A 71,838-nucleotide genomic window follows, 5' to 3' on the forward strand; every position below is an offset into this window, starting at 1 on the left:
TTTATGTGTTGCTTGTTACAGCAGCTAGTGTCATTTTTTTTGACTAATTAAAGTCATCGTAACAGGGACAGTGGTGGTAGTGAGGATAAGGAATGAAGTATGCACTGATGGATTGAAAAGAAAGACAGAAATGGGAGAGGCATTACAGAGGAAAAATGGTAGAAGAATGAAGGCTGACTTCAAAGTGAGCCTGAAGACCTGGAGAAATTGTCAATGGAAATAACAATGTCCAAAAAAAAAAAAAGAGCTGCTTTGGGGAAAAGGATGCAACAACTTGTATTTTAGACGTGTTGAGTCTGAGATATTATGGTATATCCAGATATGATGTAAATGCCTGCAAGGAAAAAAAGGAAGAGTTGCAAAAGTAAATTATGTGTATGTGCGAGAGAGGGAGAGAGAGAGAGAAAGAGAGAGAGATAGAGAGAGAGAGAAAGACAGCGAGAGAGAGAGAGAGAGAGAGAGAGAGAGAGAGAGAGAGAGAGAGAGAGAGAGAGAGAAGAGAAAGAGAGAAAGAGCAAGAGAAATAGAGGATTTAGGTCTCATAATAAAAAAGGTAAGAGGTAAAATGGGTTTAAACTTATGTAAAGAAACCCAACTGACCAAAGGAATTTGCTATTTAGTCTGGACTCTAGAAGAGCAAGAAAAAGTCTTTTCTTTGCCATTGATCTTGGCTTTGTGTTTTAACCTGCTTGTGTCTTAGTTTCCTCATGAGGGGTTTGAACAGTCTCTGAAACAGCTCTTCCAGTCAGAACCACCATGGAGCTTTAAAAGTCCACGTGGCTGTGCCTCTTCTCAGACCTACTGCATCAGTGTCCACAGTGTGGGTACAGCCACCGTGAGGCCCTTCCATGGCAGTGATTTTGCCCCCTCAGTGGGGAGCTGGGCAGCCTAGCCATACATTTCACTTATAACAACTTCTACAAACAGTGTCTCATTTCCCCTATTTAAAAGTTTTTACCATTGACTTGTGGGTAGGCACGATTTTTTCCAAGTCAATCTTTTGGTCAAGAAACATTCTGGAAGCAGAAGCCTCCTTACTGATGCCCCCATCTCAGTAACGCAAGAAGTGACACTAACCCAGTAACTAATCAGAGAGGTCATGTAGCACTAGTAGTTAAGAGTCTGGACTGTGGAGTCAGATTGGACTCAAATGCCCTCCTGCTCTTAGAATGTGTGTAATGCTGAATAGTTACTTAACTTCTCTGTTCCTTAGTTTTCCTATCTGTAAAATGGGACATGTATAGAATGGGAATCTATAGGGTTGCCATGAGAATCAAATGAATCAACATATGCAAAGAGCTTAGAAAGTGCTAGAACACATCAAGTTCTCTATAAATGCTAACTATTATTATTATTATCAAAACTATAGACTCAAAACTCCTGGCAACAGGTGGGAGACAAAGTAGAAGGGAGGGGGAACACCTTTGTCTGCCCTCATGTCTATAGGCTTGTGAACTGGCTTGTTTTGGGGAGACTTTGGAGCCAGATATGGGAGAAAATTTGCAGATGTACCACAAATTCTTCTTGCTGCTGTTATCTCAGGAAGATTTTTAAAAGCACCACATTTTACATCCACCCCAGCTGAACAACCAGAATAGTGGAATTCCAGGGAACTAAGTAACCCCCAAATTGCCCAAATGTCTGATTTTTAAAAGCCACATTTAAAAAAAAAAAAAGCTTCTAGTTAGGAAGTCATTGTAGCTGTAGATCAAAGACATCATTTATGCTATTTTTTTTTTGCTTACTGTAGTGATTCTCAATATTTAACAATTTTGTAATTTCTGGTTTATTTTTATATTTCTCCACCTGCTGAGTTCATGATTCCACTCTTACACTAGCTAGCCTTTTCTGATTATGGCATTATACAAATTATGCAAATTAAACTTTATTCTCTCTATATTTTTAATCTGAGAACTTCTCAATGCACCTCCAGATAACTAGAGTGTGTTTTGGACAAGGCCTACTATAAAAATTTTATTAAGCCCAGTAATTGGGCAGAGAAATCTCTGCAAAAAGTAGGGTGGGGATGAAAAGATAGTGAGCGAGGGAAGGACCAGCTCAGGTCTTAAGGGAGCACTTTACCATCAGGGCAGATATTAGGACTACGTCTTCATTTGTTTTATACAAGCATCTTGCAATGTTTTTAAAGGGTGGAAATTGAACTCTGAAGTGCAACATAGAGCAGATAAGCAGGGAATATTTACAGAGTGACCAAGGGGCAAATTTTCATTGCTGACTAATGAACTTCATTGATATCAGGTTACATGGCTGGGTCTCAATCCTGATAAAGCAGTTTGCTGGGGTGTGTCAGTGATATGACACCACCTTTTCCAAAGTGACTGGCCTGAAAAGAGATTTCCACACCTAAAGCCCATATAAAGCCCATATAAAGGGCAGAAGCTGCAGCAGGCAGCCTCACTTGCTCCAGCACCTTTCCCTTCAGGCAAAATGAGAATCCTTGTGAGTATTTCTTTATGCTTCTTTATATTCTTGTGCTTGCATAGAATGTTCACATCCAATGTTCTCTGTATTTCAGGGTTCTTAGACAAACACTGGGCATGCTTCTAAGCTACTGTGATGGAATTAATGATATTCTTGGTAGGAATAATGTTGAATATTAAGTTGCATATTAATTTGTCTATTGTCCTTTCTTTGAGGTGTTTCCTAGAAAATACAAAGAAAACATTTTGGAAATATCTAGAAAATTTTAATTTGGAAGATATTTAATAATAATTGCTATTATGAGCTTTGGAGGAAATGTAGGCATTTTAGCACAACTGCATGTAGTATCTAAAAGAGGAGTGGTAAGGGGGCCGGCCGAGTGGCTCAGTTGGTTAAGAGCTCGCTCGAGTGTGAACTCTGAGCAATAGGGTCGCCGGTTCAATTCACGGCCCGAGCTGATCTGCTGCTGAGTTGCCAACAGGTGTGTTGGTGGCAGGATGGCTCAGCTAAAATAAATAAATAAATAAAATAAAATAAATAAAAGAGAGGTGGTAATTGAAAAATAATATCACTAATAATAATAGCAGTCATTTCCTAAGTGCATCCAAAGCCGTGTGGTAAACACTTCACATGAATAATTTCAACTGCTCTATAATGTTTAGTATTACTCCATTCCACAGATGAGGAAACTGAGGCACAGAAGAATGTGATTTTCCCAAGCCAGTAAATGTGGGATCTAGGCTTGAAATTTACCATGTTAGGCCCCACTTGCAGGAGCAATCATGGTAAAACATCCTTGCCGTGACCGCCCTGCTCTTCCAGGGGGCCCCAGCCCCGATCCCAGTCTCCCATAGTTCCACACTGCAGTGCTCCATGGGCAGCGGACTAGATTTGGAGGCAGAGTGGAGTGCCTTCTCCAGTCTCTATCCCTTATTCTCATTTAGCTGCCGAGGGAGAAAGCAAATGGCAAGCACCTCCCCATAAGATGTTAAAGACTGTCAGCTGAAAGAGTTCCCTGTCCCAGGAGTCTCTTGATTTTCTAAGAGGAGACCTAACCCTGAAATACAAACCTGTAACCATGGTGTATTGATCACAGTGTTGGGTAGGTGGTTATTTAGGGGGCAGGGGACACTTCCTGAGCTCTCTCTAATCATACTACTAAGGTGGTCAGTACTCCACCCACCTGTAAAAAGTCTCTGTATTAGACCCATAAATTAGAATACATAGGTGTGTCAGAGGTTGCTAGAACTGGCCTAGAGTTAGAGATGATGTGTCCCTATGCAAGTAGGCAGGTTGGATATCTGCATACAGGTTTTGTTAGATACTCCACACCCAGTCACCAGGAGAGAAATGTTATTGGCGATCTGGAAAAGGAAGTATAAACGTCCCCCTGACAGTTCTTCAAAACGTCTGCCCCTGCTGCAAATCCCCTCCCTCAGTGGTTTTTGATGCCAGTGCACTACACTATGAGGTTCAGAAGAGACAGCACAAAACCAGGCTCAGCACGTTAGATCAGACTTTTACATTACTATAGCAAAATTTCAGGGCTGCCTTGGTGTCAGTCTCCCAGCTGCTGGACAAACGCTAGTCTGATGATATCAGTAAGGCATGGGCTGTAGGAGAATGTGGAGGTTTTCCTGGGTGTCAGCTTCAAAAGTTAATCATCAATAAAAGTCTATTGCGCACGAATCAATTTTCAATCTTTTTTACTCTCTCAGTCTCAAGGAAGAATAATAATAATGATAATTATTATTATTATTATTATTTTTTACCAGAGGAGACAAATTGACCTCTTGCAATCTAAAGCCAATGTGAATCACACCAGGGTATTCCCATAGTAAAATCCGTTTTTTCTCACTGTTCACCTGTCCCAAGTTCTTCCTGGCATAAGAACACATGCTATGTATAAGGTTTTGATGTTGGGAAGAGCTGAGAATTGGGTGACAAAGGTAAAACCTGTGTCTGACAAATAGCATGAATCCGTGAATGTGTTTCATGCTTTGGAAATGGAGTATTGACCACCCATGACCACTCACCAGTATCTCTAGGTGTGCATTTTCTGAGACATTTATGCTTGTCCTGCCCAGTGTCCCTTCATATCTCTACCTTTAATGATTACTCTATAGGGAATGGAAATAAATGGTCTGTTTTTCAGGTGGGATTTCTGGTGGTTGCGGCCATCTTTGGAACACAATCTCATGGATATGAGGTGAGTTGATCCATTATGGACCTTATAGCTTGGCAATGTGGAGAGAGGAAAAGAAAGATAGAAGATAATTTGAAGGACAGTAGAGAGTTCATATAACCTGTTTGAGATAGAATTCCAGAAATAACCAATAATGGAAACAATGAGATTGATTATTTATTTCCAACTGCAAAACCTTAAAAAAGTAACCCATTGCTTGAAAATGTGGCCAGTCTCATTTCTCCTGTGATATCCTTGCTTCTCCCATATAATATACAGCAAACTATGAGGAAGAATTTTGCATTCTTATCTTAACATGTGCTTTTGGTCTGGGATCCCAGTGGAGAGGCTTCAGTCTTCAATTTCTTGTTCATAGCAGGTGGAAGGCTTTATTTTGCTGAGAGGAGTCCTTTCAAATGCATGTGATTTATGAAAAAAAATTATGTCTTTGTCTTCAATCTAGGTTTATAACATCATCAGCCCAAAAAACAATGGTGGCAACGTTCAGGAGACAATTACAATTGACAATGAAAAAAATACCGCCACTGTTAACATCCATGCAGGAGCGTGCTCCTCTACCACGGTTTTTGACTATAAACATGTAAGCAGCAAGAGAATTTTTATATTCTTCAAGACTGGGTTTCTGAAGGGCAGAGGGGTGGTCATTTAGTACACAGTTGTATTCCAAAATCTACCCTGGCAATTCCATCAGAATTTCCCTACTTTTCCTTTTCCCTTTAAATAATCAAGCTATTGACTAACAAACAAACAGAATCATTTCTAAGGGAAAAAAAACAACCACAGAAACATAGACGTTTACTTGACCTCTTAAACATACACATTTATTTGACCTCTTCAAGTGGAAATTGGAGGCATGATAATGTTGTCTCACTATAGGCTCAAAGCAATGTCTGGCACACAGACTCTCCAAAATATTTGTCGAGTGAATAAATGAATGAATAGGGGCTTCTAATAAAAAAAAATCATGCAGAAAAAAACCAATCATGAAACAATTACAAAATAGCAGAAATCCAGCACAACTATACACATTTAACTATGTGTGTAGGATATGCAATAAATCATACTTCTTCTGTAAGAAGAAAAGTGTGTTAGTTGAAAACACTGAGCTCTTTCCAACTTTTAGTTACTGTTATTAACAAGTCTCACAAACCTGCTCAGAAAACGTATTCTGTCCTTTATTCATTTATTTTTTGGTCTGTTTTCCATTTGTTCCATGGACCCTAATTACGGGCCTGCTTTTACCTAGAGACAGAGCTGTGCACTGTGGGTGTAAGTGGGTTGTTGTGATCTCACTGGACGACTGAACATGCTTTTCTTTATCTTTTCTTGTAGAAACCTCCTCACACACTTCCCGCCCATGGTATTGGTAGTCCCAGGGCACATTTGAAATTCAGAATCTTTGAAAGACATGGTTTAAAAGGAAGTTGTTTTGAAGTTGTTTTTTAAGCAGATGCCAAAAGCATTTTGGGAAATCCCAAAAGTGTTCTTAAAAAAATAAAGTGCTGAGGATTTGGTTTAAGCCTCTTCCACTCTCATCAGGCTTGGCCTCAGTCTATTTTTGAATTTTAGGAACTGACAATTGATGAGAATTGAAAAATAGGAAGTACAAGGGTTATGTTATATACGGTCTTATAGGCTGGATAGTTATTTGGAATTCTGTAGAGACAATTCTAGTCTAGAAGAAAATTAGATGGCCTTAGGTTCCTTCTGGCTCCAAGGTCCTCACCCTCCATTGCTCTTCAAATCCCAACTTCCTTCAGCCCATCCCTATCGAGTCGGCTTGGGTTTGAGATGGAGAAATATGAAGAGAGGATGGTAGAGGAGGGAAGAATAGATGAAGCCTGTATGTGTTTGTAGGGTGGGGGGGTGAGGGGGGATGCTGGTATGTTAAGGAGAGTTTCTAAAGCGTTGCTGCCTAACAGAACTTTCTGCAGTTGTTGAAATGTTCTATTTCAACATTTTCCAATAGGGAAGCCGCTAGCCACTTGTGGCTATTGAGCACTTGAAATGTGTGACAGAGGAAGTACATTTTAAATTTTATTTAGTTCGAATTAAAATTTGAGTAGCTACAAGTGACTAATCACTAACATATCGAAAAGAACAGCTCTAAAGAATATTGTATTTACTTCAAACAGAAGAAGGGACTGGGCCAAATCAATAGAAAGAGAGAGAGAACTACTGCTTCTCAATCTTTCAAACCACAAACTGTAGACCTTGGTTCTGTAATGTGAAAAGTGGGGCACAAATTATGGGTTTTCACAATTTCAGAGATAGCGATGAGAAGTGAAAAGTAAACATACTATGTAAAAGAAGTCAAATGGATAGAACTGATTGCAGGCTAGGAAAGTCACGTGTACCCACTGTGTGTGTTGGAGGCTTCTCAAAGCTCACATGTCATCCTCACCAAGTTCAAAACTCAGGGAACTGGGAAGGGTAGTAACGATGGTCTTGCTGCCTCAGGGCTACATCGCAACTAGAATGCTCTCCCGAAGAGCTTGCTACATCCTGAAGATGGACCATAAAGCCATCCCTGCTCTGGACCAACTCGAACGGTACATCTACGAGAGGAAGGTAATTCTGGAGTACCCCTAAATATACCCTGTTCTTGAGGCAAAGAATACTGGTGCCTATGGAGAAATGAAGAGGGTAAGGGATCATAATATTACTCTTATTACTATCCAATTATTAAAGTGTTTTCACATTTATTGTTTTTGATATAAGAGTGCATCCCTTAGCTTGATTTCTACCATAAAGCCCCCAATACAAGAACTTATAATAAATTCCAGTGTCTCTGTAGGAAGGATTGAATAGCCTCTGTTCTCAGAGCAGGGCTCTAAGAAATAGCGATTGGCAGGAAAATGAGTGGAGTTATAATATTCTATAACACATGGTATAAAGAAACAATACAGTACAGTGAGCATAAACAAACACTGCATGACTCTAAAAGTCCGGGGTTTCATTCTCCTTCTGTAACTTTCCATCTGTGCCACCTTTGGCATGGGGTTCATCCTCTCTTGGGTTTCATTGTCACCAGAAACAAAATGACATTGGTAACAATGAGTCTTCTCTGAAGACCAAATGGTTAGAAAAAGATGATGTCTTGAGATCCCTGACTGCCTTCTATTTAATCATCTGAAAAGAGAAAAAGTCACAATTTAGAATAAAATATCCCAGATTATTTCAAACTATTTTACCTAATTCCACTCTTATTATACTGATCTAGGCTTTGAACACCATGTACTCCAACAAATATACCTGGGTCAAGTACAACCCGCTGCAGTCTTTGCTTACAGATGTGAAATGGTTCCTGTTTGGGTCACCCATTGAGCAGCTCTGCAAACACGTCCCCTTGTATAAGGGAGAAGTGGTTGAAAATACACGTGAGTACCAATAAATCATTCCTTTACTAAATATTTTCTGAAAGCTCCAACATGCCTGCCTGACAGTGCTATCTGTTGTGTGAACTACAAATAAATGTGAAGCATGACTCCATTTGGTTTACTTTGGGAATTAAATACTGACCATGGGTAGAAATTGTGCTAAATGTTTGGGGGGAGGGGTACAGAAATGAATAAAACTCTGCCCCTAAGGAACACACAGTCTGGTGGAGAAATTGACCAGTTAACACAGAAGATGGAATAAAAAAGGATTTCTGGGTGTCAAGAAAAAACGGTTGGATTCGTTAATATACAGACAACATGGTGACTAGTTAATGATACGGTGCTGTATACTTGCAAGTTGCTGAGGGTCCATCTTAGCATTCTCACCACACACACACACAGAGTTACCTACGCTAATTAACTATGTGAGGTGATGGTTGTGTTATCTTGAACTTGGTAATCATTCCACAATGTGTATATACTGGTGTTGCCAAAAAAATGTACCGTATGTACATGACTTGTATTCATCTTTTGTTTATCAGTATATATCATTACAATTATAATACAGTTTTTTTCTTTCCTAAAATGTGTATACATATTTTTCGTACCCTCTGTATATATATCAAATCATCATGTACCCTTTAAATACATTTGTCAATTATTCCTCCAAAATGTTAAAAAAAAGAAATAGTCTCAGAATCCAGGATAGAGTTGGTCCAAGAGAAGAGCAGGCAAAGTGCACTTGACAGAAAGGGCATCAAAACCCTGATTCGTCCAGGTGCTATATGCCGCTGCAGTCATTCCTGGTATTTTTACACAAAGTCTCTAAATATGGCAGAGAGGCCAGAGTGGCAGAGAGGCTGGGCCACTGAATACAACAACAACAACAGCAAAAATTCCCCAGAGCAGTGAGAGGGGGATAAAGAAGAAAAAAAATGGCATTTAATAGATTTCTACTGCCCACCCCCACCAAAAAAAAAAAGGTCTTAGCTAAGAAAGACCTTTTCTTTTATTAAGGTCATTAGTACTTGTAAGTAAAGACACATAGGCATGGCATCAACGCAGAATGTCATAGCATCAGTTGGATTGAGCCAGATGGCACTTCCAGGAATTCTCAGTCTATTTAAGCTAATGTATCATTATTCTTTGCAATAATACAAGTATAGCTAAAATCTTGGATAATGAAATTACATGTACAACCCCTTGCCATGTAGTCAAGACATTTACAAAAATGCATTGGTCTGTTGCGTTCTAATAATATATTTCTTAAGGCTCTTTCTTCAAAAATGTTCCCCTTTTTCAGGTCAACTTGGTGCTGAAGGCTGTGCAAAGGCTGGGCTCCTGGGCATCTTTGGGATTTCCGTCTGTGCAGACGTTCACATTTAGGCATCAGACCACTGGTTTCATCTCTTCAAAGATATATTCTTTGGTTTCTACTCAGCAGCCAAATTAAATTTTTTCCCAATGCCCCAACTGATTTTGAGAGTCAGTAGCAAAACATAAATAACATATTTACAGATATCTGGGTGTTTTTTGTTTTTTGTTTTGTAGATAACAAAAAGATGCCAAATGATATTTATGTCAATATATAGAAGGAAAGTAATTGCCAAGATTTCAAGTAAAGCACATAAGGTGTGAAAATTCCCAGATAATATAGCTGGGTCACATAAGGTGGTCAGTTGGGTACAAGTCTCCATCTTTGCATCTGCTCACTAGACCAGCTGCCCATCTGTCCATCCAACATATCTGGGCAGCCTGGGTGAAGCCTGCCCATCCATCCATCCAACATACCTGGGCAACCTGGGTGGAGCAGGGGCTCAGGTGGCACTGGCCTCCACCTAGTGGGGGGTGGGGGTGGATTTGTAATACCCTTATCAAACAATTTCTGCTCAGATAAAGGAAACTATCTCTTCTGACAAAGCACCCAGCATTGAGGGCCATTCACATTCCTTTTATCTCATCAAAGCAGTAGACTCAACCTTAATAGATACTATCATGATGTATTTTGTCCCAGAGCGAAGAAAGAGGGAAGGAAGAACACTGCCTATCACCTAGGAAAAGAGGTACCTTACTGAAAATCTCAACAGTCGTAAGACCCTATCCAGAAATGGCAAGTCCATATACAAAGGGAAAACAATTTCCAATATTTCAAATACATTGCATGAAGTGGGCAAATTCCCAGATCATATGGCTGGTTCTCATGTGGACTAGTCAGCTGGATGCAAGTTCAGGACAAAGAGGAACACTTTAACAAGAATTTCTCTGTCCTCGACTGCTCCTATTCCTAACAATTTCTGAATATATTTAAAGCACTTACCATGGCTCAGGACTGGGATAGGTATGCTGGAGGAGGGGGCCTAAGCAGAAGGACCACAATCAAGAATTTATTTTCTTGTTGGGGAAATGAGACATTTACATGAAAACATTTGAAATAACAGTAAAAAAAAAGTACATAATAAAGTGCCAAATGAATGGGAGAGTGTCCTAGCCGGGACCTCGGTGTTTGCAAGTGATGGAATCCAAATCTAATTAACTGAGACTGGAGGAGGTGGAATTGATTTCTCAGTTTATTATAGAAGGATAGGGATATTCTGGTCGTGGGTGGCTAGAATTCAGTACTTGAATTCTTTTTTTCCTGTCTCTACTCACCTTCTCTCCCCACGTCAGCCTCAGCATCTTACATTGGCTTTCCCCATGATGATAGAACCAACACCGTCTTCTCAGTGTCCTCGTTGGAGAAGAGGGGGGATTCCTCTTAGTTCTAATTGTAAATTAGTTTTAACTTAAAAATCTCTAGAAAGGACTCTAAGTGAATCACTTGGGGGCACATTCTTACTCCTGTGACCAGGACTGGTGGGGGTGAGGGGTCGGGACAGAGAAAAGGGGTGTTAGGATTGGCAACCTCCTTTGAAATCTACTGCTGGGAGACGTGTTATCCTCATGAATTTTTATAATGTCATGCCCATTTTAAAAGCAGAACTTTGAGCTCTGCTTATCCCTGACTCTGCTTTCTTTAAGTCTGTTAACGCTGCTCAGTGCTGGTGTCATACTGAATACCTGTTCAGAGCAGCTTGTGGAGGGGCCCAGGCATATGCAGTAGCCTTAGGAAACACTATGAGCTGGCGGCTGCTGCAGGTTGCCCTCAGCAGCACTGAAACACTCATGCTCCAGCTGCACATGGTGCCTGGGGCCAGGCCAGAGGGTTGAGTGATCCGGGGGATGTGGAGCCATGGACAGCAACAGCTCTGCTCAAGGAGGAGGTCTGGGGGCCGCCTAGGTGAAAAGCATTGCCAAAACTGACACAGGCCAATGAAAAGGTTCTACAGAAATAACTGCTAAGGTACAGGTTAAACTGTAGGAACAGTCTCTCCACCCCAGGCAGGCAGCAGGATGAAGGGAAGCAGCACATTTCAGGCAGGATAGAGGGCCCCACTCCTGATCCCCTGGGAAAGCGAGAGCATGGAGTGGGCAGGGAGCCAGACAAGGAACAATGGGCAGCTATTACTCTTAGCTGGCCGGCCAGCCTACCCATCCCCACAGAGAGGCTCAGGGCGTTCAGTTCTTCCCTGAGGCTGCAGGAGTGATGGGGAGACCTAAGAATGCCACCGTCTAGGGTAGAAAGGACTAGGGAGGGGAGCAAGTCTTTCCCCCTCAGGGGAAGTCCGTCAATGGAACGCCATGCTCTGAACAAGGAGACCAGGGAATTTGAACTCTGTCTGGGGTCTTCTCTCTCTGAAAAGGGCCTCTTGGGCAAGGGTGTAATTTTTGCAGGCATCTCCGAGATTTCTTGGAGGGCGATTTTTGTGCGCATCCCAGCTGGGATGTAGACATAACAATGGACTTCTGCTGATCCCTCTGAGTGTGTATTTGCAGAAGGATGAGGACAGAGCTTCAGGAGACCTGGGACATGGTCCTAACCCAGCACAACAAATCCTGGATGGGAGGAGCAATGCCCAGCACATGGCGACATCTCAGGCTCAGATCCGACCCCAGTTCAGTTCCCAATGGGCTCATGCTTGAGGCCTCAGGGTGGGGGTGGGGATTGTGAGTAGCAGCAACAGAAGGGACAGAAGAGAAAAGCCTTTTTTTTTTTTTTTTACTACAGTTTCTCTAAGAAACCAGGGCATATGTTGCAACAATGTGAACAACTGACTCCAAAATATGGGGGCAGACACACTCTTCCTGTTTCTGCGTTGAGTCCAGAGGGCCTTGCTCCTCTGACCGCTTGAGGCTCCCCGGTCAGTGGCGGCGATGGCGGTGTCTGACCAGGGCCCGCCCTCAGCAGTGGGGCAGCGGCTAGTGGAGGCGGCTCAGCTACGGGTGCCCAGTCCTCTTCTCTTATTTCTAAGAGGCAGCATTGGAGATGCCAGCAGAGGTTAATGACAGTAGCTGCCCCAAGAGAGGAAAAAAAGAAAATAGAAGACTTCCCTCCTTGGATGATCAATGGGCTAATTCTTAGCCACTGCTCAGGTACTCCCAGGGAGACTTAAAAATTAGTACAATGGACTCAGGAGGAAGCTTAAGTTGTTTCATCACAGTTGGAAGATACCGTCTGTTATTAATGTTAGTGTGATCATATTTTAAACAGAAACCTGGTAGCTCTGATAAACAGGGAGCATGTTTGGGGCAGGATTAGGGGCAGTGGTTTGAGATTCAAATAGAGTAAATTTTTGGTTTGTTTGTTTTTGCTTGCTGGGTTAGATAAACTCTGTGGATAAACATTAACCCTGGTCACTAGTAGGGTAGTGCTTTAGACTGAATGTTTGTGTCCTCCCAAAATTCACCTCCAAAATGATGGCATTAGTGTCCTTGTGAAAAGGCCCCAGAGAGTTCCCTTGTCCTTTCCACCATATGAGGACACAGTGAGAAGATGGCCATCTGTAGACCAGGAAGGGAGCTCTCATCAGACACAGAATCTGCTGGGGGCTTGATCTTGGACTTCCCAGCCTCCAGAACTGTGAGAAATAAATATTTGTTGTTTAGAAGCCACCAGTCAGCCTATGAAGTTTTTGAATTTTGTCCTCCCAATCCTAACTCCTAGAAGACCTGACTCCTGGTGCTTGCATGGAAGATTCTTTATAAGATAAAGATTGAACTTGTAGCCGGAAGGACCAAAATCTCCCTTGACAAGCCCTGGGAGGTCGAGAGGACAGTGCTCGCTGTTTCTCAGGATGCTATTACAGCCCAGCCAATGACAGCCAGGGGTGATGAAGCACCGGAGGGCAGCAGGCCCTGAACCCAGAGCCTCTGGGATGAACCCCGTCTAGTTGGCAGAGTATCTGCAGGGCGGGTAACAGATGGAGACAAACATGGTGGGTATGTATGGAGTCTTAAAATCTTTGGGAAGTAACAGGGATGTTATAATAGTCAGGTGGAGGCTGGAGGTGATGGGAAATTCAGGATCAGCTGAAGCTCAGATGTCTGGGGTGGGGATGGGGGGAGACTGGCGTAAGAGCAGTCGGTAGGTAGCAGCCTTCACACCATCACGGAGGTCCAGGCAACTGTAACAGGCACTCAGGCACATGGGACAAGACATTGGTCCCTGGAGCTAGGGGAAAGTTGGAGGCTGTGTCAGGGACAAGGTGTATACAGGTTGGGGTGGACAGACAGCCATAGTAACTTAAGTCTGGGGACTCGCTGGACCAGGCCTTGGGGGCAGCTCCTGCTTCATGGTCCTCTCAGGGCCTCTCATTGGCCAAGCCTTGACCTGTCGCATCTGATGCGTCCACTCTAAATGTGTTCATGCACATGTCTCTATTCTCCTTATCTTTGACAAGCCCTATGTGACCAAATCCATAGGTTCTGAGCCTCTAGATCACCCACCGTACCCTATTTAAGCCCAGTTAGAGGTTTATCTTGGGCCTTTCCCACGCAATTTCCTTTCCATTCATCACTTAGGTAGCCACGCCAGATCATGGCTCTACAGAGCTGGTACTCAGCTGTCTCCTACAAATTGGCTCGGGAGATCATCTGAGTCCTCTCATTCCATACACATGCACTATTCAGCACTGACCCCCTCACCTCCCGCCTCAGTCCCACCCTCTATGTAAAGTGCTCCGAACTCCAACGTAACCTTCTGTGGACACCTGTGCCTGTATCTCCAATACGCCCTCCTCTGTTTATTCTTGTTTCTAAGGTAAGGGGACCCAGGGGTGTTCTGTGTGGCGTAGGCCCCTGTCTCTGTCCCTAGATGAATGGATAGTTAAAGAGCCTGTGCCAAGAGGCCAGGCCCCTTATTCATTTGTAACGGAGAGGAATGCCTGGGAGTTACCACTGAGGGGTTTAGGCCAGTTCCAGAGGGAGGTCTGAGAGGCCTAATTTCACTTGCATCTCTCTCAGGGGTTTTCACGATGCGGGCTGGGCCACCATGTTAAACAGGCTTCCGTAGAAACTCAGCACCAATTTGCAGGAGACAGGGACGTGTCCTCAGGCCTGAGGGCTTGTCTGTGGCTGGCGTCATTTTGTTATTTATTTATTTATTGCCAAACTTCTCAAGGGATACCCCGATGAGAGGCCCTTAGAAATGAGACGTTCCAGGAGAGATACCGCCTCCTTCACACCATGCAGGTGTGTGCTTCTGTGGACTACATGTGGAGGGGAATGCCAGTGACTCCAAATAGGACAGTGCAGACAGGGAGGGCTAGGCCATCATCTGCTAGACCAGCAAACGCAAGAAACTTTATTATTCTAACCCCAAAGGAGAAACTGTACCCAATTCTCAAGATCAGGAAGCTGGGTCTTGGATTGAAAGGTAGCAGGTAGAAATGAGGAGCCGTCTATGAATAGAAGAGCTGGGTGCTGGGCCCCTGAGTGCTGGTTTCAGGCCAGTAGCCTTGTCTAGATGGGTCCATCCTCCACGGGGCTGATCTGGGGGTTCAGAGCCCAGGAATCTCACCACAGATGGAGAGCCCCATAAAGGACAGAAGCTGGACTTCAAAACAGGAATCAGGGTCCACTGCCAGGGCAGTACCTTCAAGAGGAAAGAGCATTTCACACACACACACAAAGATTCCTGAATCGCTTTAAGACCCCAAAGTAGAGGGGATATGTTATAACTTGCACCTCAATCGGTGGTGCTCAAGAGAACTCTACTAGCAAGAGGCTGGGGACGAAAATGGGAACTCTCCCCTGTGCTGTGATCATTGGCCCCACGTCCCCTCTTTCTCTACTCTTTCCATTTCTTTTACGGACTGTTCATCATCCCCCTTAACCTTCAGCCCCTCAAGTTCTCCCTGTTTTCCTGCTGGAGCCTCTTGCGATGAAGAAGCCTTGTTCAGTAGGCTAATGATACTAAGATGTAAGTGACAGGCAGCAGCCTAATGGGAAGAGGTTCCTGACTATATCTGGAACAGCAGGCAGATTTTGAAGTCTTACCTGGGAGCTGTTCAAGCAGGCCACCACTGATTCCCCCCCTATATCCCCTGCAGGGGCGCCAGCCACTGACACGGTCCTTCCCCAGTGTGGTGTACATCTGTTAGGGTCCTGCTTTCTAACTTCTGGGCAGTGTGAGGAACAGGACGACGGAGAAACCCAAAGCAATGGGTCTAATGGTGGGACGCCAAGCACTTGGTGGTGATGCTTGGGCAGAAGGTGATGAAGGTTGTAGTCAGGTGAGGGGACCCACCAACTTTCAAATCCCACTCATGAGATGACTGTCCTCAGCGTTCTGGTAAAGCTAAGTTAACTCTGCTTTCTGTTCTCAATGAGCCCTAGTGTCAGGACACCATCTCTGCCCGCTGAGGAAATATATCCCAGGTCACAATGTTTCGATACCCAGTAACAAAGATATGGAATAGACCCAAAAACTGTCATTAGAATTTGCCACTGACCTAAAAATCACATTTTTGTCGCACCCATGGTCTTGGGTTTCTAGGTAAGCTTTTCACACACCTTCTTTTTGCTGCTGGGCAAAGTAGGTGGGGACCTCTCGGCACATGTCCTTGATGGGAATTCCGTACTGGGCTAAGTTCTTGACCCGGCTGGGTACCACAGTGTAGGTCAGGCCGCGAGTGGACGGGTAATGCTCTGCAGCCTGCAAGAGGTGGCATTTCAAAAATGGTGAGGCAGCAAAAAGGAAGAGGAGAAACGTATTCCAGAGCACGTGGGCTATTTACAAAAAGAGCTGTGAAGCCAAACTTGCCCTTGTGTTTCGTTTATAGATGCAATATCATATCTGGCCACAAGGTGGCGGCATTACTTCAGAAAAATGTGTGCGAACCGGTCTTTGAGACAGTCTATTCCTTTAACCTCTCTTAATTGCTCAACTCTTCCAGCCTCCAATGCTTTTCTCACCTCAAACGACACCATAGAATAGTTTTAGAATTATTTGTTGCATTTATATTTTTTCCTTGTTATAAATCAGATGACTGCAATACTTTTTTACCTCCCTTGAAAAATATTAAGGTTTTTTGTTTGTTTGTTTGTTTGTTTTATGACCCAGAGTGCATTTCTTCTGAAGAACCGGTGACCCTCCTTCCGCAGACATTAACGTTGCCCAAATGTCCTGGGCAGGTTACTTAAGCAAATAACAGCAAATTTCAATGACTTGCCGAGGACTTCTTGCTGATTTTTAATTTATTTGACTACCCTTGTCATTTAAGAGGCTGAAAGGGAATTGCATTTCAGCAGTCTTGAGCTTATTTTTAACTAAAGATAATATGTGTGTATGTGTTTGGTATGTGAGCAGGGGAGGAGAGATGGCATGGGGACGTGAATACTCTACTGGTTCACTCAATGTTTATATTCAATAATTTATATTCACTAACATGTAGCTCACACTCTTTTGGAATACACAACAATTATGTCATCACATAGAATTTTTAATTGATCCAATTATTATTTGACTTAAATGGGCCATGGACTGGACTTGGGGTCCTTTGCACAACAGTGGGACTTCACGGGCATTAGAAACAAGCATGAACTGAGTTCTCCCTGTGTGGACAGCATCCTCCTAGAAGGCTGGGAGGCAGAGTTGGAAAACACCAGAATAGGAGGGAACCACAGTGAGCTGCTCTCACTTACCTGGTGGTCCAGGGCCTTGCTAATGTCATCCAAAGTTGGGAAGGCAGCTTGGTCCATCTTGGCCAAGATACAAGCCATCTTGCTAAACAGCTTAGCCACCAAGAGGGCCTTAAAGCAACACAGTGGAACCATGTCATTCAGCCAGTCACAGTAGTAATGGGCTCCTATTTGCCATCAGTGCTAGCACATAGCTGTTCTTTAGACTGTGATGTAGAGCCCCGCGGGAGAGGGCAGCCCTGGACGCCAGAGTGAGGGGCTAGCAGCAGGACTGGCCATGCACACAGAGCCCCACTACTCCCAAGGGCCTGGTGGCACTGCCCACTGCTGCAGGCATGAGGAAAACTCCCCCAAGGCTCCCTGTGCACCACTAATGGCCTGGTGGGATTAGAAACAGGCTCGGTCACAAAGCTGACCTGAAGGTCCTGTTCTGGCACTTAGTAGCTTCACCACCTGTAAAGAAGGAATGACAGGCCCTCCCTCACAGGGTTGTCATGAGGATGAGCTGATGAGCTGAGATACTTACTGCTTGTAAAAGCATCTTGCAAGTTATAGAGAGCTCTCGGAATATACAGAGTGATTAGGAGCCTTGGGTCCAGCCCCCTAGACCCTGATTCTAGACCTGGGTCTGCCACCAACCACCCCTCTGCATGGCCCTGGGCCTATCATATGGCCTCTTTGGATCAGAGTAGTGGTTCTCCAGATGTGTCTATCTTAGCCCAAGGACGCCACCTGCATCTTCCTCCTCCAGCCAGAGCAGTTCTGACTTCTGTTCCATAGAGTGGAACAGAGATGGAAATCCTAGACTACATGAACCTCTAGGATGATTCAGGAGATGTCTCCTTGAGGAAGTCAAGAGCAGGTTAGGTGAAGAGCGAGGGAGAAGATGTTTGGGGAAGAGAGCAAGCTAGTACAAGCGGGGGCAGAGACAAAGCCTGTCCTGAGAGGGTTAGTGTGGCGGTGGACAGAGGGGCTTCCAACCCACAGGGCCTGGGTGGCAGAGGGTCTGGGCCAGAGTGAGCAGTGTGGGCTTTTTCTTCATTTAATCCTCGCAGAGTCATTTCATGTAGAAAAGGTAGCTATCGATACTATTTTGTAGATGAGGAAACTGAGGCACAAAAATGTTGAGTGATGTGTCTGTCTCTCTATAGCTTTTCTATCAGAGAGCCAGGCAAAGGACATAGGTGGTCGCTCCCCAGTCCTGCATCTTTCTGCTAGGTCTTACTATCTAAGGAGATGGAAAAGTGGAGGCAAGATTTCTAAAAGTAAAAATAAATCATTCTTTTTTTGAAAATATACTGGTTGAAATCTGAGATCGAGACCAAATAACTTCAATAGCATATAACAGTCATACAAAATAGGGGTTCTTTCAATAGCTCTCTTATTTCAGAGACCTTTAGGAGCCAGGTGAAGTACACCTCACAGAAATGCAAACTAATGTGGAATCCCTACAGACCACAGAAGTTCCTCCTACAGCCACTGGCTCAGAACTGAAGGAAAGCTGACCCCTTACCTAGAGAAAGGTATTCCCATCAAGAGCCTAAACCTAGAGAAGGCAAATAGAGACAGTGTCTTCTTCTCTCTGGAAAAACATGAGGCTAAGTTTTGGAGCAGACAAGGCTTTCTTTGGCATTGTAATGAGCATGTCCCACATCTTACATGCTTGTAGTCCAAGACTCCATCCCATTCACTCAAAACATTGTCATCTTGGATGCTGACGGTACCTCGGAAGGCATTGACATGGATGCTCTGGGACCCAACAGATCCATCCAGAGGATGGCTGTCACTGATGTTCTGAAGAAAACCAACCAACAGGGAGAAGAGTTAGAAGTCCAGAGTTCCTGCTTTACCCATATCTTGCAGGTTTCAAGGGGCACTCACAAGATATTTGAGGCAAGTCACCCTGGGTTGTCTCCTAGAAAATGCTTCTGCTAAAGGAGGACTAGACTGGTTGGATGCCCTCCACCCTCACTCACCATCAGGGCCAGAGATGGAGTTAGGAAGAAGACCACAAGGATAGAAGGCACAACCTGAAATAGACACAAATATCAGTGTAACCTGGCTCCCTTAGTCTCAGATCAGCCCAGAGCCTGGAACTCATGAGCTCCTGGAGTGGAGCCTTCTCAAGATGATCTATGAGGTCTGACAATTAAGTTTGTGAACTTGTTGCAACAATGTTGCTAACCTTATTTTTTGATATCAGAGGAATTATTCATTATGAATTTGTACCAACCAGACAAACAGTTAACCAAGTTTACTATTTGGAAGTGCTTGAAAAGGCTGCGTGAAAAAGACGACCTGAACTTTTTGCCAACAATTCATGGCTCTTGCATCACAACAATGCACCAGCTCGCAAGGCACTGTCTGTGAGGGAATTTTTAGCCAGTAAACAAATAACTGTATTGGAACACCCTCCCTTACTCACCTGATCTGGCCCCCAAGGACTTCTTTCTTTACCCGAAAATAAAGGAAATATTGAAAGAAAGACATTTTGATGACATTCAGGACATCAAGGGTAATATGATGACAGCTATGATGGCCATTCCAGAAAAGAGTTCCAAAATTGCTTTGAAAGGTGGACTAGGCGCTGGTGTCAGTGCATAACTTCCCAAGGGGAGTACTTCAAAGGTGACAGTAGTGATACTGAGCAGTGAGATATGTAACACTTTTTCTAGAATGAGTTCATGAACTTCATTGTTTGACCTCATGTAACTTTCACAGTCTCTTGTGCCCCTGTGACCCCAATGTGTATCAGGAGACTATTCAATGTGGTTGGTATGGGGTGTGCTGGCTACTCAGAAGGCAAAGCTTTATCATTTGCTTAAGAACTTCTTTTGTTGTGCTCTACTCCTACTGTTAATCACTAGGTTAAATACTAGGCGACCTGACCAACCTCTTGATCTGCACACAGGGCAGGACTATCTTAAGACTAATTGTAAAATAAGTAATAAATTCAAGTTCTCAGTCTCCCCTTTCTACACCTTCTTCTCTCCTCCCAGCTACTGGGGACCCCTCTCTTAATCCTCCAGAACCTGATATCCTAGAGGGTTTTCCCCTCTAGATTCTCCCACCTAGCCTGAGAATAAAGGACCATGTACCATTTATTTACACCTTATTTGGAAATAGATTTTATTCAAATGTTACTCGTTCTTGAGACATTTTTAGTGAGTCATTTTCTCTTGGTGTAGCCTGCCTTACCTGTTGAGGCAATTTCGGGCATCGGAGAGTAAGTGGAAGAGAATTAGTGGGGCAGGAACAGGTTAGGATAAGGCTGTGTGACAGTGAGCCTTTCCCTACATGCCATAGTTTATCATCTGGCTCGCTCAGCTCAAGTGCACTTACAACATGAGCAGAAATCATCAGGCAACCTCCCACTCCTCCGTCCCCACAATATCCAATGCAGCATTCCACATGTAATGATGCAATAAAAGAAAGGCTCACCTTTAAAGGAAAATAGTTGCTCTAGGAACAATAATCATAATACAATGAGATTAATCAAGGAGATACCTGAGATGCAGCTAGCTAACAATAATATTTTATTAAACTATTTTGAGAGTTGGTGCCATAGATGAAATATACCTGAAACTTTACTTCACTGGCAACTTGTAAATGAGTCTAGGAAGAGAGATACCTACAATATGAATATCTCCTCAACCCTTAAAGGTTCTTGACCTTTTAAGAAACCCATCATTCAGATGTTACAAAACAGAAAGTTTTGCCAACAGAGAGACTATACTTCAAATTAATATTTGGAAATTCTATTTGGATTTAATTTGAAGTGTCCATAGGGGGAAGAAAAAGAGAACTGCCCTCTGATAATTTTGGCTCTGAAAGCGTAATCAGCTACATTTGAAATCAGAAAATATACTTACAAGGTGTTTCATATTCTCTCTCAGACCCCATGCAACTGCCTGCATCATAGAATTTTCCATGTGTCATTTATTTTCTAAGTCTGGTTTATATAGTCCTGGACCTTTCAACTGTTGCCATAATAAAGCACTGTGGGATAGTTAACCATAATCCAGATACCATTCAGGGGGAAAAAAGGCAAGTTCATGCAATCACAGTTATCACTTTTCTTTAACCACTTCTAAATATTTTCCCTTTACTGTGATACCTCTACTGGTTCCAAGGCAAACATAGAAAATGAACACGTCTTTGTGGGCCGGCGTGCCCATGACCTTAACGACCAGGGTAAGAATTGCAAAAAGTAGATCCCACAAAAATGGTTCTGACACAAAATCAATGAGTTCACTGTTTCTACTTGCCAATTTCAGAAAAGTTCTTTATTAACAGTGGAGGGGTGAGAGAAATCTTATGAAGCCAAACGAGACAGATTGGAATTACGAGATTAGATTGAGAAGCAATCTGGTTAGCTCTTCATCCAAACCCCAAATCACATGGTTTGTCCTTCAACGCCCTCTGCCCACTCACCGAGCTGGCCTTGTTTTACCTCTTCAAACACCCACCTCTGGTTGCCTTTCCTGATATTCTGCTATTTTGCTTTCACTATGTGGTTTGTCTCTCTCCTGCCAGCTTTCATTTCAGGGTGCTTTTTTTCCATAAAGGACCATTTAACCAGCCCTGGAACTCCTGAGACAATGAGAACACCTTCCTATGGTGAGTCAAGCACTAATTCAGGCCTTTTCATACATTATCTTATTTTGTTCTCAAGCTGTTGGCTGGTAGTAACCCACCTACCTGGGTCAAAGTCCAAAACACCAGATCCAAACAGATATGTTTTTTTCTTTTTTCCTCAGAGAAGATGAAATATATGGATGAGCTAAGGCACTGAAATGATCAAAGAGGGAAGACGGACAGCTCAGTCCGTGCCGTGCTTGATGTAAGTTGGCAATGGGAGGCTGAAGTAGATGGGCCTTGACCCTGGGCTCAGACAATCTCGTACTTATCTCTCCATTGCTGTCAGTACTTTGAAAAAAACCATGCACAGAGCACATGTTCAATAGCTATTGACTGAATCAGTATTAAACGAATGACTTTCATTCTCCTACATGTGGGTATCCAGTTTTCTCAACACCATTTATTGAAGAGACAATTCTTTTCCCATTGTGAGGTCTTGGTGCCCCCATCAAAAATTAGTTGACCGTGTATACATCTATGTGGGTTATGTCGGGGATCTCTATTCTGTTCCACACTCCTTTGTGCCTGTTTTTATGTTGGTACCATACTGTTTTGTAATATAGTTTATACCATAGCTTTGTAATATGGTTTGAAACCAGGAAGTGTAATGCCTCCAGCTTTGTTCTTCTTTCTCAGAATTGCTTTGGCTATTTGGATCAAAAACTTAAATGTAAGACCTGAAACTGTAAAAGCCCTGGAAGAAAACATAGAGGGAAAGATCCTTGACATTGATCTTGGCAATGATTTCTTGGATAAGCCACCAAAAGCACAGGCAAAAAAGCTAAAATAAATAAGTGGGACTATATCACACTAAAGAGCTTCTGCATAACACAGGAAACAATAAATTGAAAAGGCAGCCTACAGAATAAGAGAAAAATTTGCAAACAATATATCTGATAAGGTGTTGTTATTCAAAGTATATAAAGAACTCATACAATTCAATAGCAAAAAAGCAAATAACCCAATCAAAAATGGGCAAAGGGCCAGAATAGACATTTTTCCAGATAAGGCATATAAATAGCCAATAGGTAAATGAAAATGTGCTCAACATAATTAACCATCAGGGAAATGCAAATTAAAACCACAATAAGATATCATTTCACACCTATTAGGATGACTATTATAAAAAAGAAAAGAGACAACAAATGTTAGGGAGGATGTGAAGAAAAGGGAGCCCTCATGCACTGGGAATGGAAATGGGTACAACCACTATGAAACACTGTATGGTGGTTCCACAAAAAATTGAACTACCATGGGATCCAGCAATCCTGTTCCTGGGGGTACATCCAAAGGTATTGCAAAATAGTATCTTGAAGAGATATCTGCACACCTATGTTTACTGCAGCATTATTCACAATAGTCAAGACATGGAAGCAACCTAAGTGTCATTTGACCGATGAATCAGTAAGAAGATGTAATTACACACACACACACACACACACACACACACACACACACGGAAAGAGAGAGAAAGAGAGAGAGAGAGAGAGAGAGAGAGAGAGAGAGAGAGAGAGAGAGAGAGAGAAAATATTTAGCCATAAAAAAGAAAGAAATCCTGACATTTGCAATGACATGGATGAATCTGGAGGGCATTATATTAAGTGAAATAACCCAGACAGAGAAAGACAAATACTTTTTGGTATTACTTACATGTGGAATTAAAAAAAAAAAACCAAAAAAACCCCAGTTTTATAGAAACAGAGAATAGACTAGTGAGTGGTTGGCAGAGCAAGGGGGGCAGTGAGGGTAAATGAGGTGATATAGGTGAAAGGGAATATATTTTCAGTGGTAAGAATAAGTTTGTAGGATCTAGTGTACAGCATGGTGACTATCGTTAATAATACGGTATTATATATGTTGAAGTTGCTGAGAAGAGATACGTATTCTCACCATGCACGGAAAAAGAGTTAACTATGTTACCTATGTGATATGATGGATGTGTTAATTATCTCGATCTTGGTAATCATTCTACAATGTATTTGTATATCAGATCATCACAATGTACACTTTGAATATACTCGTATACAGTTATATTGAATACATGTAGTTATATTTGTGAATTATCCCTCAATAAAGTTAAAATAAAAGAATAGCTTCTCGGGACTAATGGAATGTCAAGCTTTGTCTCTAAGTAGGTTGTAGAAATGGGGAAGAAGTAAATGTTAAGCCTTCTGTTTTGAAGCCCAGTGAGTTTGTGAGGAGCTTTGTAGAGCAATTGAATTTGCAGCCAGAAGTGATCTTAAAATCCAGAGTGAATTCTGTAATGAAAATGTAGAAATCACTAGGAGAGAAAACAGGAAAGATTGTGAGTTGTAGAATATCAAAAGAAAATATAAGTGTATATAGTAATAAGATACCTTATCGCCTTCATTGTCATGACTTCGCTTGCTTCTTTATTACCAACTGTGAGTTAGGAGAAGCAGCGACTGTTAACTCATTTTAGAGATAGGACGGGCAGCCCCATAGACAACTCTCACTAACCAAGGCCAAACCCCAGTTCTGCAGTAACCACGTTTATCAGGGCAGAGTTAAAATCTGAATCCTGGTCTACGGACTTCAAAGGTTCCAACTCCATGCATTTTCCCCAACAATGCACTGCCATTTGGGACTCATTCACTTCAAACTGTAGATTAACAGAGCAAGGCTTCCTGAGAAAAGAGTGTTCTACTTTCATGTCCCAGTCTATCGCTGTTTGCTTTTCAGATAACTATGCTGAGCTGCTAATTTTCTTGGAGTCTCTCCCCAGGCAAACGGGCCAGGAATCATTCAAGTCCCAGGCAGCCAATCACCACTCCTCCTATCCCTAAGTCCAGGTTTGAGGAGCTTGGGGACCAAAAATAAAGGCAGCTGTGTCAGAGAGTCAGAACCAGAGGTGATCCCAAATGTGTTTTTAATCATGGACCTATCAGAAAAAGAAGGGGCGCTTCGATAGGAATGCAAGCAAAATGGAGATTGGAGTCAGAAAGAGGCAAAGTAAATATCAGGCCCTAAGAAATCAGAAAACCATGAGGTGGACAAACTCTGTCCCTTCTGAGTTCCCCACTCACTAGCATCTGGCTAGAGAAGGGGTGTGGATGTCTGGAGGATAGTCATCCAATCCCCCCATCCCCAATTCTCCTGTAAGATTAGGCTCTGGGGTCACACTCTTCAATTGGTTGGGGTCTCTGTTGAGTAATGACAAAACGTTGAGATTGCCTTACTCATGTAAGTGAGCCTATTATTGAAAGAAATGATAATTATAATAGTGTTTGAATGCGTGTTAAAATACTGACATGCAAGTTAAATAAACTATTTAGCCACATATTTAAATCTGCACTTAATTCTGCAAATGCCAACAGCCACGTGTCCAAAGGAAAAATCAATGCAGTCAAACCGTGGAGTCTCATTAAGGAGTGAGCTTTGGCCAAAACCAAGTTTGGAAAGCCCTCTCTTTGCCCTCCATTCTCTCTTCTATTTTCCAATCCATTCCACAAACTCTTGCAAGTCTTGCTACCTCGCTTCTCACAAGTCATCTGAGGACGTCCATGCTTTGGCCCTGGCTAATCTTTGCAGCCTTGTCTTCCTGTTCTTTCCAACCCGTGCCCAGACGCTAACCAAATCTGGCTCTTCACTCTCCCCCACTTGTAGCCCATGGTTTCCTAACTCCCATCCTGCAGAGTTCTTACCCTACTCATTGCTCCTATCCATTTTTCAAGGCCAATTTGAAGAGTGCCCCACTCTCCAGCCTTCCTTCACCCCCCAGCCAATTGGGATCTCTTCTTTCAAAATATCATAGTTCCTTGCTCGTAACTTTCTTTCCTATTTACATTCTTCATTGTGTTATATTTCCTTGTGTAGTTGACTGATTCGGCCATTAAGTTGCACATTTATGTCCCTAGACTGTAAACTTTGTGAGGTTAGAGACTGTATCGTTCTCTGCTGCAGCTCTAACATCTCATACTTAGAACAGTACCTGACACAGAGCAGGTACTCAAAAAATATATATAGATGCTACGTAAATGAATGAATGGATTGCGCTGATGGTATTTTATCCATCTCTGTATCTCCTAGGAGTACTTAGCAGGGTCTAGAACATAGGGAGTGCACAGTAAGTAAGGTTGAATTTAATGGCAAACCATAGAATCAAGTATTTAATATTAATGTGAATGAGGGAAGACCATTGACATCTGAACCGAATAGCATGTACAGCAAGGACAAATTAGAGTTTATAAACTCCAATTATAGTGCAATTACAAGGTTAGCAGAAAGATGTTAATATTTTTGTACTTGGATTTGAGGGTAGGGGGTGAAGAAAAAGGAAAATGAAAGCCAGGCATCTGCAAAGGTGTTTGCCTTTTATCTTACATCCTGGAACCTCTGGCAAGAGCAAGCAAGACTCCCTCGTCCTGCTTGGTGTTTGCTAAACACCCTTTGATTTTCTCTATAATGTACCCACCACCGGCTTTAAACCAGAAACTTCCTCATCCTTACTTTATTTTCTAGTTTTGTCCTGGAATGCAGACTCCTGTATTTATCCCTGTAATGGTACCGATGACATTTAACTAATCTTTTCAACTTTGCAGGACTCAGTGGTCACCCCAACTGATGTATTCTTTTCTTTTTTAACTCATAAAGTTTTGCTCATGCCCTTCTTCCTTGTATTCCTTCCCAATCTCAAAGAAAATGAAAACTAGAAATCAATCATTAATCATGTCACTTTGGCCACACACCGACTCTCCTTCTGGTATTCTTGTTTGGTTTGGTTGTTTTTAATTAGTTGTTCTTTCCAGAGTCCAACACACAGCGTATCTGAACTTCGTCCAGGTGCCACTTGTCTTATATTCCTATATTCAATTAGGATTATATTCATTTGTTTCCTGTGGCTGCTTTAAAGGCCCGCAACCCTGTCCGCTCTTTCTCGGCCCTTCAGGTTTTCTCCTCTCAGCCCCCTTCCTTCCTCTATTTCTGCATACATCCTGAAACCCGGATCTGGCCTGTTAGGACACTGACCACCCAGCCTCACTCTGCTCTTATTATCTCTTCCGTTTCTAAATCAGTTTCCCTGGGTGTTGTCTCCATCCTTCCTTTTGTCCTCCCTGAATCCTGGACCCAAATGTTTTTTCCAAAGTAGACACCCCGAGCCTACATTTTCTGAGCAGTGACAACTTTCTAGCATCCCTTATCTTGCTGCATCTTGTATCTACCCTGAGCTGCTTATCTCTATGTCCACCCAACTTGCAACTGCTTGATTACGCCCACTTCTCCAGGAAGTTCATTCCAGGTAAATTGGCAGCCAGGATCCAGTGTACCCTATCTTGATAGGCGGCTGATATCATCTTTTACAAAGTTAACTTTTATAATAGAACTTTTATTAAAGCAAGAGTTTTTAATCTAAGCCCACGATTTGTGAATGGTTCTAAACTAAGCCTCCTGAAATTTCGTGTAAAACTTTGTGGGAACGTGATAAGGTTTGTTTCCCCCAGAGAGAAGAGTCACGCCCTTCATTTAATTTTCAAAGGAAACTTATCTTAAAGAGTTTAAGAACCACTGCCTCAAAGATCCTCTTTTCCCCATAGAAAATTTGTATTTAGTGCTTCTCTTTTAATTTGTGTTCTGATGTCCTACTTTAGTTCACTTGGGAAAACTTCAGAAGAGAAGAATAGTAAGGAAGGTTGATTTTAGGTGGTAAAACCATTTTAGAGCTGGAGATAGTAGCATTTTTACCCATCTTATAGATGTGGAAACTGAGACCCGGAGAAGTAGAGAGCATGTCTAGCCTGTGGTCATACAGCAAGTTAACGACAGAATTGGGGCCTGTGTGCATTGCCTGCATCTTTCCATTAGGCTCATATCCTCCTTCCAGGCTCTGCATTACCCCTTTGAGGAATTTACCTTCTGTTTAACCCAGGGCCTCTACCAGTCCAATAGCTTATCTTCTTGCAGATTCTTTGGCCAAAGTCACTCATTTCTAAAAGATGTAATTTTTTTTTTAAAAAAAGATTTTATTGGGGAATTGGGGAAGGGAACAGTGTTGGGGAATTGGGGGAGGGGAACATTGTGTTTTTCCAGGACCCATCAGCTCCAAGTCAAGCTGTTGTCCTTCAGTCTTAGTTGTGGAAAGTGCAAGTTCAGCTCCAAGTCCAGTCGCTGTTTTCAATCTAGTTGTGGGAGTGCGTAGCCCACTATCCCTTGTGGGAGTCGAACCAGCAACCTTGTTGTTAAGAGCATGCACTCTCACCAGCTGAGCCATCCGGCTGCCCGTTAGCAACTCTGCAGCAGCTCAGCTTGGGTGCAGCTCACTGGGCCATGTGGGAATCGAACTGGCGACCCTGTTACTCAGAGTTTTCACTCTTAACCAACTGCGCCACCCAGCTGGCCCCGAGATATAATTTTAAGACTCTCTAACCTGGGGCCTTGAGCTAGGCTTTGTAGAAAAACAAACCAAAGAATGCAGAAGGATTGCTCTCCCTGGAGCAGCAACTTGGAGCCTGTAACCTATGACTTCTCCTCTGGGCCTCACTGTGGTGGTCCCTCTTAGTTTTCCTGATTCAACTATCCCAGAGACAAGGCCTCACCAGCTCCAGACCGCCCAGCTTTTGTCCCAAGATGCAGCTCCAACGAGTGAGAGGGTAGAAAATGAGCTGCTAACATCTCTGCTCTTCTTGTCACCACCGACCTCTATCCTTCAACTGATAACCTCTTAGGGGAGGAAAGGGAGACAACTTCTCTGAAGATGTGGCATTTTTCCTCTTTGGCTTCTAAATGCCTTGATCTTCCTACCCAAGAGAATGGAGTGGGGGGGGGGAGAGAAAGAGAGAGAAAGAGAGAGAGAGAGAGAGAGAGAGAGAGAGAGAGAGAGAGAGAGAGAGAGAGTGTGTGTTATGGGGAAGGCATGCAGTAGGGACTTGTGTGCCCTCATGATACACATGCTATAACTGTAACCTTGCACTTGCAGTGTTGTCATCTCATTTACTTGAAAAAGAACTGTTAGAAGAATATAAGATCAACTTTATTCTCTAGAATATTCTCTTGTTATTGTATGCCCTTTGCATTTTTATCTTAAATGTTTTGAAGACAATATGGAATATTGGGAAAAGCGCCAAACCCAAAGTCTGGAATTTAGGCTTTTACTGTCAGCTCTGTCTTCTGTGTTCCATACTCACTGACTGCCCTTTTGTTCTCCAAAAAATGAGGGTTTGGAGGTTTGGCTGACATCTTGGATGCCTGCAGAAAACCCAGTCAATAAGCAGTGGGAACCAATTCTATTGATATCTACTTACTTTTCATCAATCAATAAGTGGTGGGAGAACCCTCTCAGAAACATATTTATTTTATTTTGGGGTGGAGCAGGTGTGAGGAGTTAATTTGCTGACACTGTCTGTAAAGGTGAATGTCCTTTTATATGTCATGAACTCATTTATTCACTCACTCCTTGAACAAACATGCCTTGAGTATCTTCTATGGAAAAGGTCCTGGTGCTGCAGAGGTCTCAAAGATGAATAAGAAAAGTCTTTACCTCCACAGAGCTTTCTGTCAACTGTGGGAAGTAAGATGTTTAACTTAACATGAATTTGTAATATATTCTGACTGTAAGCAGTCTTGATGGGGACATGAGGAAGTGTTATTAAGGAAGGCAGATATAAGAGTTGGGTGGGAGCCAGGATCCAAGATTCTCAGGGTTCATGAGACAACATTGCCAAATCTCTCCAGGGTTAGACCTTCCCAGGCGAAACAAATGAGCCCTTGATTGTGGCACCCCATCCTGGATCTCCCCCACCTCTCAGTATGTGAAGGCTCACTTGGAGTGGAACTGACTTTCTCTCTCCTGCAGGACAGCCTAATTGATAATCCACCCGCTTGGCTTGGGGCGGATTTAGGGTTGGGGGAGTCGGCGGGAGAGAGAGTTCGCTTTCTTGTTCATCAATTCCCAGTTCCAAACCCTGCGCTTACGCTTTGGGTCAGGCTTCGTTCATCTTGCCCCTGGCACCAATGCCGTCTTCACCTGTACCAAGAATGGCCCCGGCTTGCTCTGGCGCTGCCATAGTCCTGTTCATTCCTCTTTCTCAGACAGATATGAAACTGTAACGTCTAATTACACTGAGCTTGAACCTGGCATTTCACTAGATTATATGGATTACCACCAGGCCTTAATTTGTCCCCTCTCCCTTCTGGCTGGAATCTGTAGGTCCTACGCAGCCTGCCCTTTATCTTTTATGACATAATCTGCTTCTGTTTGCTGAGTTTCCTTTTCTGGCTTTTCAAAATGATTCAGTTCATTTCATTTTAACAAATGCATTTGCATACTTGTAATGTACCAGGCACTATGATAATATGGAAGAGACATAAGTGAGTGAGATATGGTCCCTAACCTCTTAGAGCCAACAGCCTAGTAGGAAGTATGGCATTGGACATATTCATCCATTCATCTACTGTATTTCCCCATGTATAAGGTGCTCCCATGTATAAGACGCACCTTAATTTTGGGGCCTGAAATTTGAAAAAAAATGTATTACATAAAGTTATTAAACTCAAGTTTTATTCATCATAAAATTCATACAACTCCTCATCACTGTCAAAATTCCCAACCATTAGCTTGTCCTCATCTGTGATGACGAATCACTGTCTTCATATATTGCCTCGTCCTCAGTGGGAAATGCAAGTAAAAAATCTACAACCACTGTATAAGACGCACCCAGTTTTCAGACCCCAAATTTTTCAAAAAAAGATGCGTCTTATACATGGGGAAATACAATAATTGCTCATTTATCCGACAATATATTGAGCTTCTACTAAATGTTTGACAGCATTCCAAGTATTGGAAACACAGTGGTGAGCTTGATGGAGCTGGTGTTTGATGATAAGAAACTCCCAGTTATGGAGGAGATAGAAACTTAGTACATAAACATGTTTGTTATTTATCCCTCCCCCATGTATTCACTTCTTTCCTTACCCAGCTTAAATTCTATAGCCAATTATTATAATCACTACCATAAATATATCCTCAACTCCCTTTCCCAACTCTTGTTTCAATAAACTCTTGATTGAACCACATTGTTGCCTACTCAGTGGCTGGAGAAAAACACACAGCCATGCTGAGTGGTCTAACTTTAAAACCATGTTCACTTACCTCTAGTGTGCTCTTACAGCTAACAAGCAATTGTACCATATTCCTCAAGTTCAATCATACTCTACCGTCCTGGACAATGATTGCATGCCTTTTTCTTTCTCCACAAATGCTTGATATCTCGCCTCTGTCCTCACTCTCGGATGATGATCTTGTGTAGTTTGTAGCTCCATTACTGGCCTTACAAGATCTTTCCAGTATTGCAGGGGTAGGAAGTCTCAAAACTACATTTCCCAGACCCTGTCGTCAGCTTTCTGGTTAAGTTCTGCCAATAGCAGGCACTGCCCAAGACGAGAAGGCGGGAGGAGGGGGAATCCATTCTGATTCTGGCTCCTACCAGGACAGCTGCTGAAAGGCAACTGCAGACTCCAGCCTGCATGCTTCAATCACATCAGCTTTTCTGGCCTCTGCTACTGAGAAGGAAGCTCCTGCTCTGCATTTGCAGTGACTTCATCAGTAAATCAGTGGTCCCCTTATAGGTAACATCCCCTCTCTCATTAACATCTTCAGCCCGTCTAACCCCTTTACAACCAATTCCTTGTATTAAACTTCTCTCTGTTGGAGGACGTTCCCTGTTTTCCAAATTGGACACTGACTGATAAACCTTGCTCCTTATTTTATTGAGAATATGGAAGTTCTCTGAAAAGGATTTCCATTCGCTCCCACCACCATGTCTACCTATCTACCGGCATCTGTGTGTATAGACCAGGGGTTGGCAAACTTTTGAGATGGAAGAGCTTCCAGGGGTTAGCAAACTGTGGCTCGCAAGCCGCAGGCTCTGAAGTAAAATGGAAAATGAAAATAAAACTATCATAGTTTCATTTATAAAATTTTTAAAGGATATTATTCACATAATGGTGATTATGTCAAAATATACTTATGGCTCTCGAATAATTTTTAAATTGTTGTGAGGGACAGGATTGGCTCTTCCAGGGGTCGGCAAACTTTTGAGACAGAATGTACCCAAAGAGCCGCATGTGGCTCGCAAGCCGCAGTTTGCCGAATCCTGGTCTAGACTAACGTCATTCCTATTTCTAAGGCTTGTTTCTCTCTGTTCCCAGGTAAGGTTCAGCTCTGCTTCAGTTCTAGGTCCCATTCCTTCCCTCCCACTCATGAACTTCTCTATCGCTTATCAATTTCTCTTCCCTCTGTCATTCATTTTTGCTTCTCTTATGAATTATTCCCATAAGCAAAAAACTACATGCTATTACATCAACTACATTCAAGCAAAATAAAACAACAATAACAACAGAAATTTTTTAAAAAAGAAACTCCTCTTCTGACAGTCCTTCCCACTCTAAGTACTAGTCCTTTTCTCTCCTTCCATTTAGAGCACAATGCCTTGAAAGAGAGGCCCATGCTTTCTCCTCCCTGCCTTCCTTTGAGCCCACTCCCATCATCAAGTTTAACCCAATACTCCTGCCCTTAACAAGCCTGATGACTCCCACAACACTGAATGCAAAGGGCTGTTCTCAGCCCTTCTCTTATTGGACAAACCAGCAGCATTCGGCACAGCTGAGCACCCACTCTCCGCTCAGCAGGGCTCCAGGACACCAGCTTTGCTGGCTTTGTTCCCACTATTCCAGCTATTCCTTCTTTCTTCCATTTTCTTAGACCTTAGTCCTTGGAACTTTCCTCTTTTCTGTCTATATTTAGCTCATTTAGTGATGTCATTGACTGTTTAAAGTCTTTCCATAAACTCTATATTCTGATAACTCTCAAGCTTATATGTCCAGCCCAAGGCTCTCTCTTAGCCTCCAGACTCATGTGTTAGTTCTCTACTTGATATTTAACTATCTAAATACCTGTGGCCCACAGTTTTTCCTGTCCTTCTCAGGGAATGGAAGCAACATCCTTCTACCCACTAAAGTCAATCAATGCCATCATCTTGACTCTTCTTTCTTTCTCATCCATACCCAATCTATCAGGAAATATTTTCAGTTCTACCTTCAAAATATATACAGGATTAAAATAATGTCTCATCAACTCTACTACTACTACCACCCTTGTTTAACCCACTTCCTCCCCCCATCTGTCAATGGAATATTTTGAAAGCCTCCTGTTAAATCCTAAGGTAGATCTTGTTATTTCCATGATCATTATGGTTTCCCACCTCACTCAGTGTAAAAGCCATTCAAGTGACAGGGAGCTACCAGGGCCTACAGGGACAGCCTTCCATTACCTCTGTGCCTCACCTCTTGCTGTTGCTGTTCTGACCCCTCAGCTCTGGCCACTCTGGCTTCTTTGCCTCGGGGCCTTTGCATGTTCTGTTCCATCTGCCTGGAACTCCCCCCCCCCCAACCTCCAGGAGTCCTTGTGCTGCTCCTCATCTTTTAGGTTCAAGATTAACTTCAATTAGGCCTTCTCTAGGCTCCCTATCTAAAACTGCACATTGCATTTCCAGCCCGGTCACTCTCTGTCCCCTTCTGCTTTATCTGTCTCTACACTCTGATCACAGCCTAACATACTACATAGTTTCCCTATGTAACCAGACCCGGTTCTGCCACTAGAATGTAAGCCCTGTGAAGTTAAGGACTGTTGTATTCTTTGTTTAGGGCTGTATCCCCAGTCCGTAACACGATGCATAACACCCATAACACCCATTTCAATAAATGATTGTGAACGAAGCAGTAAATCATTCATATAAGTGCCCCCAGCAAAAGAAAAGAGTTATGTGACAGAGAACAGTAATAAGGACTCGATTTAGATGCAGGAGCAGTAGGAGGGGCCTCTCTGAGATGTGGGCTAAGACCTTCCAGAAGCGTGACCCCATTAGGAGCATGGGTTGGGTGGGGAAGGGGCTGGGTTGACTGCTTTGGTTTGCCCGGGACTGAGGGGTTTCCTCAGTGTTAAAATGAAAGTGCCAGGCAAACTGGGACTGGTGGATCACTCTAGAGGAGGGGGAACACAGTGTCCCCAGCAGAGCCTGGGACAAGCGCAAATGCTCTGCTGGAAAGGCCACAGGGCCAGGCTGGGTCAGGGGTTGTTTCCTATTGTACTTGCGAGGGGAAGCCACCGGACGGTCTTTGAAAGGCCCTTTCTAGCTCTAGGCGGAGAATGAGCTGGAGGCCAGGCCAGTAAGAGTGAAACGTGGAGGCTTGTTATCTCCAGGTAGGAAGGGTTATGAAAGGGGGTCTGGGTGTTATGAGTATCAAGGCAGATTCATTCCAGACCTTTGGAGTGGGGGTGGGAGACAGGCTTGAGTTATTGCTACCTTGTCTCTTGTTGGACACAGTGGGCAGATTGGGGCCTAATTTCAGTTAATATAGGCACTTACTGAGAGTTGCTAAGTGGGTGAGATCGGAGTGCTTTCTTGATAAAGAGAGAGCTTGTCAAGGGGGATTTCTAAGCCATTTTCTACATCACATCAATAGAGGTGTTAATCCTCAATCTAGATAACAGAATCATTCAATTGCAGACTTTGGCTTTAAATCCCACTGCAGATTAACCAACTGTCAAAGACCTCAGCCGACAGCAGACAGGCCTTGGTGATGAAGAATACCAGATTTGTGCGGCAGGGACTGTGGACATTCCAGGCCTGATTCCCCACCAGGGGCACAGGGGCAGTGCCCATTAGCTCCCGGAGGGCCCAGGGTGCTTTATGCCCTGCTGTTGTCATCATACCCCGGGGTGCAGGGAGAACCCTATTCTGTGCCAGACTGTAAGGCCAGACTCTTTAAGATAGAAACTAGAATCTAGGAAAAGAGATTGGCAAACAGACGAGCATCATCAAAACAGTTTTGCCCCTTTAAAAATAAATTTTTAAACAGATGAGAACATTACTAAGCACCTTGAAAATGAAATTGACCCTAACATTCTCACAGAGCTGTGATTATTCTTGTGTAATCCCTCCTGATATTTTCCACGAGAATTTACCTATTAACATAACTTTCATAAATAAATGCGCACCCTGAACTTTTTATAATTATATATTTCAATTAATCATGCAAAGAGTTTTACAAAATGAGGGAGGAGAAGATGTACAAATCCAGGATAAACATGGAGTTTCTTTTCTAATTATATGCTTAATATTGCCATGAACGTCTTTGTGTGAAAACGTTTTTATTCTTTTGTGTTATTTCTAAAAGATAAACTCACAGAAGTTGATCAAAATCAAAACATCTGAAATGCATTGTGATTCATGATCCATACTGCAAACTGCTTTCCAAGTTGTTGCGTTAATTTGCACTTCCACTCACGATCCATGAGTATACAAATTTTACAGCAATAAATATCATCCTTTTTTTAGTTTTAATAAGTATGACATTCTGTCTTTAATTTAATTTTATTGATTCTTGATGAGACGATGAATATTTTTCCATAAGATGTTTTGCCTTTCACTTTTTTTCCCTAGTTAGTTGCTATTTGTAATTCCCGTATGATCCTCAGCTTTATCTTCTGTAAAATGGAAATATCAGCAGTATCACCTTCTAGGGTTATTGTAAGCATTAATTAATCAGAGCAGTGTTGGATAGTGGTTCCAGTCTTAGCTTGGATGTCATCAGACTGGCTTTGGGGGCTGGCTCTGACATTTGAAAGCCGATAGGAAGTGGCAAGGTCACGTTGCCAAGAGCAGGAGATAATTGGAGATATAGCCATCTTTGGAAAAACACATTGTCACATTAATCATTCTTTTTTCTTTAAATCAGTCTGTAATTACACAACTAATGCACCATAGCAAGACATGAAAGGTAAGGCTACAGTCCCATTTTGCTCAGCGCCTCAATCCCGATTTCCTCTCCAGTGATCACCACACTCTGTTTGGTGGACATCTAACGGAAGCCTTTGTATGTGCACACATGCCCACCCACATCCATAGAAAAATCCATTCTGTTTCTATTTTCACATATATACTATCAAACTATATTTTATTTCAATGTGTTTCTTTTCATTCAATATGTCCAGAGATTGTACTATGGCATGCATTGAGATCTTTTATCCTTTCACAGGTGTGCATACAATAGATATAACATAGTTTATTGGATAATTCCCCAATTCACTAGCAGAGAATGAGTGTCCTTTTCCCAGACTCTCTCTGACAGGTATAGAAAATATTTTCAATTTTTGCCAATTAGATTGGTTAAAAATGACATGATCATTGTTTTACTTTGAATTACTTTAATCAGTGAATGTTTACATCTTCTCATAGGGATTTATGGACCGTTTGATTTTCTTTTGTGAATTGATTATTTTTATCCTTTGCTCCTTCTCAATAGGATCACTTAAAATTAATTTATGGGAGTTTCTTTATATGCTATTCTTTCATTGCAAAATTCTTCTCTTAAGACTTTTAGTTTTCCTTTTTACTTTGTTTATGGTCTTTTATTGCACAGAATTTTCTTATTTTGATGTACTCAATTTTATCACATGTAGAAGGCTTAGTTTTGCGCTTCTTTTGAAAAAAATTTGTTTAAAAACCTTTCTTATTCCCAAAATATTTCCTTTTAACACTATGTAGTTTCATTTTCTAAGTTTATATCAAGAATTCATTTAAGATTTAGTTTTATGAATGTGTGACTTAGGTTTTAATGGACAGTCAGTTGTTCCAAACTCATTTATTGAATTATTTCCCCATTGCTTTGAAGTTCCCATATGTACAGATATGTTTCTAGATTACCCACTGTGTTGCATTGATCCATTTTCTTACTTTTGTGACAATACCATACTTTTTATAACTATAGCTTTCTGATATATTTCTTCTCCCTCTTTATTATTTTTTTCATTTATAATTTATTTATTGCATATTTAAATGTGACAGGCATTTTACTAGGTCATAATAACAGCTCTCATCCACCCCGCACCCCTGCCCCATTCTTATTTTTTAAATTTGTCTGTGCTATTCTTGTTCATTCAATCTTCCACATGAACTTAGAATCTTCCTATCAAGAGCTTTTGATGGGCAGTGCTTTGAATGTATTAACTAATGGGCGGAGAATTAATAAATAATTTCCTATTTGTAACTTTGTGATTTTTTCTTGTCCTCCTGCTTACCATCCCTTAACTGTAGCCTGCCATTCACAAAATAGCCACAAGGTGGGTGTAACAGCAAAGAAGGTGAAGCAGCTTCACAGAGGAGCATGAACGTGCCAGACAGGAAGAGGCTGTAATTATCTGCACGTAATACCTTACACTTATTTTGTACAGCTTACGAACATTTTATTTGCATTATTTCCCCAGGAATAGGCAACGGAAGTGATCTTTCCCCATTTTCTAGATGAAAAACTGAAGCCCGACGAGGCGAAACGACTTCTCTAGCACATGCAGCCGGTATAGACGGACGCAGAGCCCATTTTTCCTCCCTAGCATGTCAAGCCGAATGCTCTTTCCACTTCATCCCACTGCAGATTGCAGGTTTCTCTTCTCCACACCATCCGAAAAGAACACAAAAGAAGTAGAAACTGAAATCCAAAGCAACAGTAGGAAAATGTGTGCAGGAACATCTTCCCTAAATTCAAAATCTTGGCATCACCTTCTGTGGCTCTATCACCTCCATTCACTGATTTAGGTGGTGCCTGAGCCTGTGCGTTTTTCCTTTTGGGCAGATCTCACACCTGTCTTTTCTCTTCTCCCAACATCATCACCTTCGTCTCGCTTCTGCCTGGCATCCATGACCCTAGGTTTCTCCTTCAATTCAGCCCCTTAACCAAGCTAGGAATTTTTGTTAGTCAGAGATGAGGACACTGGTAACAAACAAGGTTATTGTTTCAAGGATGGGGTGACTGGGGTTGAATGGAAAGTTGGTGGGGCTTCCAAAGCAGATGGAACCTTCGAGGAACATTTCGGTGGGTTGATGCACAAGATGTCGAGGCATGGGGACCTGAGACATGATTTGGATAATCATCTTTATCTGATTACCTGTTGGAGCCTGGGGAGGAAAGAAGCAACAGGAGGCAGGTGAGGGGCTCTTCAAAGTTAGTCAGGCATGGACCTTATGGGTTTTTAGATCAGGTCATATCTTGTGGAGCAACAGGGCTCCAGTACTCAACCATGGCCCTGGCTTTGGAATAGATTATGCTCTGGGCCATGCTAATTCCAGCAACCTTGACCCAGGGACTTGGTAGCTCAGGGGCTATGCTGCTTTGACTCTTGTTTCCCGGTTCTAGTTACTGAGCTTTTGTCACATTCCTCATGACTGAGGCTTCATTTTAGATCCAGGCCCAATAACGGTCTTATACCTGAGCTCAGTCCCCCAGTTCTTCCAGTTCCAGGACCCCGCCTCATGGATCTTTCAGAGTATGCAGGCCTGGTCTTAACTCAACCTTACAGGTCTTCCTGACCCTAGACAGCCACTTCCCTGGCTCTCCATCTGTATCTCGCCTCCTTGCCATCTGATTCCACGGCGCCTATGACGCCTTCCTGGGCGCTCTTGCTGCTGCACACCTGAACTTGGTCTCTGCCTCCCTCACTCACATCCTCCCTGCACCTGCTGCGGACCTGCCCATAGCACCTCTCTTGGTCCCTCCTGTGTTGCCCACAAGGAGTCCCTTGAACTGTCCCCATAGACCAGAGCATAGTGTCTGCTGACCCCAGAGAACAGGCAGAGCAGGCAAACACGTTGTGACAAGCACCAGGCAGCACTGGGCAACCCCTCCATTGCCTATTACTGAGAGACTGGTGAAAATGAGCACCCTCCCCTCATGGGGGCCTGTTTTCCAAAAAGACTCGCTGAGTCACTGTGGAAATGTGACTCTGGGCCACGCCTCTCAGCATGTGCTGTTTCTACTTCCTATAGCCTTAAGAAGAGACATTAGAAGCCTTAGTTTTGCCTTATAAGGTAAATTGGGGCAATTCTTTGGGAAGGCGGGGCTATGACTCAGGGAGGCCTGCAGGGGGCCATGAGAGAAGGTTCCTGTGCAAGCACAGATCAGATGTTTACACACACACACACACACACACACACACACACACACACACACACACACACACACAGGGGCAGTACTCTGGCTTCATTGTGAGGTCTGAAAGAGGACATATTCCTTCACCCACCACACACACATACAAGCCTATAGCTCCTCTTTGTCCTCTGTGAATTCTTTTTGTCTAAATTCACAGAACCTGGATTCGTTACTGCAAGAATATGGGTTAGGGGGTGTTTAGTCTCACCATCTAGGAAACAGGTCAACATAAACTGTGCCTCTAAAAGGAAAAACATCAATGAGCCCATCAAGGGGCAGTGGCAGGACAAACATGGAAACCTCAGCCAATTTGGTGAACAGAATCAGGAACTGTGTGAGATCTTAAAAAGATTTAACCACATAGTAAACATTTCTTAAGCTAACATTGTGAGTCGACATCCTTAGAAAAAAAAAAGTGAAATCTTAAAAAGATTTAACCACGTAGTAAACATTTCTTAAGCTAACATTGTGAGACCACATCTTTAAAAAATATAACACCTTAGTTTAGAGACAGTCATAGAAGCAAAAACCTTCTCACCTGAGTCCTCTCTTATCTCTAATCCAGCCCTACATCTTAAGTGAATGCCAGTAGAAACTTAAGCAAGTAGGATAAAAGAATGAGAATTGAAAAAAGCCTTTTTCTCCCTCTTTTGGGCTCCAGTTTACCCTGTGGCCTGGCAACAGTGAGGGCTGAATAATTTGTTGAGTAAATTGGGACATGGTCTGGCCCCTAGTGAAGGACAAGAAGATTTGGAGCTATTAAGGCAGGTTGGGGAGGACCAAATGTTTCTCCTTGTTCAAGTCACCTTCCTGCTGCCCATTCATGCCACTGGGGGTGGTCTACAGATATTTTTGGTGGCTGTGGCCAGAACATCTCTACCTATGTTTTTGCACTAAGGTCAAGGATCACATCTGGCACCCTGGACAACAGCTGAATGCCTTGCCCATCTCCAAGTTCCTATATATCTTCACTTTATATTGTGTATCCAACATATCCAACCAACATCCAATAATCTCCTTATAAAGAAGGCCCACTTATCTCCTTGCCTAACCCCTCCCCTGCAACTCCTTCTTGTTAGTGAGGGGATGCAGAGTTTGCCACTCAAAAATGTGCCTTTTGGGATATCGATTATTAAGCTGATTATTTTTAAGAAACCAAAGACTCAGGGAAAAAAAAAACCTTTGACCTTCTGCCCAACTGCCTAAAACAATTTAGATAGAGGACCCGCTCCAAGAAGGGAGATATCATCACAGATAACTATAGTTTAATATGAACTATCTGGGATAGACAGGGAGGAGCCTAGCAAGGCCTGTTTGATCAAAGTCCTCTCTGTGTCCCATTGTTAAAGAAGGCCCAGCAGACATTTATTTACCAGACATTTGCTTTCCATCTCCATGTGAATTGTGTTCCTCCCTTTGAAGTCCAAACCACTATCCCCTTCTCTCCTTGGCTCAGGATGTTATGTAATCTTCAGCTGCCTGACTTGTCATCAGGCCCCATATTCTTATGGAATCCCCATAAGTACACACATAATAAATGTGGTCATTTCTCCTATTAATCTGTCTCATGTCAATTTGATTATTAGGCCAGCCTGAAGAACTTAGAAGCGTAGAAGGAAAATTATTTTTTCCTCTCCTCCATTAGTGTGATATTCCTCTGATCCTGTTCTCGACCGCTCCCCCCATGAGTCTCAAGTTACCTGATAGCCAACGTTTGTCCCCAGTTAGAGCCCTTTGTCCCTAGTTAGTGCCCTGGCTTTGGAAAGTGCTGTTCAAGGCCCTTCATAATTACCTATTGACTGTCCATTACCTACAGACTAATTACCAAGTGGAGCAGTACATAAGATAGCAGACACACCTTCACAGTAGACCACTAGCTATTTCCTTGTTACCATATAACTGTTCCATTTATCACAGTAGAATTTATTTATGTCATCTCCTTGTGCTCACCAGCCATATTTCCCCCTTTTCCCTAAGGAGGTATAGGAGACTATTTGTTCCAAATATTGTTTGTTCCAAATATTGACTGCCCTTCCCTAGAAGGCAAGGAGACACTTTATCTCCTGCCCCATTGATGTCAGAGTTGCCCATGTGACTTGTTTTGGCCAATAAATGTGAACAAAAGTGGGATGTGTCACTTCCGGGTAGAAGTTTAAGGAGCCAGCATTTGTTCCATTGGATTCCCTTTCCTTCTGCCAAAAGCAACAGCAATATTCCAAACAGAGATTACCCTGTTTCCTTGAGTTTCAGAGTGAAGATGACAAAGAGTAAATCTGCAGCCAACATGTAATGGGCATGTACTATGAGCAAGAAATACAGTTTTGTTTTTGTCAGCTTTTGGGGTCATTACTGCAGTGTGACATGCAGATGGAAACAATACACCCCCACTCCTTTTGTTTCCAGGAAGGGGAGGGCATGTCTTCCATTCTTTAGGAAGGAAACAATATAGTAGGAATATTTCCAGCTTTTACTTTTTCCTCTTCCATTCTTCCTAGAAGAGATGTGGCTCCTCTGATGGCTGGTGTAGGAGAGGGAGGTGGCACATGGCTCTCACTCCTTCCAGTCTCCCATTAGGATCTGTCTGTCTGCAGAAAGCTGTCACCTTCTGCAAGTGGCTGTGGGGAAAGCTCCCAGGGGCAGGCCTTGTGGGGGCATGGGGAGCCAGTGAATTGGTTGGTAAAATGTAAAGAAGTCCCTGTGGGCAAACACCTAAACCAATCCAGCTTTTATTAGTGATAAAGATGATATTTTGATCTCCATATTTCTGCTCCTGCATTTAACTAACTCTCATGTCTGAACTTGGAAACAAGGGTATTCTTTATTTGCCCCATAAGACTGCAAAGCACAGCATCTATGTGGTCCAACTCCATTCCCCTAGCTTATCATATAGCATTAGTGACATCCACCAAACAAAGCTCTCCTAGGGGATCTGTGACTCATCCAGAAGGACCAGCTGGCACAGCCTGGTAAACCAAAGACGATATAAGGAGAGTGTTACTACTCTGACCACAGAAAAGAAGAACCTGCCCATGTAGGGTGTGAGAGCGCTGCTCTTTGTGATGCATTAAAACTCAGATGTCATCATTTATCTAACTTCTCATGCCATTCTTCAGCAAACTGCTTCAGTGATCCAAAACAGAGACTCACTATAGGATTGAAGAGGCCTGAACTACAGTTCTGGTCTATACCTCTTTGCCCAGGTCCATTCACTTAGCAAAATCTATTTGAGTAACCTGCCTCACTAGGCTCTCACACTTCCCTCCATCTGAGGAACTAACCCAAGAAGACTGATGGTGGGAACAGACCAGACCATGGCACCTTCAACTCCAGAGACCAAAGCTTTTGGTTTAGCTTGCTCATCAGGAGAGGATGATGGCTTTCAACAGAACGTTATAAATGTATTTCGTGTTGAAAACTGAGAATTAGATTAGTTATGTGATGTGTTGGAGGTCACACAGCTATTGTTTTTGTACCTCCTTTTTAAACCAAATAATAACCCGAACAGTGACAATTCACATTGTTTCCTATGGGTGCAACCTTATGCTAACGTCTTGCATTTAATTCTCATTTAATTCTCACACAATCCATGTGAAGTGAGTCTTATTGTTTATTAATTTATGGATGAGGAAACTGAGACTCACATAATTTTTATAACTTGTTTTAAATGTGTTCCATAATTGATTCTATTACCCATTCTATGCAGCTGTAGAATAAAAGTTCGCATTACAGAACTATAATACTGTATACTCAGTTTCTGAGTTTTAGTATACAGTATTATAGTTCTGTAATGCGAACTTTTAGTATTTGGTTCAAAGTAACACCATAAGACAGATCAAATACTCTTAACATCCCGTTTTGATGGTCTCATTTGGTAGGAGCAATTGTTCACATGCCAATCTAAGAAAGAATAGGCAAAGCGGGATGCCTCCTACATTTTGTCAACAGATGAGCACAATTCCGTGATATTTATTTATCATTTGTTTTTATTTTGATACAGTTACAAAGTAATACAAAAGTTGCAATTAGAGGGGAAAGAACTTCATTTTTCTGACCCATTTGAGGGTAAATTGCCATCCTGATGCCCATTACCCATGAATTCTCAGTTGTATTTCCTACAAACCAGAAAATTCTTCTATATAAACACAATACAACCAACAACATCAGGAAATGAACATTGTTACCCTCTAATCCTTAAACCCCAATCATGTCTTACTAACTGTCCCACTAAGGTCCTTTATAGAAAAAGGACCCAGTTCAGAATCATGAGTCCCATTTACCTGTCATGCCTCTTCACTTCCCTGCAGTTTGGAACATTCATCCCTCAGTCTTTCCGTCCCTTTAATGACCTTGACACATTTGAAGGTTATGGGCCAGTTATTGTGTAGAACGTCTCTCAATTTACATTTATGTGATGTTTCCTTATGGTTAGATTCAGGTTATACATTGCTGGCAAGAGTATTACAGAGGCGATGCTGTGTCCTTCTCATTGCATTCCATCGGGGGTGCGTATTCTGTTACTGATAACACTTGCTTGGAGCACTTGATTGAGGTGGTTACAGCCAAGCTTTTCACTGTAGTTATTCTTTTTCCCTTTATACTTGATAAGAATTTTGTTGGGAGATAGTTGAGACCTGTGTAAAAATTCCATTTCTTGTCAAATAATTAATTAACTAATTAATTAATATCATATGGACTCTTGTTTTCGTATTTTATTCAGTGGGTTGCAATCCATTACTATCATTATTTATTTGATGCTCAAACTGTCCCCGATTTGGTCAGGGGAAGGGCTTCACAGGGCTCCTGTTTCCTTGTGAATGCCCTGTCATTCTTTGAGCACTTCTTTATTGTGCCACTGAGCAAAACAGATGTGCTAGGCTCTTCTTGTCATGTCCCTGCTCCAGTCCTGGAATCAGACATCTCGTCCAGGAGCTCTGGTTCCTTTTGCTGGAGAATAGTCTTCAGAAGCCAGGATCTGATCTCAAGATGCGCTGCTCATTCTATTGCAATATCTGTTCCCAGGCCTTCTCAGTGATCAGAGTTAGGGAGTGTACGGATGTGTAGACACACTTCTTCTCTGACAGCGTGGGGCATGGCCCCCATTATCCTTCATATATTTACTTATCTAATCAACAAACCTGCAAGTGACCAATCCCCCATAACCACCAGCACCCCTTCCCCCATGTGGACACCCTTCTAACCCCACTCAGATTCTGGTTGCCCATCCCAACCATTGCCCCTTCCCCACCACGTGGACACCCTCCTTGCCCCACTCAGACTTTGGGCTACTTGCCTTACTGGGCTACCATGCTTCCCACTCTCACCCCATCCTCCCTGGCATGGATGCTTCCTTTCTTGTGCCCACCGAATGGGTTTAGGAAGAAATTGTTATGAAATTGTTTAGGCAGGGAAGGAAAAAGACTAGAAAGAACACGATTTATTTTTTTGCGAGATAAGAGAGGAAAGTTGCCTCAACATAGCACAGTATTATTTGAATGTTTTAATAGTCAGTATTTGAACTGGCTTAGATTTCAAGGGAATAACTCTGGAAATAATATCCTGAAAGTTGCACACCAAAAGGTGTTCCCAAGTAAATAATCTTGGTTCAAAGACAGACTCAGCAAGCTGTGATGACCTACCCCAGAAATGACAAAAGCAGTTTGTGAATAAAGACCCTTTGAAAATGTCTTTGTGGTTTGTCCTTCAGATTGGGTGGGTGGGTGGGAGGCGGGGTGAAGAGTGTGCTGCTCAGGGAGCCAGCTCTGGGTTCAAATCTTGGCTGCACAACTTATTAGAGTAGGACCCAGAGACAGATTCTTAACCCATTGAGTGTGTCAGTCTTCTTGTTAGTAAAACCTAATGCACTCCCCGGATCTTCTTACATTCAGAGAGCCCTGGGGCCCCACAGCTCTGCACATTTGTAATATTGTCTCCCCACCTTCCTCCAGGGCAAGCACAAGGCTTTACTCATCATCTCCACTGTACTCAGCCTTTTTGAGAGAGTGAGTGCATGACCCGAATGACCCCAGGTTGGCCAGAGGCCCTCTTTCGAAGCACCCACTATTAGCACAGCTGACAGCTCACTCCTCAGATTGCAATGCCGAGAAGTCATGCATATTAGGACGGCTGGTGCTCTGCAGGGACTTACATCCACTCCACCCCGGCCCTTGAAAAACGCCGCGATTCCCGGATAAGGCGAGGAAGTGACTGCCGCAGGAATTTGATCTGTGATAACCCGTTCCGCCACTCTCGCTGGACTGTGGTGTGCGTCTGCAATGTGCGGCCGCTTGTCGCACGAGGCAGCAGCCGCCACAGCCTCTGGAGGAATGTGTGTCCAAAACTTGGTGCTGAAAGGCTGGAAGGAGAAGCAGAGCCCAGGACGTGTGAGGGTGGAGGAGCGCTCTGACGGCAAGGGCGTCATCCTCATGTGGACAGCAAGTGAGGACGGGCTCGCGGGGCAAGAATGTGGAGAGGATTAGGAGGTCTTGCTTCCCTGCGCCTAATGTTTAAAGGAAACATAAACTCTATCTCTTTAACATTTCATATCTGTTTCCCCTTTAATCTTTCCACCTGGCCTCCGCTAAAACTGAGTTTTAAATGAGTTTAAAATTATCAGCGGCTCTTGAGCTCATGAACTTGATGGAGAGCACTCTCCATTTGGAGATGAGGAAATAGTCTTATCATCTTAGTCTGTGAGACAGCAAAGGATCTCAGATTTTTCAGTTTAGAGTGGGGGTGGGGTGGGGTGGGGAGCAAATTTTCAGAAGTAAAGCGCCAGGTGGTTGACACATTCCTGGAGGTGGAAGGGAAAACCCACATTGTTCAAAAGCACCCTGACAGGCATCCCACCCATTCATTAAGGTCATTTGTTAGTGGATTAAGTGAGTGAACTGTCTGCCCCAGCTTTGCCACCTACTGTTTCTGTCCAGAGAAAAGCAGATGCACCCTTGAGCTTCACATTCTCCTTCTGTACAATAAATATCCTACTCTTAGGCAGCACCAATATGAAGTGGTAATTCAGGCCTGAACTAAGGCAGAAATTTAGCGTCATTTGTAGAATCCCTAGTATAAAGCACAGTGCCTGGGCACACAGTAGGTGTTTATGTATTATAGAGACGTGTTTATACAATGCAAGCTTTCATTTTAATCCAAGGAAAAAGTCAACTTTTCTGCTTGTACCACTGACCATGTTATGATTTCATCTATTCTGCTTATCAGAGATTTTCCATTACTTTTTTTTTTTTTGGTACAAAGAAGTATTTAAATAGTTAAAAAAAGAAAAGAAAAGAAAAGAAAACAGGTTAAGTATTTAATAATAAGCGTTTGGCTAAGCAAATGTAGATATATGCAAATAAATGAAATGTTATGAAGCCATTTAATAAAGATCATATAAATGTACATTGGTATAAAAGATATTCAAGTTATATTGTTAAATTTTAAAAAGTAGTTTACTAAACAGCTCTCAGGGCATGGAAAAAAGTCCAGAACACTCACACACGAAAAGTCTATAAAATAAATTTGTTCTTCCTTTCTTTTGTTCTTTTTAAAGGCTTAATTGAGATATAATTCACATGTCATATAACTCACCCATTTAAAGTGTGTAATTCACTGACTTTTATTATATTCATGGAGTTGTACAACCATCACCAAAGTCCATTTATTTTTTTAAGATTTTTTTATTGGGGAATTTGGGGAGGGGAACAGCGCTGGGGAATCGGGGAAGGGGAACAGACAAGTTGTTGTCATTTTATGCTTCACTCTAGTTGTGGAGGATGTTGCTTTGCTGGCCCATGTTGGCATTGTGATCATTGCGCTCTTCCCAGGTGAGGCAGATCGGTGGCTGGCTTCTGGATGGTCACTCACGGCGGCTCTTGGCAGCTCATAGCAGCTGCCTGCTGCTCACACTGGCTGCTGGCCACTCATGGTAGCCTATGGCAGCCCACTGCAACAGGGCTGCAGTCTACACCGTCGTTGGGGACTCACGGCAGTCCAGCTCCAGGTCGAGCTGTTGTTCACCATCTCAGCTGCAGAGGGCAGTGTCACTGGCCCTCATGTGGGATCCGAACTGGGGCCCTGCTGCTCAAAGCTGGTGTCCCAAGCCAGCTCTTAACCAACGCGCCACTTGGCCAGCCCACCAAAGTCAATTTTGAACATTTTTTTAACACCACAAAAAAACCTCGCATTTCTTAGCCATCACATGTCCTTGTGCATCCACTAATCTATTTTTTGTCTCTGTAAATTTGCAAACATCCTCCTGACTTATGCTTTAAATTCACATTTACATGCATTACATCTTTTTTCTTTTTTTAGTGAAATTCACATGACAGTATATCCAATGTTTATGCATTGAAACAACCATCACCTAACTGTTTCCTCTGGACCAAAACCAGGGACCAAAGTTGCATCTGTTGTTATGGGTGAGTGTAGATCAGGCAGTGATGCTGCTTAGGGTATGGGGTGGGGTGAGGTGTGAAGGTCCCGAGCTTGCTTTGACTTCTCATGTTACTCTCATCCCTGGCCAAAGCGAGAGCTTCCTAACTTCTAGCTCCTTAAATTCCTGATCTGGTGTCTCTTTTCATTTTTTGGAAAGGGGCAGAGATATGACTGAAACGCTTACCCTTAACACCCATTTCCATGCTATGTTTGCACAGCCTTGTTTTTCATCAAGAATCACTGGTTTGAAGTGAAATGGTGTCTATATGATAGATCTAGTTCCCAAACTCAACCGGGTCAATTCAAGTCATACATATTTACTAGTCATGTTTTTGAAATGATTGTGTCAACTTGATCTCAGGTATTGCAAATAAAATTTTGTAATGAAGGGAAATAGGGTGATTAAAAAAAATAGTTGCCTGTTTCCTAAAGTTCAGACTTTCATCTATATGAACTCACTACTCTAATATTTTTTAATCATCTATGTGGAGGCACCTTAATAAAGTGCTCAGTTATGCAGACAAGTATAATCCTGACTTAAATAAACTTACAAGTTGTAAGCCTGCACCTCCAGTCTTTGGACACCATGTTCCTTTCCTTAGTTATATTATTAAGGAGATCAGCCTCCTTAACTCTGATAGCAGCCAACATAAGCCCACCTAGAAAACACGGCATACCTGGTGTTGAACCATAGGAAGTTACCAATATGCTACCATTTTTGATGTACAAAAATGGCAATTTCAAATGGCTCAATCTAATAAAAAGAAAAACTTTCACTAAACAATCACATTGAATGTTTAAAATTTACCTGCATTAGGCTTAAGATGTTTTATAGACATTATCTTGTTTAGTCTTACAACAACACCATGATGTAGGTAATATTTTGATCATCATTTTATAAATGAGAAACCAGTATCAGAAAGATTCAGTAATCAGCTCAAGTTCATATGGTCAATAAGCAGTCTTATTGTGTGATACACAGAAAGGTCTGTTTGCCACAGAAAAGATGATGCTCTTAAATATTGTATTAAGGAAACATTATAAGAGTTGGAGATAAAGTAATGGCTATGATGAGGTTCTTATCCAAGCATATAGTGTGTGCTTAGTAAGGTTAGAGGGAAGAAGGGAATGATTAATGCTAATAAAAAAGCAAAATTGTGGAATAATTTTCATATCTTTCTCTTATATCCCAAACACAGAACAATCTCCCCTCAAACCGTCACAAGAGCCCCACTGAGTTTCGTATCCATCTGGTCTTGTTTCCAGAGGTTCTGAAAAAATGGAGGCTTCATTCAACTTCCCTTTAGTCAGTAACCTGATCACTTCCAAGAAGTTCGGACAAAAATCTCATTTTCACATTCAGCTCTTCTCTTTCTAGAGGAGCCTCAAACACTCCCAGTAGCCAACCATAAACTAGCTAAGAGATAAGATATAGATAGATAGATAGATAGATACTGATGAAAATTGAGTAGTTACACAAAACATCAGTAGAAGAGGTATATGAACTATGAATGAGTCCTTTCTTGACTAACACATTCCAGCAGAATTCTATTGCCTCTATGATTCAGGCAGTCTCTGGGAAGAAGCAAGCTGCCTGGTAGGATACCTCTGAGTTTACTAACAACAATCAACAACTGATAAAACACCAATGTGTGAACCACTTGACTCCATCTTGTGATGCATACGCTTTCCCAAAATTCCGTCATCGTAATCCACCGCTCTATAAGTTTTGTTTGCAAACTGTGTGCTGGCAACTGCTTCTGCAGCTATTTCAGAATCCTTGACATCGATTGATGTTTTGGGGCAATGGAATGATACAAGTCCTTCTCATGAGTCATTGGTACCAAAGGGCAATGCTAAATTCTTCCAAAGCATTCTGGGAAGAGCATCACCACGACGGTCATAAATGCTATCAGGCACAGCCTGCCACATGAGAGAACCATTCAGTGAAAGGAGAGATATAGAGGAGTGTGACAGGGGTGAGCATGTGCAGGATAACTAAAATTAGTTTCCAATCTGAGATCCTCATTTCTGCCTTCTCTGGAATGGCTGTCATTATCCACATTTTTCCCCATACATGGTCCATTCTGAAATAATCGCCATTCAGAGGTCTAAATGTCAATGCTCTGAAACAGCTACTGAAATCTGATGATGAATGAATGTATAACATTTCAAACAGATACTCTATGGGCTCTTATCACTCTGCCAGAAAAGCAGCCAGACAGAGGACCACGGACATATACTGACAAAAGGCCTTGTTTCTGGCCTTGTAAAGTGATGCCTCAAATACACAGACCATAGCTGCAGCTGGATACCTCTTCCTAAGAACAGATCTCCGTCCTGACCTGTAATTCTTCAACCTTCCTAGTGCTGCCTATAGGCAGCCCCATCCCCCAGGGAGGTCACAGGTTGGACTATCAATAAGCAAAAGGAAAAACCCTCTCCCAGAGTCACAGCACAGAGCCCTTGAGAGACCAGCCATTAAATAGGCCCAAGTAAAATGCAAGGATTTCCCCCAAAGTTCTCTTTCAGGAAAGAGGTCACCTTTTATTTGAGGCCTTACAAAGTCTCATCCTAGAACTACTGTCTCCTTTACTTTCTTTTGACCCATGAAGTACTGCTTAGGGAAAATATCAACCTAATAACCTTAGTTGACTATTTACTGAGATTGAAATAAAAAAAAGAAGCAAAGAAACTTAACCTGTATTTTGGAATTATTCCTGGAAGTACACTTTCCAATAGCAACCACTGAATTTTACAAGGAAAAAACAAGAAAGCCTGTTAAAGATCAGCTTAAAAGCAGTAGAATAAATGATTACCTTGGACAGGTCATGAATATCGACCTCAGGACAATTGAAAAACTAACAGCTAATGTTATCCAAATGCATGTTTGTTCTTGGGATCAGTTTTCTAGTGAAAGGCTGGTGTTGCAGGTATCTTAGAAGTGAAGATGATAAGATCTAGAAGCTGAACTAAATGACTCAAAAAATGGCTCAAGGGATGACACTGATGTTGAAGATTCATGTGAAGACTTTACCTGAAAGGGAGGATAAATAGCTTCAAAGCCTGGAGCTGAATAGACATTACCATTCATGATAACGATTATTAGAACAAATCCTCATTACGTCAAGCTCCATTATCCCTGCTTTGTAAGTGGTAAAAGGACGGCTTTGAGGGGTTAAGAAAACTGCCTAATCAGAGCAAGGATCAAAGTTCTCTGACCACAGCAGGAAACCCTAGGCTATGCGTGTCTGACTCTGGGCAACACATTTTGTGTTATATTTTCAAGCCATGCGAGTGAAAATAAAATATTCAAAGTTTTTTCTTTTAATTTCCTCAGAATAAAAAGAATAGAAATGTATCTATGGGCTCAGTTCACAGCTGAAGTGGGAACGAATGTTGACGTAGCACTTGGCTGCAGGGTGACGAACGTTGAAGATGCTATAAGGAGAACCCCAAAAGGCTGACTGCTTGTTGAAAGCCCTGTGGATGAAGTCCCTGCTGAAGTTTTCCTTCTGTGGATCATGGAAACGAGTGTGGCCTGTGTGCTCAGAGCAAGAGAGTTTGTGGGATTGGTTGAGGGTGATGGAAAAGACTTGATTGAGGGTCGTGGGAAGGAACAGATAGAAACAGTCTGAGAAACTCTGGTGATACTGGTAAAAAAAAAAAAGAAGTAGAGATTGTGGTAAAGAATTTTACCAAGTTACTTGGGACTTTCATTAATTTAGTAAAACACTTGAGTGAGTGACACTGGAGCCTGTTATCTTCAAAAGCAGCAATTCAGCAACGAAAGAGGAACTTTTTTGTATGGAGAAATGAACCTCTCATTGCCTCTGTACCAAGAAAAGAATAACAAAGTAGCAGAGGAAATAAAACGGAAGCCAAGCTTTATCTTCTCCTTGGAAAACCCCCTATTTCTCCAAGGTGCTCTCCCTCTGGTCCTTGGCAGCCTCCTTTACAGCTGTCTTCCTCGTCTCCTCACTGTTGAACTCACTATTTCCACGCAGGACCTTGTCATGCTGTAACATGAGTGCTTCTGGGGCTGCAGAGCATTTATTCATTTTCTTTACCTGGTTGTTCAGCTCATGTACTCTCTCAGAGCAGCTCACAATATTTGTCATCATCCCCATGGTTCTGTAGACCCAGTTGACTTTACTACTGAAGTTTATAATATTACTTCAATATTGCTGAAATTCAAAGTAGAATTGACTTTAATAACTATGGAAATGGCTCTAGTCCTACTTGTAGTGACTGGTTACGATTCTTTAGGGATTGCTTAAAATTATGTTATATTTTACTGAATTTTATAGAGGGAAAATAATATGTCTTAGTGACATTTATAGATGCTGGGGTTTATATATGTGTTGAGTTGCATTGTTCGCTAAGCCAACATTTGGGAACCTATAATGTGTCATAGCTATATGATGTATTGTTGCTGTTAAAACTCTACACTTAATTTCTCTCTTGAGCTTCAGTTTAAATATCCAACTACTTCCTTGACATGTTGACCTTGCTGGTCTGTTTTCAGTTAAACTGTGCTAAGCTAAAAATTTCCCCCACACACCACCTCCAAGACCACCAATTTTTCAAGCTTTATCTTTTAAATGAAAAGTAAGTTAGAAGACATTTTTTATATGTCCCTGGGCAGTCTTCTCACTTTCCCCTCAGCTGCTTGAGCTCTGGAGTCAGGCTTTCTGGATTAAAATTTTAGTTCTAATACTTAGTACATATTCTGCAATAGGCATATTATTTCACGTCTTTGAGCCTCAGTTTCCTGGAGTGCAAAACAGTGCCTACTTCATGGAATTGTGAGAATTAAAAGGGATCACTCACGTAAATAAAGTATTGCATTATCCAACACAGAGTGAACTCAATATTTGCTATTATTATTATTATTATTATTATTATTATTATTAATTAGCACCCCCGCTCCATCCTTGCACTTACTTTACTCATCAGATGATTTTGCCTCTAACTTCCCAGAGGAAATTGAGGCTATTAGGTATGAAGTTCCTCAACTTCTCCTACCACCTTAAATATGGCTGTATCTCCACCCATATTGTCCTCTCTGCCTCTATTATATACAAGGCATTCTACCCTTTACACCTTCTCCTTCTCCTCCCAGCTGTGGTTTCTCTGCCACCCCCTGACTCCATCAAATCGCCCCTCTTGGAAATGTGTCGTAATATTGAAGTGAATGACTGGACTTTGGAATTAAACAGAGCTGGTGTCAATCATGGATCTCCCTCTTCCTGCATCTCTGTCCAGCATCCTCATCTGTAGAATGGAGATGATGACAGCATTGGGTTTGGGGGAGAATTAGATGAGATAATAACCAGACATCATGGAGTTTAAGTGCCCGGCACAGAGTAAGACGTGAGTAAACGGTAGCTTTTTGTGTTATTATTATGTCTGTTAGTAGTGCCAGAGCAGTGTCTTTCCCTGCCAGCCCAGTGCCACTGTGCATTACACAGTGTAGGTGCTTAATAAACATTTGTTCGAGTGGTGGTGGTGAATGATGAATTATTATCCATGATAAGTTGCATCTGGCTGGGGCTCAAGATTCCTGACTCCTCAAAGAGCTGCCTGATATCACCACCATAAGTTCCAGAAAGCAACACTTACTAGCAGGGGAATGCTCCAGGCAGAATAATTGTATTTCTGTGAGGATTTTGCCCCAAACCTAATGCAGCCTCCTGATGAATTGGACTGGACTCACCAGAGGAACACTTTTCCTCTGGCCATAAGCAGTTCCAAAGCTTAGAACCCAAGGGCAGTAACAGTCTTATTGTCTCTTTCCCATCTGAGAAGAAAAACAACCCTAACCCTATAGAAACAAAGTAAAAAAGAGTGGATCCAGAGGCCTTCATCTTGAAGGCCTAGGGAAGCGGGTGGTGGGTTAAAAAGGATATGCCCTCCTAATTGAAGAATCCCAGTCTCTTCTTGTCTCATCAGCCACTTGGAGAACCAGGGTTCTCATGAGGTAAGACCTGGCCCAATATTCCTAAAACACTTAATCCATAGAGAAATAGTCAGAGAAAACCCTGAGGAAAGAGAGTAGGTGGCTGTGATGTGATACAGAAGATGGACGGCAAGAGGCAATAGATGAAAGTACTTTTAGGGATTAGAAGTCACCGGCAGTTTTGAGGAAGACTGGGACATTTAGGAAAGTTAGTATCTTTAATTTAAATGTAAATTCCTTTATGCCTAATTCTCTGTACAGTAATATATAAAACCCAAAGCAGATGGCTATATGATAACGTCTGTCACAAGTATGCTCCTTTGTTTATTGATTCATTGAGCATGTACTATGTGCCAAACTTCATCCTAGGCTCCAGGGATAAAGGAATGGTAGACAGCCTCTGCTCTCAAGTTGTCCACGGTCTTCAAGAAGAGAGGCATTCTAACCTTATCTCACAGAAGCTGATACAACTCACAAGTATGTCAACCACGCAACAGAGAATGGCCATTCCTGTGCCTGGAATAACAGCTTGGGGAAGCATATTTTGGAATTCTTTTCATCACAAAGTTGGTCACTTGGCTTTATTACAGAGTTCACTTGGGTGTATCATCTTAGCTAAGCCCATGATTGCTGAGTGGCAAAGTCAGGTGACTGCGGAAATCTCCTTAAAACAAGCCTTACATTTTTTTTTCTATTATTCAGTTTTCCAAACTCCATTTGGTTGTCTGGTTGGCTATTTAAAGAATTCTAATGTTATCCTTCACTGGAATTCCTTTTAGGTTCTCTTATCAATCCCAACGGCACAAAATCCCTGGAGGTAATTAACTAATGAGCCCTAAACACAAAGCCTTGATCGATAATTCACTGACAATAATTTTGGAGGGCATGTGAAGGACCATATAAATGGCTTTGGTCTCCTGGACTTCCACACAATGTAAATTGCATCAGAACAGCTTAACTGAAGGTGCTTATCTAAAATTCACTTTGTCATTTTCCGGTCATATATTCACATTGCTTTGTAACGATTGCTTAAGCAGAATTGCTGTCATATGACATCATATGATTCGGTTGAAACTTGACTCTGTAACCAGACTTTTTTCCATTGAAGGGAAGAAAAATATTTTTTTGGAGTAACTGGGCCTTTAAAGACAGAAGTGGCCATCCCTTTCTGTTTAGGGGCCAGAAGATTGATTCTGTAAATAGATCTGCCATTCCCATATTACCTAAAACCAAAGATTTTCCCATGGCTTCAGGTTTTCTTTTCTCTGTGTTCTATGCATGACATTTAATCGAGATGGGTTACATGTAGACTCTGATTTCACAAAGAAATCTATGATGTTCAGCAACAGCCCTGTCACAACACACTTTGGCTATCGCTCTGATATGGAAGACCTTCTCCAAGGAGCCCTTCTGGCATGCAACCTTCTGAACTTGTCAAGTGAAAGTAGTCAGAAAAGTGGCTGCCCACTGATAAGACAGGTTTCAGTTATTCCTCTCTTTCCTTCTCTCTTCCTGCAGACGGTCTGAGGCCAGCAGGGCTAATCTCTGGTGTTCCTTCCAACTTTGAGCATCAACGAGTCTAAGGGATGGGATTTGCCTCAGTGGATTATGAAACTGGGGAGCAAGGGGTTACTTTTGTAAAATTTTTTGTGGTTATACATTCTCAAACTGTGACACTGACATTTATAGACTGATTTTGCAGAAATGAATCTTTTTTTTTTAAATAAAACAATGTTTCTTTCTCTTCCAGGTAGTCATCATCTTATAGTAGTCACTTTCCAAGTTCAGTGTTATCATGGAGGTGGTTTGTCTTGACCTTGCAGCTCTAGAGAAGGTCCTGGTGGTGATCACTCAATGAGGGAACGTGTGTTCCTTCAAAGTATATGTACACTGAATATAGGGGGGTAACAGACAAGGTGACCATATTTTCCTTTAAAAAGGAAGGGAAGCTCATGTTTTGCCTGTCCTTCTGGGGAAACAGGACAGAACACTTGAAATTGGAACCGTCCTAGGAAATTTAAAAATATTAGATGATTCATTCAGCTTTCACAGAAACCACATTAACAGCGAGTACAGAGACGCTCACAGCTCTACTCCTGATTTATGCATATAATCATGCAGTCAAGGTTTTATGTCGTGCCCTAGCCACCTCCTGAGAGTCGAACTACAATATATGGACTATCAGCCTAAAGAAGGCTGTTTAGGCAAATCAGAGGGAGCAGGGGCAAGACGGTGAGTTTGAATCCACTTTCCCCAGCATGTGACCTCAAGGTGATTCATTTAACCTTTTGAACCACAGTTTCATTTGCAAAATTAGGAAACTGAATGCCACCTTTACAGGGCAGGGCGGGGCTATGGGCAAAATGGCTGACACCGCGGGGGACTCAGTGTAGGACCCAGGAGTTCCTCCCTTTTCCACATGAACATGATTGGAAAGCCCAGGAGACAGGCTCTTCATGGCTCCTCATGAAACTAGAGTCAAAACAACTTAAAATCTACTAATTCCCTTCACTGACATAATTGTACTGATTCACGTCTCTTAGTTTTTCCTCGGAGCTGCTTTTCCTCACAAGATCTGAGTGTCTTGTGAGGCGTGAATGGCAGCTTATCTTGCTGAGAGTGTGGAATAAACCCTTAGCAGCCTCTGGTGTTAAAGGGCTTGACTTATCTCAGTGTGTGGTGGCAGAGCGCCCTGGCTGGGTTTACGTCTTTGTCTATGCACTCTGTATGGTTGCTTAGCACAGCTGTCAAACACCTCTAGCGATTCTAAGAGCAGGTTGATGGACTGTCCATTCCACTCCTAGGATATCCTAGGTCAGTGGACATTTTCATTTTTAGCATTTACTACTTCAGAAGGACATGCCAAAAAAAAAAGAGAGAGATTTTGTTAGATTTAAAGAACTATTAAAATGTTACTTAAGATACTGATAATATAATCATCCGTGAAGCTTGCCTCACTCTATGAACAAATGTGTTTCTAAAAGGAGGGTAAATGTAACAAACTTTATTTAAAATGTAATTTAGGAACTCCCTAATCCAAGGAACTCTTGGTGAACTTTTTCTAAAGCTAATAATAAATTAATAATAATAATAATAATAATAATAATGATAAATTGCTGCTAAAGGATTTTATGGATAATATCAATTTATATACTTTTTCTAAATGTGGGCTGTCTTTTCCCCTTTTTATGAGTAAAGGGGGATAGGATAATCATTTATCTCATTGTGCTCTTCTCAGGTTGGAGATAGCATATGACATACTAGTTTTTAGGATGAAAGGGGCCCTTCTAGTAGCTACCGCTGTTGGGGAGAAGGAGGTATATTGGGAAGGGTTACATTAGGCTTTTAAAGGTACATGTCTTTTCTATTTTTTAAAACTGAGTAGTGAGTACATGGTTGTGTCTGTTTTATTATTGCCTTCAAACATTTTTATATAGTTTATATAAACATTTTGTATATAGAGTACATTGCATAATAAACTTTTAGAAGAATGACAAATTAATTGCCAATTTTTAGATGAACAGTGTAGGATGATGTTTAAATCAATCTAGATATATAGTTGGTCTCAAGGATTGGATACTTTAATAATGGATATTTATTTTAAGTGACATTTATTCTTTTATGATATTACTGTAAGTAATCTAAGGATAAATATATTTGATTGCCTGCTGTCAACTATTCCTTCAATAAATATGATTCTTTATTAACTACTCTGTGCCAAGTAAAGCTCTAGGCACTTAGATATATCAGTGAACAAATCTAGAATCTTTGCCTCATGGAATACATATCCTAGGTAGGGAGTAAGGAGGATGATGAAGAAAGACAGAGAGAAAACAAGGATCACACTGTATTAATACATTGTATCTCATGTTTTGGGGAGGTGATAAGTAAAGACCAGAGCAGGGTAGGTAGGTTCAGGGTTGCTTGATGGACTGTCATTTTGAATTGGGTGGTCAGGGCAGGTTTCATTGGGGAGGTTAATTCTGAGCAAAGACTTGAAGAGGGTTGAGAGAGTGACCATGTGGATTAGAGGGAGCAGATTGTTTCAGGCAGAGGGAACAGTTGAAGCAAAGGCCTAAGCTGGGTGTGTAAGGAACAGTAAGGAGGCCATGGGTCTGGAGTGTAGTTAACAAGTGGCAGTAATATCAGAGAGGTAAGGGAGTGCCATGAACGCTTTTGCAAGGCTTTGTCTTTTTTCTCTGAATGAGGAAAGGAGCGATGATCTGATGTTGTATCAGGATCTGGCTGCCATATTGAAAATAGACTGTTAGGAGGTGGGGGCAGAGGCAGGAGGCCCAGTTACCTCAATCCAGGCAAGAGGTGATGTGACACATGCTATTAGTTTCTATTTATTTATGACACTGGTGGTATTCTATGAAGAATAAACATTATTTGACCATTGTGTGTTTTCTCTTTCTCTGACACACATTTCAAATAAGAAAATATATTAAGTGCTTTCAATCTTAGACTATGTTATCAATGGTATTTCAAATCTAAAAATCTAATGCCTTTACATTTCAATAGAATTGTAAGTTTTTCTCTGCTACTTTAAAATTTTTCTTACAAGGTTATGGGACATCTACCCAATGGAATTAGACAATGACTAGAATTAATAAGACTATGTGGCAACATAAAAAATCCTTAACATGGACTGTTCAGTGAAAAAAAAAAAGGCAAAGTTGTGTATTTGTATAGTATGACTAAAACTAAAACAGATCCACGACCTCCTAACTGGTCCAGCTCCCGCTTACTCTTGAACCTCATTTCCTGTAACTCTCCCCCTTGCTCAATTTTCTGTGACCATCCTGACCTGGCTGATGCTTAAAACCTCCCAATCCTGCTGTCATTTTCAGAGGCTTCACACAGGCTGTTCCCTCTGTCTGCAATGCTTTTCCTGCATAGGCCTCCAGGGCCTCCCTCACCTCCTCCAGGGAGGCCTTCCCTGGACTTCACAGTGAAATAGCAATGTCTCCACTTGGCACTTCCTATCTTCTTTTTTTGTTGTGTTCTCTCCACTGTACTTATCATCGCCCAACAGAGACTTCATTTTATTAGTGTATTTGTTTATTGTCTTTCTTCCTCCAACTGGGAAGTAAACTCCAAAATGTCAGGGGTTTGGTCTATTTTCTTCAGGCTTTCTTTTTTCCTCTTTTTTTTTTTTTTTTAACAGTACCTGACACATCATGCACACAAGAAATCTTGTTGAATGAAAGACCCTCACAAAGACCTGAATTTTTTTTTATTGCTAACCTACTTATTGATGGTAAGTCACATTACAGACCTTATTGGACAGTGAAGGGATCATGTGGAAGGCCGCTCAAGAAAGGGAGCTCAGGGACTATTTATACCACAGCATTGGAGGAGCTGAGATGAGGAGAGGGCCTCTGTGTGTTGGTGTGTGAGAACCACTTGGCAGGCTGATAAGTAAGCAGCAACCTAAAGGCTGAAGGGTCACTAGAGACAAGGGAACACTTACCCGACTGAAAACATAGACTCTGGAATATGGAGTTGATGAGAAATGCTACTGTCAAAGCAACGTCTAATCCTGGAGGAAGGTGCTAGGGCAGATGGTATCTGAGAAGAGCAGAGAAGAAGGAGGTCACATCCTGATCCATCCGACAGACAAAGGCACCCCCAAATGTTTTCCTAGGTCTGGGTACAGTGGGCGAGATCTGGCCTGGAGAATAAGAGGGTGGCCAGAGTGCAGATAATTGTACCAGGTCAGGAAATAACCAGGCCAGGCTATCTGTCCTCGTGTTGAATTTGCAAGTTCCAGCGGCATGTAGTTTGTAGAGCTCCAGCTGGGGCATTTTAGGCAGAATTTATAGTTACCTGTTATACATAATACATCAATACTCCATAGTGCTAAAATATCAAAATATTGCTGTATTGGTTGGTAACTAACTGCTGCCTGAGCGCCTCCCCAAGCATCTCATTTCTCTTCAGGATCCAGAGCTCAAGAGGTGAAGTTTCGGCCTCTGAGATGCTGCTCTGGCACTACAGCCTAGGATCTGTTTTGATTGGCTGGGACCTGTTATATAGATTGCTAAATATTTTTATTATCACACTTGGTTTGAGACGGTATACCGCAAAGCCCTGAACATTTCTGAGGGGGTAGCAAGAGTAGTGTAATGCTTCTGCAGTGGGGTTCAAAATGGAAGAGGTTCTAAGGGCCTGGAGTCATGTTCAAAGACTTCATTGACCTCTTGTCAGTCAGGAGAACTTTATTGATTACTTTTATTCAGGATTTGCGCACTACTCATGGGGAACACCTGTGGGGGTTCTCTTAACATCCAGACATACCTTTCATACCTCTAGCTCAGCCAAATAGTGATTGTCAGGCAACTCTAAACAGACTGTAACACATTCCAAATGAGTGGGATCCAAAATAGTGATATCAGTGCAAAGTAATAGAATAGATAGTGTCCAGGAAAATCAAGATAGCGGAAGGAATGTGGAGATGTTTGGACCTTTTAGAGTCATCAGAGAAAGCTTCTAGAGAAAAATCACAGGGATAATGAGATGCTACAGCTAAAACATAAGGTATCCCAGGCCTAAAAGAGGGAAGAAGCCGATGTCCCCTTCTTCCACGCATCAAGTCCGATCTCCTTGGTCGTCCACCCCAGCAGAGGTGTGGGGCGTAAATATCTTGCATTTCAAGAAGTCATAAGCATTGAGATGTGGTTACAGACATTTTCCTATTCTATCTTTAAATCAGTCAAAAATATAAACCTTTTAAGATGGAGAAACTAGCCCAAACATTTAACCCCATGGTTACCCTGACACTGAGTAGAGGGCAGCCATTGACATCTTAGTTGCACGCCTTACTCCTGAGAATGCAAAGAACTGGAGCTCTGCAAGGTGAGATGCCCATCTCTCCTCCTGACCTTTGAAACCAGTGCACCCAGGTCACAAGTACTGCCACTTACTCTGCTGTCCTGTGGCAGTTACATCCCCGTGCCTGCCATGTACAGAGTTGGAGTGTGCGTTGACATCTGTGTGTGTGAAGATAAATGGGGGCTTGTTTTGATGCAGGACGTGATACGGGAGCCCTCTTGGCATGCCGTCAGAAACCTCATGTTAAAGCGTACCACCGGCAGGATGCAGCCTGGCCCCTGGACTCACTCACTTGTGGGTCTGTTCAGGGTGTAATCTATTTTCAGTTTCCAGTTGTCTTTTTAATGTAGGAGCAGCAACTTCAACTGAAATAGTGCACTGACTCACAACCAGCAACTACTAAACAAATGGACAATTTTGAGGACAGATTTTTTTTTCCCCCTTAACGTTCTTATCTTCCTATGGTAATTCAAAATTTTGCTGTAAAATTTTGCACTTTAGGAGAGCAAAGAATCAAAAGACTACTATAAGCCTTAGGGAGCATAGAGAAAAAAGCGGAGATACTGTAGCTAACGTATTGGAGTAAATGCAGGAAATTTAACGCAGAAACTAGGAGAGTTTTGCAATATACTAAGTATAAAGCCTTCTGAACACAGTGCCAGGGTCCCTGAGTCATCACATAGGGATTGCTCTGAGCATATCAGGGAGACACCAGTCCCACTGCCTCAGTGGCAAGAGGACCCCCCAGAATTGCTCACAGGACCATCCTGACTGTACCATGCTGCTACCGCCACTAACTGGGGTTGGAAAGTGAGATGAACTTGATTGTCTTTCCTAAACCAGACACATAGTCAATTCCACCGTTTGTTTTTCAGACCAAGGCCTCTGGCATTTTTCACTTGCCTAATAATGTTATTCATCAAGCTTTTGCTGGAGTCGCTTAATGATCAATTCTATTTTGCCATGAAGATAGATTTGGCAGAGATTTTGGTCATCTTAATAATTCATTGCATGGGTGAAGGACTTGCAAATTGTTACCTGCCTCCTGACTGTGGACCCCCTGGGGAAAGGCTGGGCTGGGGCTTCAGTAGCCTTTCAGTATCACAGATCAGGCCCCAGTTAAGGGGAATACTCGTTAAGAAGTCTGATTGTTTTCCTTTTTTGCATAAGAGTCAGACTGCCTACTTCAAATCCTGGCTCTATCACTTTGTAGCTCTGTGACCTCTGATAAGCTATTGAACCTTAGTGATCCCTATATGCAAAGGGGATAATAGTAAGGTTATTACATGAAACACATTAGGTGCTATATATCAAGCACTTAGCACAATGCCTGTTTGTAGGAAAGGACCCAATAAATTTTAATTGCCTCTGTCACGAAGCACTCTCCCTATTTTTCAAAAGCTGTTTTAGCCAAATCAAATCTGTACAAAAAAGGCTATTGACCATGAAGTTTATACTTTCTTATTGCTACAAAATGTAAGATTCTAAAAATTTATATAAATTCATTTATATCTATTCACTTAACTTGGAGATGTTGGATACTTGGTCTTTCTTCAGAAATGTGTATGTGAGGATGGAAGGCCCATCACTCGAGTTAATACACGTCACCATTGATGGGTATTGGTTTATTCTTAATATCTGTTATATGCACGTGTGAAACTGGGCTGTGTAAAAAGCAGGATTTAGGCATTCCTGCCAAAAGGAAGTGAATTGAAAGGAAGAAAAGCAGAGCCTTTGCGAGGAAAAAATTGTCCTATCGCTCAGCCAGTGTCAGAATGTGGAAATGTTTACAAAATGCTCATTAAAAGAAAAAGGGATTGCGAGATAGCAACAAAATCTAGTGCACAAGTTTACACTAGAGAGATAAGAAAGGCTAGGCCCCTATAGGGGATTTTGTTATCCAATTACTGCAACCTGACTTTGGGGGGGAAGAGGAAGAATGGTCAGGGGAGGGAGAGAGAGGGGAAGGGTTTCCAAACTTGTCTCCAGTGACATGAGACATTTACGCTCCGCAAGATAAAACTGCCACTTAGAGCCCAGGAGAGCTAAACTTTCCTGGGTTGGCCTGGGGGCTTGAGCAGAGTCATGGGTTCTCTGGCCCTGCAGCTGTGCGCTCTCCTCTGCCTGGTGGCTCACTCTGTTTCTGGCAGCCCCATCATGAGCCTGGAGCATTCGCCTCTGGAAGAAGATATGTCCCTCTTCGATGATGTCTTCTCAGAGCAAGATGGTGTTGACTTTGACACACTTCTGCAGAGCATGAAGAATGAGTTTCTCAAGACATTGAACCTGTCTGACATCCCTATGCAGGATTCAGCCAAGGTTGACCCACCAGAGTACATGCTGGAACTCTACAACAAATTCGCCACGGACCGAACCTCTATGCCATCTGCCAATATCATTAGGAGTTTCAAGAATGAAGGTAAGTACCTTTTTCTGAAGAAATTTGGCTCGGAATTTTTTTTTTTAAGAAGTGATAAGTAAATGTAAAATGTATGGGAGTAATATAGGTAATAAGGGTAAATACAGCTATATGAGGGTGTGTGTAGACAGATACACAAAACAATGCACATTATGGTCTATATCATTTTTATGCTTATTTTCCAAATTGTATTAAAAGGTATTAAAGAATATCTTTTAATCCAAAGCCATGGAGCGTGTACCATTTTGACATTGTAACTGAGTCTTTAAATTTTTAAAATTTGGACAGCAAGTAATACAAACATTTTAATGTTGGTCCACTATTATATCTTTGTCATTTTTCAGTTTCCACTTGGCTTTTGATTGATGAAATTTGTCAGCTTTTACTTAAAATGAAAATAGACAAAAAAATTAGAAAGTTGTGATTTGTGTTTTGCTCAAACTTTGCATGAGTTTCCATTTTGTGACCTTTTTTAAGAAATGTTCAAACAGGATGGAAACTTGTATTTTAGAGATTCTTCCTAAAGTTTTGCTGCATTTGATATGACAAGTATATCCTTGAAGCACTGTTTATAGTTTCCAGGACGTATGCATGGCCCAGTTAATGCTCCAGCTTATTTCTGTGTGTTATGCAGAGTGATGCACAAGCTTTAAATATCAGTGGGAAAAGTATATTTTTTCCTCCCAGATCTTTATTCAGTAACTAAAAACAACAACAAAAAACCCATCTAATATCAATGGTAAAAGCTGTGGGTCCAGAAAAACGAATTCTTTACTATTTACCAATTATGCTTTTATAGTCATTAACCAGGTACAAAAAAAGGGTTTAGATCGATGTTGGCCAGATATTCTTAAGTGGAGAAAGGTGGTATCAAAGAAACAGCTCAGGGTTTGGAATTTTGAGAGCAGGTTGACTTAGCAGTTGTAAATAATTTCTCGTAACCTCAATTTCCTCATCTGTGAATTGGGGATAATATACCTGTAGAGCACAATTGAGCAATTTAAAAGAGGTTCTGAATAGGAAACATTCCATTTGCTATGAAAAAGTGACCAAACATTTGTTATTACTAATGAATTTCCTAAGTTCTAGGCATTAGAGAAAATGGTGAGTACGTATCGCTCAGTCCTGGAGATACCATTCACCTTATTTGGTTAACCATCAAAATTTCTAATATTTACTAACATATTGGATATGTTCTTTAGTAACATAATGGAAATGGCAAGCTGAAATTAGAGTCCTTTGGGGGAGCGTCTGAATAAGAAATGAACAGCCTCCTGGGGTGGGGGCGGGGAAGCCCTTCCTACCTAAGGCTACCTGAGCACTGAGCTGAGTCCTAGTGCCTGGCTCAGGGTGTAAGTGGGAAAATTCTTGCATTCCCCGGGGGGGGGGGGGGGGAAGGAGTTTTTCAGTTCCTACTTCTCTCGGGGAAGATTTGGATGCTCCAGGTCAGGAAGTGGGGTTTGCAGAGCTTCTCGTTACTGGAGATCAGCAAGGGCAGGCGCATCTGTGGACAACCCAGCCCCACCCCATCCACCCCCCACAGGTAGAAATGCTCAGCCTTCCTGGACACAATTCCTGCATGCTGGCTCCTATTGTCTCTCTTGGGTCTGCTCAGTGCAGCCTCCTAGGAGTCCAAGACCAACAAAACAAACCCGAAAGCCCTCCAAACCTAACTAATCAGGGGAAAGCACTTGCCACCTCCAAGGTGGAAGAAGCACGACTTCTATTCCTACCACTCTCTGACCTAACTGTCATCTGGGAGAAGTCAGTTTTCTGCATTAAGGTTCCATTTCTTCTGCTGTAAAACGAACAGAGTAGCAATACCTGCATTGTAGGGACATCGTACGAGCTGAATAAAACAACGTTTGCAGAGCACGTGGCACATGAAATTTGTTCAGAAATGCATCTCCTCTGTCTATTAGCGACTATATTTGAACATGCACAGTGAACTAATTTTTAACAGCTTTATTGAAGTATAATTGACATACGATAGATTGCACATCTTTATTGTGTATAATTTGATAGGTTTTGACATACGTGAACAGCCACTGAAACCATCACTAGAGTCAGGATTGTGAACATTCATCACCACCACAAGTTGCCTTGTGCTCCTTTGGTACGAAGGAACCGCTGAGCTATAGCCAGTCCGCCTTGTGCTCCTTTGTAATCCCTTCTTCCCACTATAGTGAGCTTTCACTCTGCACTTTTCTCATGGGTCAAGCAACCAGTCTACCCCCCTATTTTTGGTCTTCACATGAACCTTGTCCAAGGGGCGTCAAATCTCCTCCATTCTTCTAAGTGGGTAGGGACAACTCCCAAGCTACTTGATGTAATAAGGACATATGTTGTACCCATAAATCAATTTGGTCTGATGCCCAGAATCATCAACTAATCAATATGTTTAAAGCTGTGGCTTTGTTTAAGGCATCATGGCAGATTGAAGACATACAAGGAACTTTAAGCTGTGGTACCTGCCAGCATGATGACAGTCTAGTTGGGAACATTCATGAAAAGACAACTGAAATACAAGGTTGTAAATGGTAAAGGTCAAAGGAGAGATAGAGAGTATGCACTCAAGTGACTGAGAGGGGAGTGGACTTCCAGGGAGGTGAGGAAGGGAAGGTCCCCTAGGGAGGGGTCACAGCTAGGTAGATGGAGGTGAAGGAATAGGGCTTTCCAAGGATCAGAAGAACCTATCAAAAGGTCCAATATACAGTAAAGCAAAGAGGTATTTTGGCAAGTGGTGAAGATATCAGTCTACTTTAAACAGGGGGGCTTACAATGTATTTAATCTTTCAACAAATACCAGTTGAGCAATTGCAATGTTCCATGCACTGAGGATGATGAATAAGATTAATGACTGGATCAAGAGGTTAAGACCTGGTTATAGTTGGTTTTGAGAGCCATGCTAGAAAGTTTTAACTCATTCCATTGACCAATATAATGCATACTCAAAATCAACTGCTGTGACCCCCTTGGCTTATGGCTATCTTCTTGACCTTGTCTGGCTTTGGTGTCTGGAGCAAGGGTCAGCAAACTTTTTCTGTAAAGAACCAGACAGATAGTACATATTCTAGGTTTTATGGGCCATATGTTCTTTGTTGTGACTATTTAACTCTGCCATCGTAGAACAACAGTCATCACAGACAATACAGAAAAAAATGGGTGAGGCTATGTCCCAATAATGCTTTATTTCCAAAAACTGGTGGCCCATGGGCTATGGTTTAGCATCCCCTCATCTAGATAGAGGTTTTCAGAAAGACCAGTGCCCAGCCAACTATGTTGGGAATCTCTACCCAGTACACATGGAAATATGACAAAGCCATGAAGGCCTCATCCTTGAAAAGCTTTAAGAAAGGAACAACCACCACACATTTCACTTGCTAGTTCTTCACTGGTTAGAATTGAGGTCTTGCCCACACAGTCTCCAAGGTCCCGCCCAGTTCTATAATTCTGTGGCTGATAGGCTATGCAAGCAAGGCTGGGTGAATTTTCTGCTATTCATTATTAGGCTGCCATTCTCCATTTTAGTCTTGGCAGTATAACTCAGTTTAGCATTCTACCATTGACCTTTCAGTATTTTTAAAGAATGCTATCATTTTGTTTGTTTTCATTGATATCCCCTCATTCTCTCTGTCTCAAGCTTTCTTCATGGACAGGTCCTCTTATGACATAAATAAGCATCTGCTTTTCTCTATGACATACTGCAAATCTGATTTTTGTCTTTTGGATTTCCAGATCTGTTTTCCCAACCAGCCAGTTTCCATGGGCTACGAAAATACCCTCTCCTCTTCAATGTGTCCATCCCTCACCATGAAGAGGTCATCATGGCTGAACTCAGGTTGTACACACTGGTGCAAAGAGATCGCATGATGTATGAAGGAGTGGACCGAAAAATTACCATTTTTGAAGTACTAGAGGACAATGGGGACAATGAGGGTGAAAGAAACATGCTGGTCTTGGTGTCAGAGGAGATCTACGGAACCAACAGTGAGTGGGAGACTTTTGATGTCACCAATGCCATCAGACGTTGGCAAAAGTCAGGTTCATCCACCCACCAGCTGGAAGTCCACATTGAGAGCAGACGCGACAAAACCGAGGACACTGGCAGGGGACAACTGGAAATAGACACCAGTGCCCAGAATAAGCATGACCCTCTGCTTGTTGTGTTTTCTGATGACCAAAGCAGTGAGAAGGAACGGAAGGAGGAACTGAATGAAATGATCACCCATGAGCAACTTCTGGAGCTGGACAACCTGGGCCTGGGCGGTTATTCCAACGGACCTGGGGAAGAGGCTTTGCTGCAAATGAGGTCAAACGTCATCTATGATTCCACTGCCCGCATCAGAAGGAATGCCAAAGGAAATTACTGCAAGAAGACCCCACTCTACATCGATTTCAAGGAGATTGGCTGGGACTCTTGGATCATCGCCCCACCTGGATATGAAGCCTATGAATGCCGTGGTGTTTGCAACTACCCCCTGGCAGAGCATCTCACACCCACAAAACATGCAATTATCCAGGCCTTGGTCCACCTCAAGAATTCCCAGAAGGCTTCCAAAGCTTGCTGCGTCCCCACCAAGCTAGAGCCCATCTCCATCCTCTATTTAGACAAAGGTGTTGTCACCTACAAGTTTAAATACGAAGGCATGGCTGTCTCTGAGTGTGGCTGTAGATAGAAAAGGAGTCGCGTAGCTTATTTAATAACTGTAAATGTGTATATTTTGTGTTCTTATTTAATAAGATTATTTAATAAGGGTGTACAGATCATAGAAGTCGCTACCTTTGGGAAATGGATAGGTCAGTTTGGTGAAGGAAATGCATATTTTGCTATACAGTCTCACCCCTTCCAATCTGTTTTTCTTTGGACTTGTCATTTCCTGACAATGCCATCTCTAACAGCAAGTGGCAAGCCCATACTACTTGTCATCTATGTCAACTTGAAAACAACAACCCCTAAGCAGAAATACTGTGTAGAAAGATAAGATATTTGTGTATGTATATGTGTACATAGATAAACTTATAAAACTCTTTTCGTTCCATAGAAATAGATTAGGCTCACTCATATGTATGACTCAATCAAATGTGTATTAAACGCCACTGGTATGTTCTCAGTCACCTCTTCTCTGAGTAGGGTTGTCAAACTGTCAAGATCATTTGCACCAGGAATTTCATCCTAGGAAGTAGTACATTTCCTAAATACTATTAGGAATGTAGGTGTGGCTTTTGTCAGTTGAGTTTCTGATGTTGCTCAGAGCAGCAGGGCCTGGTAAAGGATCCTGCATGTTTGAGGAGACTGGTTATTGATACAAACCAAATAGCTTAGAGAAGCAATGGTCTTAAGGTACAATAGCAAAGAATGAACCCATTGGGCAACAGTGTGCTCTAGAGGGGAGTGCCTGGTCAAGAAAGGGAAACAGGGAGGACTTCAGGGTGACATCCTTTCCTGAGGGAAAAGGAAAGCAAGACCATGCATGTTGACCTTTATTGCTGCAGGGGGTTCAGGAGGTAAGAGGCGGCTCATAGGGGAGGAGAGGAAAAGGACTTAAATACTATCCTAAGATGTGTTTGTAGAATTATAAGCAGTTCTAATTGGAGAATGAAATCTTTCGGACAAAATAAAATTATCAAAGACCAAAAGGAGGACAATCGGGTGGGATCTGTCTGTTGGATCTTCGCTTCTTAATATTTTTCACCAATTCTTAATATTTCTCCCTTGCCTCTGCACCGCCCCTCTTGCTTTTCCCACCTTTTCTCTCCCCTCTTTCCTCTTTATCCCAGCGCCTCATGTCTTTCTCCCATTTCTGTGTCTCTTGTCTTCATTGGCCTTCATTGCTCCTCCTGTGAGCTGGAAGGGGATACCTGACAGCATCTCTTTCTAGATAAATGGAGTTGGTGCTCTCATTTCCAGATTTTGCCCTGATATTTAATTTGATTTTCTCTTAATAATACCCTTTAAGAAAAGTTTTGTTCATGAAGAATACTTAAGGAAAAGGAAATGAGAGTTCTAATGGGTCCATCTAAACAAATGAATAAATAAACACACAAGCAAATGACTTGAAAGCTAAGCCTGCAGTTTGAAACCAGCTTTGCCCCATGGTAGAAAGCCTGTAGCCTTCCCATTCTTCCCTTTCTGCAGTCTTCCTGTTTTGGAACTGGCCAGAACTAAGAGCCTGGGAAGTGTTCCTGATAGGAACGCCTGGTAGGTCTCCAGTAGTTGGTCAGTTAGTTGGAAGGACACTGAGACTCTGGTGTGGTCTTAGCTGTGCCCCTCCTCTGCCCCCTCCCCCATCCCCTGCCTGCAAGATCATGGGCTTTCTGCAGGAAGAACCAGAGCTGAGCATTTCTCACACTGTTCTGACACCTCCAGGCAGATGACACAGATGGTTCACACTATAATCAGGAATGTGATTTCCAGTACATTGTCCCCCACTCACCCCGTTGGATGCTTCCTTAAGAATTCTGGCTTTTTTTTTTTTTTCACCCTGGGAAACCATCGGCATCCCTTTCAAAAAACTCTTGGGGTTATAAACTCATATTGTACTAGTAAATAGAGCCAAGGAAGCTATTTTGAAGGACATTTTGCCCAATTTGGACCTCACCTCTGTACACTCGGGTACACAGATTCTGAGAGCAAACAGAGGGCAGATGCTGGGGAATTCATTGCCCCAAAAAAGTGATATTCTGATCATCAGAGAGTATATAATGAGAGACAATTTGAGATGGCCATGCAACTCAGAATCATTCATTTATGGAGTAGCCTCCATATGTAATGGTGTGTGTGTGTGTGTGTGTGTGTGTGTGTGTGTGTGTGTGTGTAAGTGGCTTCGGATAGTCACACTTAGAGCCCTCAGTGGGATTGGTACACCCTCTACAGCCATGGTGCACTGTATACTCATATATTCTACGGTACATCTTATAAAGGACACTGTAATAGACATACATTAAAACCTCTGCTGAGCAAGATAGTGTTGGTTAGATAAAAACCAAGCAAAATTTTCTTTATATCTAAAAATATATGGTGTGCTAGTAAGTGCTTCACAGCCAGCAATCCTGGGAGAAATACGCCCTGATTTGTGGATCTCAGTGGTGTAAATACTCCCACCGTGGCCTATGTCAAGCTACCAATGTGATGTCAACTGGCTTGCAAAGTTCCTGAATACTAACGGTCAGCTCTCGGGAGCTATTCTTGCACGCGCTGGCACCCTGCTGCTATTAACATCTTGCTGTTAGAACATAAGACATACAGGCCCTGTTTTCCTCACACCCTCTGCTGACTTTGCCAGGTTCCTGGAGAAACCTTGTCTTGGGTGCGCTTATAATCACCCTTCTGTTAAAGAGGTGAAAATCTAGGCTGCCCACAATTAGGCTGCATATCACAGATTCGTCTCCTTTTACCACAGTCCAGATGTAAACATGCATGTCTATGATTTCTTCCTCCCTACTAAAGAGGGTCCACATACATATTGGTTATTCAAATATTGCTAGTGGCATTTTTTTTTGCTTTCTTTTCATCAAAAAATGAAAAGACAAACCATAAAGAGTCCTTCCAGCTCCCATCAGGCCTCTTGCAGCATGCCTGAAGTTCTCCAACATCGCTGTATTAATGTGAAGCCACGAAATTGTCAGATCCTTGCGAAAGTAGAGCTCACTAATATCTTCTCTAGTCACAGGCCTTGGCTACATCTCACGCCAGTCTCCTTCATACGTTTATGGCTGAATTATCATCACTGAAGTTCATAAATCCAAATGACTCTCAAGGAGAATGGTAGCAGAGGGATTTGGGCCACCAATAACCAAACTATTCATGTAAAAACTTCTAGGTGTCCTGCTATTTATTGATGGATATATTTATTTTTGTAATATAGTGTAGAATACCAAATATTTTATTTTTATGTTTGTGATTCCCTCTTGAATATAATAGTCTTCTGTGCTTTTCAAATAATACCTTCCTTGGAGTATGGCTCCTTTACAACACATGGCCTGTATTCTCACTCTCTTTGCATCAGAATTTCCTGTTATTTTTAGGGAGCCTTGCCATGAGCTTACGATCACCTTGTATATTTGTGTCTTGTAAGTATGCTGTGAGCTCCTTGCCATATTTACTGATTTGTAAATAGGACAGTTTTAACTGAATAGTAGGTATTCCAGAAAATATTTAACCAATAATTCATCATGTGGGTTTCATGAGTTGACACTGTCATTTTTCCATTAGAAGCAAATGTTTGTCAAGCTGTGAGGGGCTGTGATTGCTGTTCAGCATTTAATTGGGGCTTTTCATTCCCAAACTAGCTGCTGTCCCTCTGACTGTATCCATTGCCTTTACTGACTCACCAATTCAGAGACTTGATTGGACAACCCATTTGTAATTGGGCCAATGACTCTCTAAATGTAAAAAAGTGTTCATATAGTCATTCCCAAAAAAGTCCATGTCAAAGTACCCAATTTTTCCTCTGTGTATAATTTTTGACCTGGGACATTAATGGTAATTACTTTTCCCAGAACTGTCAATAATTGTTTGGGTATGCTTTTGAATCTGTATTCTTTAAGTAAAAGGTATTTCCATAGAAAGGGATTTCACATATTACTTCTTACTGGACTCATCAACAGCCCACACAGCCCAGCAGTGTTGTGGCAAAATCATGTACAAATTCTTCTATAACACAGAAGGGACATTGCCCTTGTTAAGGATTATGGATCTTTTCAAAGAGACACCATGGGTTGTATTCGGCCTCTGTCATCTGGTGAAAAAGGAATACTACTGTGATTTCTTGTCCCCTGAAAAACACGATTGATTTCACACATTAGACAGTAGGTAACACTGTTCCATAGCCACTGGTATGGGTGTGGAAGTATATCCGTAAGTGTATAACCTCATCAGGGAATGCTTGTTTGTTATGATCAGCATGCTTCCGTCACACACGAGCTCTTGTTCTGTGAGTGTCTGGCCCGATTGCAGTGAGAACATGGACATGCTCGTGCCAACCTAACCAACTTCCACAAACACAGAAAATCAGCTAATACCATAGTCACATCAATCAGTTGAAGCACATTCATTTTCGTGTTCATTACCTATGTCCAAATTTATGTAGGAATCACCAGACTAAAAGGAAGATGGGAATGAATGTTTTACACTGTGTTCATAAGTCAAATGTGTACATTCAGAGTTATCTTGTGAAATAAAATGGAAAAATTATTTTGATGATAATTACGTGCAACTTATTTTTCCTTGAGATGAAATCTTTTTTGCTCTCTTCCTTTGCATTTTTTCTTGTTTCCATTTCACAGTATATACAGATGGAGTCAACCTTCCTGCTATATTAGTAGAACGTGGCCTGAAGAAACAATAAGCTGATTTTCGCCTCTAAGTGGTCTCACCAGAGAGTGAGAGGCTGTTGTTTTATGGGTCTCCCATTTCATACAACTTTCTGTAAATCCCATGGATACCAGAGACACGCAACAAAAATGAAATTGGTTCTTCTTTCTCAGTAACTGAGAAATATTT

At 42.1% G+C, this 71,838-nt stretch overlaps 3 protein-coding genes across 4 annotated transcripts in view; 2 read left to right on the forward strand and 1 right to left on the reverse strand.

The window, feature by feature from the left end:
- The window catches only part of GKN2 (gastrokine 2), a 23,447-nt gene extending 13,931 nt beyond the window's left edge, over window positions 1-9,516 (forward strand). Inside the window, exons 1-6 of one of the 2 annotated variants that reach the window (XM_019647622.1) lie at window positions 2,321-2,460; window positions 4,598-4,651; window positions 5,091-5,228; window positions 7,109-7,219; window positions 7,872-8,028; window positions 9,332-9,516. In XM_019647622.1, the coding sequence (XP_019503167.1) occupies window positions 2,449-2,460; window positions 4,598-4,651; window positions 5,091-5,228; window positions 7,109-7,219; window positions 7,872-8,028; window positions 9,332-9,414 (555 nt within the window). In that variant the 5' untranslated portion in view covers window positions 2,321-2,448 and the 3' untranslated portion in view covers window positions 9,415-9,516. Of the gene's footprint in view, window positions 1-2,320; window positions 2,461-4,597; window positions 4,652-5,090; window positions 5,229-7,108; window positions 7,220-7,871; window positions 8,029-9,331 lie in introns of those variants that run through there. The other variant, XM_019647621.1, reaches the window with a different exon arrangement.
- Window positions 9,517-14,903: 5,387 nt separating this feature from the next.
- Window positions 14,904-20,970, reverse strand: LOC109385392 (gastrokine-3-like). The gene is made up of 6 exons (XM_019647625.1): window positions 20,919-20,970; window positions 19,023-19,076; window positions 18,706-18,840; window positions 17,050-17,157; window positions 15,919-16,060; window positions 14,904-14,998 (listed from the first exon to the last, which is right to left on the reverse strand). Exons 1-6 carry the CDS (start codon window positions 20,964-20,966, stop codon window positions 14,904-14,906), a joined length of 582 nt encoding a protein of 193 aa, XP_019503170.1. The 5' UTR covers window positions 20,967-20,970.
- Window positions 20,971-61,840: 40,870 nt separating this feature from the next.
- Window positions 61,841-71,526, forward strand: BMP10 (bone morphogenetic protein 10). The gene is made up of 2 exons (XM_019647611.1): window positions 61,841-62,333; window positions 66,072-71,526. The coding sequence occupies exons 1-2, from the start codon at window positions 62,000-62,002 to the stop codon at window positions 67,010-67,012; spliced, it is 1,275 nt and encodes a 424-aa protein (XP_019503156.1). The 5' UTR covers window positions 61,841-61,999; the 3' UTR covers window positions 67,013-71,526.
- The last annotated feature ends 312 nt before the right edge of the window (window positions 71,527-71,838 follow it).

The sequence above is a fragment of the Hipposideros armiger genome, unplaced genomic scaffold (assembly GCF_001890085.2).
Source record: "Hipposideros armiger isolate ML-2016 unplaced genomic scaffold, ASM189008v1 scaffold_114, whole genome shotgun sequence".
In the NCBI taxonomy this organism is placed as follows: Eukaryota; Metazoa; Chordata; class Mammalia; order Chiroptera; family Hipposideridae; genus Hipposideros; species Hipposideros armiger.

Excerpts from the sequence above, each read along its gene's own strand:
- LOC109385392 (XM_019647625.1), bottom strand. The coding sequence starts at position 20,966 with ATGATGCAGGCAGTTGCATGGGGTCTGAGAGAGAATATGAAACACCTT. Across the intron at positions 19,077-20,918 it reads GAGAGAATATGAAACACCTT|GTTGTGCCTTCTATCCTTGT; the intron begins GTAAGTATATTT and ends TGTCTATTTCAG. Across the intron at positions 16,061-17,049 it reads GCAAGGCCCTGGACCACCAG|GCTGCAGAGCATTACCCGTC; the intron begins GTAAGTGAGAGC and ends CACCTCTTGCAG.
- BMP10 (XM_019647611.1), top strand. The coding sequence starts at position 62,000 with ATGGGTTCTCTGGCCCTGCAGCTGTGCGCTCTCCTCTGCCTGGTGGCT. Across the intron at positions 62,334-66,071 it reads TAGGAGTTTCAAGAATGAAG|ATCTGTTTTCCCAACCAGCC; the intron begins GTAAGTACCTTT and ends TTGGATTTCCAG.